This window comes from Sebastes umbrosus, chromosome 16, assembly GCF_015220745.1.
Source record: "Sebastes umbrosus isolate fSebUmb1 chromosome 16, fSebUmb1.pri, whole genome shotgun sequence".
NCBI lineage: Eukaryota > Metazoa > Chordata > Actinopteri > Perciformes > Sebastidae > Sebastes > Sebastes umbrosus.
This window is the reverse complement of record NC_051284.1, coordinates 18,915,537-18,987,625: the sequence shown is the minus strand read 5'-3', so window position 1 is coordinate 18,987,625 and position 72,089 is coordinate 18,915,537. Positions and strand designations below refer to the sequence as shown.

Genomic DNA, 72,089 nt, shown 5'->3' with positions numbered 1-72,089 from the left:
AATACATTTTTCGGAAGAGACATCACCACAGTCTCCAGCCTGCCCAACAGACTGTCAAACAGGCAGACACAAAATGATTATTTACAGCCACTCAAGAGCTGACAGTCTTCCACTGGATGACCATTAATGGAAGCACTGCAGAGCCTAATCTTCTCTAAAACCATTCCTCTGTTTTCAAAACCAGCAAATAAACACCAGAATGAGTGTCTGCAGACAGCACAGAGACAAAGTGTCTCCACATTGCCAGGGAAGAATTACTCTAATCCACATCCAGTCTCGGGCTCTTTCTCTCTGTCACTATGGAGCTACTTCTTTAATCGTTAACCCAAATAAAGACCTATGCAACAATTTGCAGATGACTACCAGATGATGACCATAATACTTACAAAATACTCTTGTGTAATTGCTGTTCCCACTGTTGCAAGTGGGACATTTGTGGTAAATACCCTTTAAACTCGCTTGAACTAGAATTTTGACCTTGTAATTACGGACTGTCTGGGTCCATATTTTGTGAGACCCCACACAGAGCGTGGCCTATACATGAGGACGCCAAAAGGGTTTGAGAACGGGATCCAAATCCATTCTTACACTTTCATGCTTCCAGTATACCTCAAACAAAATCCATTTTGGCTGCTAAACTGCTCTTGCTGGGAGAAAATATAAGTACTCGGACTGTAGCTTGATCTGTTGGTTTAAAGACAACCAAGCGAGATGGAAGAGAGGCCTGCAGTGGAAGGAGACGACTGAAATGAAAATAAAGCAATCCCAACATTTTTGACCAATTAGCCTACAATTGTGTATTATTAAGTTGCAGTGATGGGTTCAGCCGGCCAGCCTGTGCATGTCGAGGTGATCGAGGAGTAATTCAATTTGTTTGCAGACCCCACACAACGCAAGTTCACGCATGTGTTTTTTTGTGACGAGACGACGTGGGCCGGGGGAGCAAGATGGAGAGATACAAACAGGAAATTTGTGCGGGTGATCAGGAAACGCAATGAAGAGAGCAAGCTGAGAAAGGCATGAGAGAACATTAGTGTGGAAAATGACTGCAGGATAAACTTGAGGGCGAGTAACAAAGGAGAAAGGGACAGAAAGAGGCTGTGTTCCAAATCGAAAGTATGATGTAAAATTGAGTATGTAATGTAGTGCGTTCCAAATGCAGTATTTGGGTTTGCGAGAAATGCCTAGATGTATACTAGATTAACAAAAATTTCTGAGTATGAGACGCGAGCTTACTGGACATACTTAAACGCCTCGAAATGCATTGCGGCTCTTCAGACTGTCCAATGGCGGACTGCGAGACAGACGATTTAAATAATTAACTGGCTGGATGAAAAAATTGCGAATGATGGCAAGTGACATTAGGGTACAGTTAAGAGGAAAAATGTGGGAGCTCATATATATAATGTACTGTTGAGAAAACATATTTAACACTAACATATTTATTAATTTTTATTTCCCTTAAAATAATACTGGAAACTATTTAACTGAGTGGAAGAGGTAATGTTGATTTACATTTGTGACAAACAATTTTCATTCAAGTATGCAGTTAGTTAGTATACAGTATGTTAGTATGCAGTAAGGTAGTATGCAGTAAGGTAGTATACAGTATGTTAGTATGCAGTAAGGTAGTATACAGTATGTTAGTATGCAGTAAGGTAGTATGCAGAACGTTAGTATGCAGTATGTTAGTATACAGTATGTTAGTATGCAGTAAGGTAGTATGCAGTAAGGTAGTATACAGTATGTTAGTATGCAGTAAGGTAGTATGCAGAACGTTAGTATGCAGTATGTTAGTATGCAGTACGTTAGTATGCAGTACGTTAGTTTATAGTACGTTAGTATGCAGTAAGGTAGTATGCAGTAAGGTAGTATACAGTATGTTAGTATGCAGTAAGGTAGTATGCAGAACGTTAGTATGCAGTATGTTAGTATGCAGTACGTTAGTATGCAGTAAGGTAGTATGCAGTAAGGTAGTATACAGTATGTTAGTATGCAGTAAGGTAGTATGCAGAACGTTAGTATGCAGTACGTTAGTATGCAGTACGTTAGTATGCAGTAAGTTAGTTTACAGTACGTTAGTATGCAGTGAGGTAGTATGCAGAACGTTAGTATGCAGTATGTTAGTATACAGTACGTTACTATGCAGTAAGGTAGTATACAGTATGTTAGTATGCAGTACGTTTTTGTGCAGTACGTTAGTATGCAATACGTTAGTATGCAGTACGGTAGTATGCAGTACGGTAGTATGCAGTACGTTAGTATGCCGTACGTTAGTATGCCGTACATTAGTATGCCATTTCGAACACAGGCAGAGAGGGATTGAGAGAAAGAAAGACGTAGAGGAGCCTGACTATGGCTGCTGCTGCAGGGGTTCAGCTGGTCAGGCTTCACAGAGACACACAGACAGAGGCCATGAGGTCCCTGGTGGGTAACTCTGCACCTGTGTGTGTGTGTGTATGTGTGTGTGTGTGTGTGTGTGTGTCATATGTTTCTAGGTCAAGTGGGTCCCTGACATCTAAGATGCTCCGCAGCAGTGACTTTCTCCTTCTGTCACTGGCTTTGTATTCTTTAACACTTTGTATTTCGTCTGTTCCCCACCCCCTACACACACACATACACACGTACACGTACACGTGCACGCACGCACACACACACACACGTACACACTCTTGCATGTACAAATGGATAATGTAAGTGGATGTAAGCACACATGCATGAGCACACACACACACACTTGCCACCCCTCCTCATCTCTCTTGTCTCTTCCTTGTGCTGCTAATGAATTGAAACAGTGGGGACTGAGACATGATACACAGCTGATTCCCCCCCCACCCCACACACACACACACCCAGCCCGACACACACCCTTACCCTCTCCTAATCTGGGTCAGTGGTGCCCCTCTTGGTCACCCCTGTCGAGCCCTCCAGACGGAGGGAGCAGAGTGGGAGCAGAGAGGTCTGGGCTCTCAGTGACCTGATTAAAAGCTCTTACACAGACTACTGAGCTCCGTAACCAATCAAACACAACACACACCCTGGGCCTTGCTGCTGGACTGTCTCTCACTCTGTCTGGCTGTCATATACTTGTCTACTTGTATGCTTTCTCTGCTTTAGAGTGATTTATATTCTCTTATGATATGTTTTCTTCACCCCCAGCCCCCCTTCAAAACACTAACATACCCTCTTCCTCCGAAGGGGCTTTAATCATGTATGGTGTGACGTGCACCGATCATGGGATGGACATAAGTGCTCAGGGAAAATGGACACTCTGCCAGCTGGTCAGCTATGCATCGCCATATTCAGCTGGGCATTATGGAGCGAGCCTAAATTGGGTTTTGTGAGTGAAACCATCAAAAACGCATCAAGCCGTAATGGTCCAGTGTGTTTGTATTTCGCTGTGGGAGTTTTTAAAACTTATTGCTATTCTTGTCGTGTCTGTGATAGGTGATAGGCCATGACTCAGAGTTAAGGAGCACATCGTCCCACTCTGTGACCCACTGCACATGAGTCACCGTTGTTGTTGCTGCGTATGAACAGCAATCAAAAAAATGCTTGAAAATCTATGTATTGTTTCTGAGATTAGAAGCTGAAGTAATACAATCATGAGTCAGTCCCCAAGAGAGAGTAACACTACCAGGAAATGCCCATATCTGTTTAGCCATGTTTGGTCTGTGTGTATTGTTTTATGGACACTTCCTGCTAACATTCTCTGGCTACTCTGTAATTTACTGAAAATATCCTTGCACCACTAAGTTAAGAGTCTGGCCAAAGTGGAGGGTCAAAGCCACTCAAGATTTCTAAAAATGTTGCTTCCTCCAATTCCCCAGAATGGCCAAAAGAGGAATATGGTTTGTAGAAGCCAGTTTCTCACAAACTGGAAGCACTTAGGCTTAAAAAAGACAAGAATTATAATTATATGGCAAAAAAAAGAAAAAAATATTAAAGATTCAAATTCAAACAAAACTAATATGAAGGTAAATAAATAAAAACATATAAAATAAAAGAATATATAATATAAAAAATATAAAAGGTTGCTTCACCCAAGTGATAGAAAAAAAACAATCCCACAAACAAAATTCTATCCTCCGCTGTATTGGGTTGAATGCAGTAATCGGAGAGAGGGTGTCCTGGTAGTTGAGCGGCCTGAGGCCATGTTCAGACCAACATTTAAGGACCAATATGTAATATATTTACTGTAATAAATCATAAAATGACCATGATATGTCATCAGAGATTAAGGAAGGTATAATAACGAGTATAGCAAGCGTGAAAGTCCACTAAGGGCAGGTAGGAAAGGTGGTGGATGGGTCAAACGAACACAGGACTTTCACACAGGAGACCGCTGTTCGTGTCTTATGTGAAACCAAAAGTAGGCCTAAACATTGAGTTTACGCTTTTTATGTAACGTTATATAACAAAGTCTGTTAAGGGCGGTTGTTATTTATTCACGCTAGTTACGTCGTTACGATTACGATTGTTAAGTTTATTACGTTACGTTGTTATGTTATTATTTCAACACAAACCATGAACTTTTTTCTAACTTTAATCGAGTAGTTTGTTGCCTAATCCAATCATTTCACAACATTAAGCAGCGTTTCTGTAAGCGTGATACGAGGCTGATATGAAACGTATTTATGAAACATATTTTTGGTTCAGAAATATTGACAACGTATCCTGGTCCAAACATACAATGCCAACATTTTTTTTCAACAACTGGGTTGGCTTTGGCCAGTCAAAGACCTACAAGTGCACATTTCTGGGCAGTGTTTTGACGTCTTATAAGCCGTCAAAGTCATACATGTATTACTCAATCTGGCTGTCCTGGATCACATTTTCCTTTCTAACTTGTACCTTCAGCAACACAGACATTTGTTTTTCTTTTTTTAATCGCAGTGCTATTTTCGGTCTGAACGCCCTCTTAGACACCTACAAGGTTCCCAGTTCGAGGCAGGAAACTTTGACACATCATCAACATCTCTCTTTGTTTACCGTCTCTGTACTTATACTGTCATACTATCAAATTAAAGGCAAGAACACCATAAACATCCTTTAAAAAAATCTCTGAAAATATCTCAAAATCTGGGCAAATAATAGCAAAAGTATCTATAGAAGGATACATTAAGGGTTATAAGTGAGAAAATATGTTTTTTTTATTATTTGGATGAATCACCTTTTAAAAGCAGAAGGGGCAGAGAAATAGTGTAGGCAGAGACCACTGGGTCAGGCTGATGACCTCAACACAGTGAGCTCAGATAAAGACGAGCACTTCAAACACGGCTGATAAGCTTCACAGTGAAGGACGCAGAGCAGCTCCTTTGGCCAAAACAAGAGATAGGCTTGACAAAGCCCAGCTTATGATAGGTGAGCATTACTGTTAAACTGATAGAAATCACGGCGTCTCTGCATTGTATTCACAAAAGTGTAAAGATGTTTTTCCCCCTGTGGGTTTTATGTTGTGTGGAGGATTCGGTCAGATGGGACATCACCTTTATCTAATCAGCGTTAATACAGTCAACAGTGGCATTCTGTAAATGAATAGGCTTCAGCCTGACGTGACAGACTATGACAATGTCAGTGGTCAATCAAATGTGTGTGTGTGTGTTCATTCACATCACAGCAGCCCTATAATGACTGTTTAACAACCCGAGTAGTGCTCACCTGTGTCAACGCGTTGAGTGACTGAGTTAATTATTGTCCTCCAGACGTCTGTAAGGCCTCAGAGAGATGACTGAGGACAAACTGACGATCAGATAAGCAGAGAAGCTACCTTTCTATTCAGCTGCAAGACTGATCGGTCTCGAGATTTGAAGTTAAACCCTGCTGTTTAAATATCACAGATAAGCAGAAGCATCGGCGCTGTTGTTCACGCTCGTTTAAGATAATGCTCATAAATGACTTTTCTGCGCACGCCAGATGTGTGCCCCCCGCTTGTTATAGGGAGGCAGATGATTCCACCCTTCCCCGACCAACAACAACACTCCAATGTTAGGCTAACCTCCTGGTGACTTTATCGCAGCATCTGGCAAACGTTAGGCTTCACCTGAACCCACCGTTTATGCTGTAATCTGAGCAGCGTTCTTACAGATGCGGCTTCAGTTGGCAAGGCTGAGTGTGTGTGTGTGTGTGTGTGTGTGTGTGTGCGATCATGTATGTATACTCTTGCATCTGTGTGCTCGGCTCCCCTCGGTTTTAAAAAGACAATCGCTCGGTTCAGGATGGGAACCAAATAAGCCGGTGCAGGCACAGCAGGGGAGCCCTTTTCACAGCACGCACAATAACCACCCCAGCCCCAGAGAAACACAGTGCCTGGCTTGCCTTGTGAGCGCACAAGCGGCGGCAGTGTGCCGCGCACGTGGTCGAGACGGGTCTATGCGTCCTTTTGTTAGCAGCGACTGATAAGTGAAAAAAACAGACAAGACCTACGAGACAATAATACCACACTCCCTGCACAGCTGGCATATTTTCTGAGAAGCTATTTCCTGTAAAAATTCTGACACGGGAATAATGATGGCTTTGATTGGGCCCCAGTTAACGGGAGGCACTTCCTGTTCCTTTGTATTGGTTTCATTGTGAGGCGATGGGGTGGGAGGGGGAAGGAGGGGGCGAGGCAGGGTTTGAGGGAAACAGCTGCTGGAGATGACACAGTCAAGAACATCCCTGTGACCCCCCACCCCTGCACACACACACACAGTCACACACTATCACACACCATCACCTCTTGCATTGGTAGGCCGGTAAGGTCGGTTTAACTGCTGACCCAGTTAAATCCTCTGTGACTCGAACCAGTTAAAACATCATTCTCACAAAGTCAGGACGTGACCGTAAAACATTTACTCTAAAATGTTACTTAGAGATCAGCTTTCAGGCCACCGCTGCATCTTAAAGTAAAAAAACAAGACACTTACTCTATATCAGTCACTGATGCCTATCTTCTGTGGTCCAGAGTCCTAATTCTGAGAATTATTGAAACCTACTAGGAAAAAAACAGAGGGGTTTATTTCAGCACCATCCAGATGATTTGTCAAACGGTTGATTGTTACACTAAGTATTTCCTGTGATTGTCTTAACATCCATGCACATGCTTTATTGCCATATGTGTCACCAATTTGCCAGCAAAATAGCATTTTGTGAGCACAATATAACCCAGGTTTGAATGAATTATTGCCACAACAAAACTGCGTACAATTGAGCGGCGAACGCGGCTTCAACAGCAGTGATGAATTTTTTTAAATCTTCTATAAAATCAGCAGTTAAGCTCAACCGGAGTTTTCTGGTTTAAAAGAAGCTGTTACCAAATGTCGTGAAAAGGCTGTCTTGACTGTTCTGTTTGCACATTTCTAAGGGAAGTCACACTTGTTATCTCTAAAGGAAAGTCTGTGGTTCTCGAGCTAATTGCTGCAAAAGCAGGTGTGCGTTGCATTTATTCATCTTTAAGATGCGCGTACCTCGGTTTATTCGAATGCACGCACACATAAACACATACACACACACATCTGAGTGAGATTTTCCATTAGTGTTTTTGCAGAGATCACAAGTTCTTCTATTTCCTGCCACACACAGTGTTTCGCCACAGAAGTTAACCAGTGTTCATGCTCTCACTGCTCTGCATCGACAATGATCACTGGAAAATCATCAGCATAACACACACACACACACACTCTCACACACCTACCACAAACACAGATGTATGAACACAAACACAGTTGCTGTTCAGCTCTCATTTTTTTTTCTCTCCTCAACTTATTATTATCTCCATTTTTTTAAAATCTTTCTCATCTCATTTATTAGCTTTCTCTCACCTCCTTTCCTCTATATCATCCTGTTTTCATTTTAATTTATTTTCTCTGTCCCTCCTCTCATCCCCCTCTACAGCAGTGCCAGTCTCTGAGGAGGGCTGATGTGAGCTCCAGATGTTGAAGTAGACTGGCTGGAGTCAGAGAGGGCAGAGGGCTTCCCCATACCTCCTTCTCCTCTCCTCCCCTCAAGCTTACATCACCTGAGATTTTTGTGTTTTATTGGATCCTTTTGGCTTCTGTGCCTTCACACAGCTTTTTATTTTTGCTGAATTTCAAGTACACCTCTGTTTATGAGGATATAAATATATTTAAATACCAAAGTATACTGGAGCACATGGATTTAAGGCAACAAAACAACAGTCTTTGACTGATGACGACGAACTTGGCGTCGAAACATTAGACCTTAAACCCGTGTGCTCCAGTATACTTTGGACCAAATCTCTGAAGTGTCTCCTGATACAAGATCACCCTACTCTGAGAGCAGCGGACAGGCCTGTAATTCCTTGTGAGGCGGTTGAAGCGCGTTAAATCTCTTCTTTCATGTTTAAATACCAATCAATTAGCAAATCTATGCTTTTATTTGTGTTCATATTAACTCCATGTGAGCTAAACTGATGATTATCCCACTACGACCTTGCTACAGAATGCCAATGACATTATTGTCATTTTCTATGGAAATACATACATATAGTAGGGATGGCGGAAAAAAATCGATACAGCAAATCACGTTATTTTGTGTGGCAAAATACACAAACGTCAGCTATTGATCTTTTATTATAAAAGCTTTTAACTTCTCAATAATCTTGACACTATTCTGTTTTTCAGAGGTTGTAGCAGGCTCAGTCTTAAAGCTAGAGTGAACTGGTATCATATGAAACTACTACTATCATTGTTACAAACCATGTCATGTTAGCTTGTCGGGAAGGAGGCTAAATAAAGCACCAAAGTTACACTAAATTTTGGCGAGGAAAAACTGGCATGGCCTTTTTCAAAGGGGTCCCTTGACCTCTGACCTCAAGATATGTGAATGAAAACTCTGAGATGAACAGAGTGAAAACTGTATCTTATTAGATAAAACAGATGTTGACAAACTGCATAATTTGCAGTTGAAAAACGGTAATAAATCGCAATATATCTTATCGCAATAGTCAGCATATCGCAAAATGTTTAAAATTGCTATAAGATCGTATCAAGACTATCGTGATCATATTGAAGTATCGTGATAATATTGTATCGTGGGGCCTAGCTACTCTTCCTGGGGTCCTTAGAAAAACAAATACAACCACATCATGTGATAATGTAAAGAAAAGTATGTGAAAGTCTACAAATACAATATAGAACAACACACTTCCCCACTATGCTTGTCAGTATATGTCAGTCAGAACAGATTCTGTGGAACAATAAAGATCTGAGCTTAACTGAACAGTAAATATATTCTGCATACAGTAATAGACGTTTCTATAGAAACATAGGTTAGGAAAGATCAGAAAGGTCAGACTGCTGGTGGTGTCTCTCTTTAGTTGTTGTTGAGACTAGTCTCTTCTCCTTCACAAACACGTCTCTGACTCATGACCTCGCTCCGTTTCAAAACAAATGTTGAAGTTGTTGTCTTCACATAAGGCCTTATGGGTCGGGGTCAGAGGTCATCCAGCCTCTAAAGATACTATCTCTCTGTATGTGAACATCCATCCATCACCGTGGATACAATGTCACCTTCCTCACCTCTCGTCCCACACTGCATCTCTCCTCCTCCTCACCCCCACTCTTCGGGTCCTGCGTTCGCTCACCCGGTCCCCTCCCTAGACCGCCTCGCCGCTTCTTCCCTTCAAAGCTCGCATTGATCACCGGCGGACGCAGATAGACATTTAAGGGAGTCGTACTCTCTGTGTGAGTGTGTCTGTGCAGCAGCAGCAGGGGTCACACTGTGAAATCAGGCTGCATGCCGGGGCTAATTGAACTCAGGGGTCACTAACGCGCATCGTTGACCATGCACGTTACTTAGCATATCTTAATGTGCTGATAACATTGTGTGTGTGTGTGTGTTACAGGTAATTTGAAGTAAAAATAACAAGGTAGCTGTTAGATAAGAGGAGGAAAGATGTGTTATTGCTTTACGCTACGGGAAAAGAGTGCAACTTTCGCAGTTTGCTGCCATAAAAAAAACATGTTGATTCTATTTAATTAGACGAAAGCACGATTGTTTGTGAGGGAACAGGAGGTTTGGAATTGGATGCAAAAACTCTTATAGCTTATAAAAGTGCAGTATACACAGACATGCAAATATATAAAAAGGATCTGGCATGGTGTTAATAAGTCCTTGTTACATAGGAATAAACATAAAACCCACATGAGAACAGACACAGATCTCTCAGGCAACGTCTCCCCCTTGATGTCTTGGCTGTTCTCCTCATATAAGTGACCACAAACCATCTGTAACTCAATTGCATACACTTGTCACTCTCAAAATAGACACACATGAAGAAACATAACCAAGGCCACTCTGCGCTCACACACACACACACACAAATGCTATTCTATTCAAAGGTCGCATTAGGTAGCGATGGGGCATTTTGAAATATCTGCTAAATCCACTTTGCTGTAATTAGAGCACTTACCAGCACACCAATGCGTAATGCATTACTCCGGCCACTTCGAGGAAATTAAGACTTGTCTCATTTCACCTGCTGTGACCCGACATCTCCTGAATATTATTAAGAAGCAGCTATTCTGGATTTCCTGTGAGAATAGGAAACACAGAATAAGGCCACATTTAGTAGTTCATACAGTTCTTCAAAATAAGACTATATGTAACTTTTGCTGAACAGCAGTCATGGTGGCTAAGTGACGATTGCAGGAGAACGGTAAATGAAAAAACAGTTTCGCAGTAGCACAAGTAAAGTAAATAAATAAAACAAATTAAGTTTAAGTAAAAGTCACAAAGTCAGCAAAGGGACTTCAAGTGATGTCAGTCATACAGATATATCGAAAGTTACACACAACATTAGCCACCATAAGCTACTGGTCACATTAGATCACATTAGGCTATACAAAAACATTACAATCTATAGTACATTTAAAACTTAAAGGTGCTATCAGTGGCGTTATCAGCTGTAACCGAAATATGCAGAGCGGGGTGGGGCACAATCACATGCATTAACATGCACTAAAAGGCAGGCGTGGCCGGCCAGGCTTTGTCAATAATGCACAGAGACGCTCCGATTACAACACACAGAGAGAGAGGGACTTCATTCTCTGCTCAGGTAGACATTACTCCTCTATATCTTTACATAGCAAATAATTGGTTGCTGCTATATTAATGCTCTGGATATCATATAGTGAACCTATAAGGAGCGATTTAATGTTTTGTTCTATGATATAAAATCTTTGACGCGTCTTATAAAAGAGTGGTTAAATGAGGCTACTAAACGTCATCACGCCAACTCGTCCACGTTTACAGCCTCATTGTGTATACTCACGTCCGTAGTGTAGTTCGTTTACAGCCTAATGTTAGCTTTTTATTCTAGTAATTGCACTTATGCTTCAAAAATCATTAAAGTGATTATCTTGCTGAACAAAACGTGTAAGTATCAAAGTTTATTTTCTGCAATAATCCAAAATCCAATGGAAAAATTTCATTGGCTTTTTGTCGAGGGAACCAGTGCGATGCTAACTTCCTTTTTTTGACATAATATACTATATACTAAGGCAAAAGTTGGGTTTTAAATCTTTCACCTTCAGAATGAAGGGAAGCGTTTTGGGAATTGACGTACTAATTTCCTGCTTTGATGTTGACCCATGTTGTCCTGCCTGGCTTCTTATCAAATGACCACAACTCTGACCGACATGCTGATGGAGGGTCGGAGTGTGTGTGCGCGTGTGTGTGTGTGTGTGTCCAGCCTTTTACTACAGCCCAAACTGCCTCTACATGCAGACAGACAAGCGTTCTCTGCCTCCTTTGCGCATCTGGAGCAAAGGCTCAGGAGTTGCAACAGTATTGATGATGTCTTTAATAAATGTGTGTGCTTGATGCCCTCGTGCCCCCCCTCCCCCCCTCCACCCTCCCTTTCCTCTATTGCAATTCTCTGTGGCTTGACCTTTGACCTGGTCATCTGACCTTCCCGGTGCTGACCGCTCCTCGGTCGTCCAGCTGTGAAATAAGACTCTGTGTGTGTGTGAGCACATCTGTGCTCCTCTCGCTACATCCTGGAGGAGCTCTGAGCACTTTGAATGAAAACGCGTGATAGACACAACTTGTTTGTTTCCTCATAGTGCGGGTTCCTATACGTGGTTTCCTCTTATCGTTGGCCTATTTGCTCACACTTAAATCTGCACTGTGAAAATCTTTCTATCACTGCTCTTCCATTATCTTTTCCCCCAGATTCCTTGCCCCCTCTGCAGAAGGACAGAGGAACTGCATCCTGGTATGGACTGACACAATTTCCAGTTATGGATTTGGGACTCAGGCGACAAATATTACGTAAATCAGCTGCATTTAAACCACAATACTTTCATTTGACGTGCAATATTTTGAAACTAATTGTTTGAAACATTGCGCAGGTAAAGCTTACCATTTTACGCGCACTTCATTTCCGTTCTCGTGAGAGATGAATATCAACATTTGACCGGGTCTTAATAATAATATTATAAACACAGGGTTGATTTATTAGACTGAGAGGAATGTTTAAGATTATTGTCAAACCTTCACCAGAGAAAAGAAACAGAGCACACGGATTTCCGCCACATGTGGCTGATGCAGAAACGTTAGCAGAATAAAACAGATATATCTGCACACCAAATAGCTTCCGTTAGAAGGATTTCTAAAATGCTGTAACGTTTCGAGCACATGGCTCTTCCTCAGACTTCTGGTAAGTGCAGAGAGTCGCCATCTTCGATATCCATACTGCATACAAAAACGCACACGTGTTTCACATAATCAATCAAATATTAACAAGGAAATACCTTATACAGTATATAAGACATGTGCATTGATAGTATCTCAAGGCTAAAGAGAGGCTGTACATAAAAAGATGATGGTATAGAAACATCAGTATATAGACACAGTATAAATATATAAATAAGTACTCCAAAAATACAGGCCTCCAGCTGCATCACCATCATATTCAACACATGTGATATACCACCCCTGTTGCAAGTAAGAATATACACTGCTATATAAATCTAGGTCATATGTACAAAACTAAAACGTTACCTTACAAATCTGTCTTTCACAGACTGATTCTCATAACCAGAATTTTTAAAGGGCAGTTCCAGCAACTTTGTGGATACAGTGTAAGCCCGTGCATGCTAAGCTACTGTGCCTAGAAATCCCTCCATTTCTCCCCACATCTTTCTTTCCATTTGAACTCGTCGGGTCCCCAGTACAGCACACAGGGCCCCCTTTTCGTCTCCTCCCATCCCTCTCTCTTTCTCTCCTTCCTCTATCTCTCTCTCTCTCCCCCCTGCTAGGATCCCCACAGCTGCGCGGACCAGGTGCGTTCCGCCCCGACACACACACACGCACACTGACACACACATACACATATATATGGACACACACACACACACCCTAACACCCGCCAACGGACGCAGCAGGAAATGCCTAATACCAGTTTTAGAATGATGCCACTATGCCAGCTTGACAGGGAGGCTGCAGGATCTGTCACCAAGAGAGAAAGTGAGACCGAGACGGAGATCTCGCAGCTGATTGGAGAAAAAACTAGTGGAAACTGAAAGAAAGAAACAGTTACTTTATGTCTGAACATTATGTTCTAGTTTTAAGTCCAGACAGTTGACAAAACTAAGAATTTCTCAGCTCATAAACAGCATCTACACGTGGCCTACTTCACTCTCCGTGGAGGTCCATTTCCAGCACTGGATATCAACACTCTCAATCTCTCCTGGCACGGCCAAAATGTATCCAGCTACACCTCTCTCCAGGGATCCTCAAGTAAAAAGGGACCTCTGTCTGTGCGAGTGTGTGCGTGCACGCATGTGTGACTTTATGTGTGGGTGGATGCACATGTGTTTTTATAAAAAAAGTACCAGTTATTTTGGTCTGTGGCTCACCACAGCTCACACTCTCCCCTGTCTTGTACTCATCTCACACGGCCCCAAGAGAAGAAGGGGGAAAAGAGTGTGACAGACGGAGAAGCAGGTGAGCGAGACAAAGACAGATAAGTAAAAGTAGAGAAGAAGAGGAGGCTCAAGAGGCATTTGTCATCAAAGGTTATGGCCATATAGGACTTTTGTGTAATGAGTCAGTAGCCATCACAGAGTGCTTCATTCATGGTTCTTCTCAAACATAGATGTCTCAAAATGAACTTTTATTCTCACATCTGAATGTCGGGGAAGTTCAGAAGTACTTAAACCTGCAGAAGGCAGAATGTTTTTGGCATCATTGGGCAAAAATCCCATAATAACCTTCCATCATATTGTAATTCAAGTGTTCTGAGAGAAAACTAGACTTCTGCACCTCCTCGTGGCTCTGTTTTCAGGGTTTAAAAAAGCTAGCCCGTGACGGGAGACTTTGACCAATCACAGGTCATTTCAGAGAGAGCGTTCCTATTGGCTGTGCTCCGGCTAGTGAGCGGTGCTTGGTATTTCCTCAACTGATCTCAACATGGCTGCCGGGTCGCAAACTTTCTCGTTTTACAGCTAAACAGTACACTACAAGATGTTTCTGAAAACATTTGAGGCGAGTAATAGGCATTAAAGTAACAGCATATTGATTCATATTTGATCAGCGCTGCCTAGGTTGACCGTTTGATCGGAGTTCGCGAGTGATTGACAGCTGCTCAGAGAGAAGACAGAATCCAGCTCGGCTCTGATTGGTGCCTTCCTCCATTAGGAGCACCGGAGGACACCGGAGGACACCGGAGGACACCGAGGCACATGTTTTTTTTCAGATTCAGCGAGGCAGCCGCCAACGCACTGCTGACGTGCCTGGCGTTGGGCAACAAAGTACATTGTTCGGCTTAGGAAAAGATTGCGGTTTGGGTTAAAATAACAAAGAGAGTGCCGTAACCTAAGTACAGAAGTTACGTGACAAATAAATCAATGTTGACTTCTGGTATCAAATGTGGTACGAATACAGGTCTCCTGCCCCGACCTTTGACGCCGTCAATCCCACCTAACCTAGCCTCCTCCCTACGCGGCATTTGCTGCTCTTTATACTTCCAATTTCACAATTACGTGGATTACATAAGAATTGAATTTGTGCTGACCGTCATGAAAAAAAATGGAAATTCGTGTTATATACACGGATCAGTACATTCAATTTTGTGACTATTTCACAAACTGCTGTGTGACTGGCCTGGTACATCTGCCAAAAACTCTAATTTCCTTCAATAATAGCAATCCACTTTGAACTGGCACCACTGTAGTGTAATAGTGTATCACACAGTTTTGGTGCTGAGCACGTGCTGTTCCCCCCATCATTATGGAGCGTGGAGCAGATGTACTGTATCCTGCCTCAGTACTCAGCACCAGCAGCACTCACACATGAGGAACAACACAAAGACATCACAGATCCAATGTGATATCTCAATAGTTGGACCAACATTTGATCAGCTGACACGCCGGCTACGGTTTCTACATATTTGGATACGCTGTAACAGCTGAGCTGACGATGTTATCTTAATGACAAATGTGTGTTTAATTTAGTTCAATTAAATTTGTTGGCTTTATGTTGATTTGACTATCAAGCAAGTTTGCTGTTGGCCTGTTCGCAGAAATCACATCACTGATAAAACACATCCAATTTAAACTGTTTGTTATTGGTTAATATCATTACATTATATTGGCAAAATGTAATGTCATTAACATCCACAACATTTTATTTTCTAAATGCATTTGCTCAGGAATGTCATATGGTTGATATTTATTATTACGCAACTGCTTATTTCTTAAATATAAAGTATTTAATTTCTAGCATTAGAAATAGAAGTTACTAATGGAAGTTAAGCTAAAAAGGCAGTGGTGCTATGTGTGGAGGACAAATATGTCAAAGGTCAACCTGAAAGGATATAAAGGTGCATCTGATGAAAAGCCCTCAGCATTTCATTGTGATGGAAACTTAAGAAAGGCCGCCACTTACACATAAATGCATGCACATACACACACATGTACGATCACACACCACGCTGACACCTCAGTGTGGCCACATTCTCACCGCAAACCTTTCCATTCACTGACTGTCAGGCCAGTGTTTCCACCAGCGGATGTTTTTTGAGGCCAGTGTTTCTTTGAAAAGACACAGAAGGCCTCAGCCAGGCAGGAGGAACCTACATCAGCTATTTTAGACTGCGTCTTCTGCAGGATACCTGAAGTTCTACTACTCAACAGCTTTCAAGCTGCACCGCTCAACTCTTTTTGTTCTATGCCAGTTTTCTGTTTGATCAGAGATGATTGATCTGTCGTCACAGTGCAAGGTTATAATAGTTCTGAATTTTCAATTTGTTTTTATTTTATTTTAGTTTTGACTTTTGGATTTCATTTTAGTTTAGTTTTAGTTAGTTTTCAGAGTGTGTTTGCTAGTTTTAGTTTAGTTTCAGTTTTTCAGAAAGGTTTAGTTTTAGTTTTTATAGATGTAGTTTTAGTTTGTTTTTGTTAAATGTAAGTAAGTATGTAGCTACATATACATACAACATACATGGTCAGAACACTGTGTAGGAATGAACAAAATGTTTTGACAAAAAGGTCATATTGATAACTTTTTTATGTAGATGAATATATAAAAATAAATACAAATAAATACATCCACAGAGCTAATAAAAAGTATGGCTTTTCCTGAAAAAAATGATTATGAATGTAAAAATGTTGGCGGGTCCAAAATGAATGTTTTGTTTATCTCTGTGGAAGATATCTGACATTTGGTTTCCACTTCTAACAAGGCTTGTGAGCCAATAGTAAAACGACATTGGTATCACGTGGTACCTCTGGGTCGTCAGTTAAGCTGGGTTTCCACCAAAAGTTCCCGGGACTTTTTTAGTCCCTGGAACTACTTTTCAAGGAATTAAAAGCACATTGTTGTCTGTTTTTCCACCGTGGTCTAAAAGTTCCCCGGAACTTAATGTAGACCGTTGTCCTTGCGGTAGAAATGCAAAGAGTTCCTCAAAAGGTTCTTATTTCCGGGGGAAAGTTCCTGTGGTGAAAAGTGGCTTTAGTGTGGGAAAAAAAATGGATAAATGGCTGAGATGGATGGTAAGTGCCTGGCAATGACTTGTTGTGAAGTAAATGCAAAGGAACGGCGACATCTAATGGCTGAATGTTATCAGTGTTATCAATAGCACCTTTAATGTTTAATCTTCACGCTACTTTAGTGTCCGATGTGACGCATTTGCGGCATAGTGCCATCTCCTAGAGGGCCAAGTCCGTTCATTTTCTGTGGTTCAATGTCACGAGAGTTGCTGTCTATATCATATCATATATCATATTATAGCTAAAAAACTAAAACTGAAATGAATTTATATAAATTCTTTACTTATTTTTATTTTATTTTTTTTAACCAGGCCATATTGTTTCAGTTTAGTTTTAGTTTTTCTTTTGTTTCGGTTTGCTAAAAATACTTTTTATTGCTTATTTTCGTTTTAGTTTCTGTTTTAGTTTACTATAATATCCCTGCTTCACAGCGCAAGGTTTAAAATGTGTTCTATTTTTCTTCAGAAATGCTTAAAGACAAACGCCACTGGCATAATATGGCCCAACTTAAATACTGTTACATATATTTAGTAAAAAAAGTAAATAAAGTTAGTAAAAAGTCTGAATATACTAGATGCCTCTTTCCTTACATTGGAAGTAAGACACTAAATCTATACACAAAAAGTAAACGCGCACACACAGACACACTCCAACAGGAAGAGTGTGGGTGTTTGGGAGCAGCTGCATGGAGAAGCATCAGACCCAGCTTCCTCCTGGTGCCGCCAGCATCTCTTCTCTTTCTCTCTCTCCCTCTATTTACTCATTTCCTTCACATCTCTAACACAGACTGAAACATACATCCAGTCAGAAACCACCATCATGCACCATCTCGCACCGGCTCTTACCTGAAAACACTTAACAAGATTCAAACTGCCCAGTTTCTGTCCTCTTTCCACAGAATGGTGACGCACTGGCATCATCACCACCTGAAAGCCCAACATGTTGCACAACACTTTCCAACGTTGAGCTCTAATCGAGGGCTTGTTGGCGTTGATACCGTTAAAACTTCTCGCACCTGTGCGAGGTGAGGCTCAGATGACTGGAGGCGCAGATGGACAGCAGATAAAGCCAGCCAAATTAACACAAGAAAGAGATGTTTTGGAAATTAAACTGTTGCATCAGAGCCTCAGCTATAAAATGTCAATCTTCCATTGTTGCGCAATCATCTTGATTATAAAAATGATAAACAGGATATGATGCATCTGTCAGTGGATATGTAAATGCACCATATAGTATCTGAATCAAGGCTTCCTCTTGACACGAGACTGCACAGGTGCAAAGCGCCTTCCCTTTCCTTTCCAGTATTTCTATTCTCACACCATAACGCTATCAAACCGTCCCATTCCAACCAGTATCCCTCTGTCTTCTCCTCTCCTTTTAACCCCTCTCCTCAACCCCTTTCTGTCAGCAGCACACCCCCAGTTAAGTGGTTGCTGCGCTGAAGACACTAAGCAGTTATTTCTGTGTTTCCTGTGTGTCATGTGGTGGTAGCTCGAGCTATCGCTAGCATGGCTGACAACACACAGGCTCCCAGGTGCAGAGTGTCACAGCGTGGGCCGTCAGCCAGAAAGCCAGTGGGCCAGTTAGCAAGCCAACTAGGCCCTGCAGCACGTGCTGCCCTCCACCCCCACCCTTAACCCATTGCTATTCCCAGTGGAAAGGAGGAGCAGGCTTGTGACATTTCCTCTATGGCACGCTTGTGCGTGTGTGTGTGAGCATGTGTGAGCTTGTCTTTTTTTTTTTTTTATTTTTACACCAAACTAACCTGTTTGAGGATACAGTTGGACTAAAGGTGTCAACAACCTGTCAAATTGATATACTGTATTTGGAATAAGCTTGTGCTTCTCCTCCCTGGAGTTCAGGGGTCAGGCTGCCGACGCCGACGGAGAAGATCGCGAGTGAAACCGGCATGCAGGGGCACCAGGGTTTCGCCCTCTCTTCCCCCAGCTCGCCCCCAAGGCTGCAGATGCACTGACCCCAGACAAGGCTGCACTTCTCTGGGCAGCACAGAGACACTGCTGTGCTCCGGTTCCTGGAGCCCTGATGCTCTGATTGAGACCCTGCGCCCATGCAGGAACCAGAGGGAGGGGAAGGGGAGGGGACGCAAACACATCTGGCATCTGCAAACAAAAAAAAACCTGCATACGACTCACTCGATATCATCGCCATGAGAAAAAATGTACAGGCCATATAGAAAAGCGAGCTCTGTTTTCCCCCCTCTGCTATCACACATGCAACAGAAGATACAAACACCCACACACAATTGTGGTGCCTACTACCTCTACAATCTAGAAAAGCAATTATGTGAAGGAACAGGACAAGAAGTCACAACAATTCTCCAGCTGGTAGGACAGCACCAGAATACACCACGCTCTGCTATTGTTCTATTTATATAGCTCGCCAAACAATGCCGCGGTGGTGTCTAAAGAAACAAATTATTTAGCGGCGTGGAGGAAACAGTATAAAACAATGCTATTTCCAATGATGTATACATACACGGCGCCTCATATACATAGATCTATTAAAGCTGCCTAGGGGAAGATAAATGAAAAGCTGTGAAAAGGAGGACACAATAGAGAGCGTATCAGAGCGCAAGAAATTCTGTGTGGGTGCACGTCTCTGCAAGGTGTCTTTTTGCGTGGGCGATGCCTTTTGCATTAGGCGGCGGTACAGGACGGAGTTAGAGGTAGTGGTTGGGACGTGTGTTTATGTGTGTGTGTACATGTGTGGGTAAGAGTGCAGAGTACTTCTCATAAACAACCTCTCCGTTTCAGACGACTATTCTTTCTTTCAAAATGGTTTGGTGGGGATTTCTCTTTATGAGTTTTAAAGCGGAGAGAGTTTGACAAGACGGGAAATGCATGCTTGTAAGGGTAGAATAGAATACGATATCAAATGCATTTACAGAGCGGCGTTGCCTGTGTTAGCTGCCTCCTCTCTTCAGGGTGACCGAGTATAGGCCAGTGAGAGGCATAGCGGCGAGCTGGAGCGGTATGCTCTTTGTGGCCAGCTGTGGGGCCATTAAAGGCCCATCTGCAGACAATAGGCTCTGTCTGAAGGGCACACACAGCCTGGTTCCTGTCCTGCCCTGCCTCACTGTGTTTGTGTATGGATGCGTATATGAGAGTACCATGCATTTCCATGCCCCATTTTAATCTACTACAAAAGGAATACACAGAAAACATGCACTTACCCATGCAGCTACTTCTAAATGTAATCTTTAAAGATTCTGCATTAGGGCTGTCAAAGTTAACGGGATAATAGCATGTTGACGCAAATTCGTTTTAACGCCACTTTTCTTTAATGCATTAGCACAACTTGCGATTTTTAGGTTGTAGCGGGCCTAGTTTTAAGTTAGTTTTAGCTAAAGTGAAGATAGGCATCATATGAAACTAGAAAACCTAAGAAATCCATTGATATCAACCATGTCATATTAGTTCAAGTAAACTTGAGCTAAATTTTGGCGAGGATAAACTGGCATTGCCATTTTCAAAGGGGTCCCTTGACCTCTGACCTCAAGATATGTGAATGAAAATGGGTTCTATGGGCACCCACGAATCTCCCCTTTACAGACATGCCCACTTTATGATAATCACAAGCAGTTTGGGGCAAGTCATAGTCATAGTCAAGCACACTGACAGCTGTTGTTGCCTGTTGGGCTTCAGTTTGCCATGTTATGATTTGAGCATATTGTTTTATGCTAAATGCAGTACCTGTGAGGGTTTCTGGACAATATTTGTCATTGTTTTATGTTATTAACTGATTTCCAATAGTAAATATATGCATACATTTGCATAAAGCAGCATATTTGCCCACCAACATGTTGAGAAGAGTATTAAATACGTGACAAATCTTCCTTTAAGGTACATTTTGAACAGATAAAATATGTGTGATAAATTTGCGATTGAATATTTTAATCGATTGACAGCCCCGGTCTGAGTCATATCCTTAGTTTATGATAATGCCTTCTCTGCGATGTGGCAGAAATAAACAGAATCATGCCGTGGTTCACTGAGACATCATCGCAGATGGCGGAAAAACTGATTTCACCATGCGATTCGAGCTTTAATGTCATCCTCCTCTTCAAGCCGAGGAAATGAAGATCACTTTATTAAAAGGTTATCTCCCCTCGCACACTCGACAGAACACAACAGCATGCAAAAATATAGGCGGGCGCTGGAAAACAGCTAGCTGGCCCAACCACATACCACTCAGCGCGGTTCGATCAAGCAAGCCACAGCTTCACATGCCCTGACACACACACACATACACACACACACGCGGCTGCTGCATGCAGACACATGCAAAAAATATCTGTCCCAATACTAAAATAGGCCCTGAGAGGTTGCACCTGCACCTGTGCCCTGGTCCACACCTACACACAGGTGTCAGGATGTGACACATACACACAGACAGAGAAAGAGAGATAGCAGAGAGGGAGGGGGAAAAACGAGAGCGGGGTGAATCACACTGCTGCGGTCGACCAAAAAGCTTTTTCTAGATATCATCTCTGTATTTTGGAGTCTTAACGATGAGTGATTTTCTTTTTTTAAATAGACTTTCAGGTGTTTAATAAAAAAAAAAGTACTGCACCCAATTCCTCAGTTCTCTCTGATATGTAATTATATAATGTATAGTAGGACTTTTACACATAATTATGGGTTTGTAGAGAGTGGAGTGAGAGTTTAAGCAAAGTGTGTATCATATCGCACACATGAGTACCTCAAGTGTATCATTCTGCGATCCAGAATGAGTGCATCTGTGTGTCACACTGAGTCATACCCATTTGTCCTTCGTTGGTATAGTCCCTTCTCAAACGGGGCAAAAATAGGGGGAGAAATAATCTAAACAGTAGCTATTTTTAAAATATATATAGACAAGCAAATGCATGGTACATAAACAAAAGGTTGGATGAGGTATCCTTTATTATTTCCAGAGTGAGACATTAAGAAAATAAAAGCAGTCTTGATTGTTGTAAATTCATTCACATTGGTTATTCATAGTAAAATCTAAATAATAAAGCTGCATTAAATTCTACTTTCACTAAAGCTACTGATCAGTATTAAAAGCTGCATTTAAAAAATCGGAAGATCCGTTACTCTTACAGTGAAGTCTGAGCTCTGTCACAGTGTTCTGGCTTTAAGATGGATGTGAAAAGGTTTCTGGACGGTAAAACCATTAAGGTTGGTTGGTTTTCTTCCAATAAACCAACTTTGGAAGACACATTGTATTCACATTGTTTCCTAGCTACCATATGTCACATTACATGAGATGCAATAAAAACACTCTGCTGTGGGCTCTACTGTGTTCTTTGAGAAACGCTGCCACCTTGTGGAAGCTGACTGTTACTGCAGTCCAACAGGACGCTGCTACAGCTGCACTACAACTTCAATTTCATTTTCCTTCTCTTTGTCTTTTAAATACTGCAATGCATTTTGTTTTTTATGCAAAGCACTTTGAATTGCTTTTTATATTTTAAGTGCTACTGTATATATGGAGGACCACAGGTGTCACAGATATAGTAATCAAAGATTTAATTAATTCATAATTAAATGCACAATACAAGATGTTTAAATAAATGTAAAAAAATTGTAAATGTATAAAACACATGTAACAATGTAAGTGTTAAAAATAAAATAAATGTATTTATGAATTAATTCATGCATTTTTAAAAGACACTTATTGATTTTTTAAAGTTGTTTTTGTAAATTCCTTTTTTAATATTGAATTAATATTTCATTTGTAAATTATTATATAATACCTCTTTTTATTGTGCATTAAAATGCCAAAAAATAAATGACTTTCTAATTTAGTCTATTTATTTATAGATTAATAAACAAATTTATTAATTCCTATTTGTATTGTACAATTAGTAAGAAATTAATGAAATACTATCTCCACGACTCTTGCGGTCCTCCATACATATACAGAGAAAGTTGTCTTATAGTTTACAAATTTCATTGTTTTTATATATATATACTTTTTTATATATATTTATATACAGCATGTACATAGTAATTAAATGTTTTATCATTGTCCAGCTTGTCGTCTTTGTTTTGAGCTGTATGTCTATTTCTGTTTACATTGAGAGCAACGACAAACTGGAGTCAAATTATTTTCATGTGTACACACACTTAGCCAATAAAGCTGATTCTGATTCTTTCTCCAGAGCTGACAGACAGCAAAAACATATATTGAAACTTTGATTGAAAAATTCCCAGAGTATTAATAAAGTATTTGCAAGCTTATTGATATCACGGTTCCCACTCATTTCTAAAGATCATTTTCCAGGACTTTTCCAGGACATTTCCAGTGATGATCTAGCACGAATGACACCATACACTAATATACTCCTCTATGCGGAAGACTGATTTAAAAGATGTGCAGTCAATGGCTATAAGTTATCTATGAAATAATCTCTTACATGCTTAGAAATAACACGTCACCTTTAGCAAATGAACCAAACATGTTAACAAATTTAACAGTATTCAAACGTTTATAACAAGTTGGGAACGTTACTGTTGTCATCCAACCTGCATGTGACATGACACCAAGTGTAGCCTATTCAAAAAAATCTCTCTAAACCACCATTTGAACGTTAATATGATCCTGAACATAACATTCAGATGGCAACGTTATCCGTTTTAGGTAGGTCTGATAGATACCCTACATTGCAGTTAATTATCAGCTAAAGGAAAATAGGAGAATGTTGAAGTAATTTGCCAGGACACGCATGATTTTTTCTCATTTTCCATATGTTTTCAATGACTGGAAAATTGGTCACCTGTTTTCTAGGTTTTTCAGGACGCGTGGGAACCCTGTAATATGTTATTATGTTTGTAAGTGCTAATACGTACACTGGAAGTGCATATATTTAACCAGTGTATCAAATATTTTTAAAAAGGCCAGAAAAAGGCAAGATAAAAGGACAATAAATGACGAAATAACACCATTCATAAATCCTCATCCTTTTCTCACAGTCTGTGAGGGATGTGTGGTGAGAAAGGATCAACTGTGATTCACAGTTCATCCTTCCCGCCTCCGATGGGACACGAGACTCCGGTGCCTTTGAGGCCACAGTAGCCTTTAGGTACCTTCTTCAGGTACTGCTGGTGATAGTCCTCGGCGTAGAAGAACGTCTGGCCCTCCCGGATCTCTGTGGTGATGGGACCGAAGTCTTTTTTATCCAGCTCCTATAAGGATAAATCACAAACATAACCCACAATAGTTACTGTACGGTTACAGTTATTCCACAAGTAAAGACGAGCAGCAGAAAAATTAAATGTCAGAGGGCCTGCAGAATGCATTTCAAATAAACTGCATAGTTAGTTAGTTAATCTTTATTGACAGACTCGAAGTCCAAAAAAACAACAACAACACAAACAATACATACATTAAAATAGAAACTTTTTATAAAAGACAGTTATACCAATGTTTCCGCAGGGATGACTGGTATCGTATAACTCCAAAACAAGGATAATGGAGGATGCATAATTTAGGTAGTTCAAATCTTCACTGATCAAACACTTTTAAACCTATTTTTCTATGCATATCATACCGAGGGTGAAATGACAAAGATTATGAGGTTAGATTTAAATCAAATTTGGAGATGCCGATCTACTTGCCTCCTTGATCAACAGCAGTGCCTATCTGTGAGGGAAACATTCATAGTTGGCTGTGTACTGGCAAGAATCTGCCGATACGATACGTATCATGATACAGGTGTTACGATTCAATACATTGGTATATATTGCGATACTGTAAGCAAGGTGATATATTGCATTTTTTTAAATCAAATTTTAGGAAACACTCTCTTAGTATAAAGAACACCATCCGGCCTGTTCGCACGAAAAGGCGTATAAATGCCACGATAATGCAAAAGGCGTTTAGTGTCCAATAAGTATGCCTTTCTTGATTTCCACGTGATGTAGTGATGTAGTATAAAAAGCGAGAAATACTAATTATGGTGGGCAGGTAGGGAGGTGGATGGGTCCAAATAACACTGGACTGTTTTGTTTTGTAGGTTACGTCAGTGACGTTTGTCACGTGACTGACACATGTTTTTTATTGACGTTTGTGACGTGTTTTCTGTAGTTGTGTAACGTTGTTTCCATACGTGTTTTACTTAGTTTACTTATTTTAAGCCGACCCATGACATTTTCCCTTACCGTAACGTGTGGTTTTCTTGCCTGAACCTAACTTTTCTTCGTACAAATGACAATGTCCGTGTAATGTCGTGCTATTTATACGCCTTCCCGTGAGACCGGGTTGCACCACCATATGCATAAAATGTGAGTAAAAGAAGTTTACTTTTTTCGTGCAATCAGAACAATGGGATCTGTATTTGCATTTATCACAGTCCCTGTAACATCAAACATCATAGCGCTACTTTTCGTGCAATCTGAGCCACTGTCTAACTAAACTATTAATTAAAAATCAACATTGTTTTTTAGAATCGATACAGTATCACAAAACCTAATATCGCAATACTTGTTTTACAAATACAAATGTTTTTCTTACACCCCTAATTCCTAGTATGCAGCGTCTCCATGTAGCCCGTTTCCATCATGACATACTTCAGTACTTTCTCCGTTTTCAGCAACTTCCCCAAAAATGAACACGCCTCTTTAAATGGTTGTTTTATTCTGTAGTGTATTGGATGTGAACTTTCAATACCTCTCACTAATACAGTAAAGAGTTTTTTGCTCCTCGGCTAGAAAGCGGGGCGTAGTGATTGAGTGACAGAAGAAAGGAGCATCTTTTTTCTTTCAGTGGTGCAGCTTCGCCTCTGTGGCTCTCTCTGTGGGACAAAGCATCAAAGAGTATCCGCTCTCTTTGAGAACTCCTTAAGACACTTTCATACTTACACTTTTCTAAACACCTTGAGAAAAGGCTTCAAACACACTACAAAGAGCACACTCGCTCACATAGACACACGTACAAGCACACACACACACACTAAACACCACTGACGGATATATCAAATACCTGCTGAGCTGAGTGGTTTTCTCTATCTGATAATACAAGCACTCAGTCCTCTCTAGATCAGTGCTCCTGAGAGCTGACAAAACAACAAGTTCGAGGTGCACTGGGAGCGACTGAGGGCAACAAGTAGCTTGCATGTAGCGCGCTACACCTCAGAACCGTGTGCAGCACGGAGGAGCTTTGCTTTATGGGGGCGTCAACTGGCAGCAAGCACCATGAAACAGGAGCTGAATGTATCCAATCCTGGCTCAACCTGTTCTTATCAGCTTCTGCATACGTCCCGTCTCCCTGCGTGATACTGTCATGGATACTGTTGGAGAATTTAAGGATTCTTCTTAAGGTGATACATCTTTAAATTTGTCTGTTAAGGCGGAGGATGTGGTCAGCTTCCTGGAGGTTATGATAGATTCCAAGTTTTCAAGGCAGGGTATCAAAAAGTCTTCTTAAAGCTTCTCAAAATCAACATTTGCATTGTTGAACTGTAATGCTCTTCGTGTTCAAAACCATAGACTGTATATACAGATGGACGACATGACAGCTCCCCAAAAGTGAAGCCAAAACATCTCAATTGCCCCCTGGTGGCTGGCTGCAGTATAGGTCATAAATCCTGCCTCCTCCATGTTAGCAGATTGGCCAAACTAAAAAGTGCACGTCAAATATATTTTTTCCAAAGATGGTTAATTTAATTTTAAGTAGTTCTCATCACGCTGATGTATGTTTATAAGTTTGGTTTTAATTAATTATTTGATGCTATAAAAAGGGGGTGAGACGTCATGATTGACAGCTGGTCCGAGTGAAGTAGTCGCAGCCGGAGGCTCGGGAATTGTACGAGAGAGGAGATGTAGCTTTAACTTTCCATAACCGTCACCAGTCTTTATAATAGAACATGTGTCAATTTGATCATGAATGTAGTTATAGAGATATTATGGTTAGTTGTTGGGTCTTTCTAGTCAAACAGCTACCGTGTTGCTAACGTAGCGGCTAGGTGGCTCAAGCTAACAGGCTGCAGCCGTGCTTGGCTTGTAATTGGCTCGGGCAGGTGTGTGGGCGGGACCTCAATAACACGGCTCCACCGCCCCGATCACTACGGCAGAGACTCTGGATCCATATGACATCAAAGTCTCAAGATGCCAGCTCCCGTATCTGGGATATTTTGGCTTCACTTTTGTACAGTGGGAGGAAGTGGAGACGCGTCGTCCATCTATATACATACATACATACAGTCTATGTTCAAAACGGTCATATTTCTGCAGGAATATAGTGAAAGACAGCTTTCATTGGTATCCTCGGGCACGGCAATGCAGTGCTTGTGAGACAGCACATGTTCCAGTATGGAGTTGTCAGTTGTTTGAAGCAGCATTTATGAATATTATTATATATTCAATGGCTCTAATGGTGTGTGATGCAAAATGTGTTGCGTGTAGTGAGGAACCCACGGAGTTATCACCCAACTTTGCAATCCTGCTGTGCAGGTTTTAGCTCATTGTTTTGGTTTTATGGACCGCAATGTCACCGTTCTGGTTCACTGTCGCTGCTCTCATTAACCTTGTTTCCAGCAGCAGCAGGCAGCTATTTTCAGTGAAAAGCTCTGATAAACCCACTGCATGCTACCTGCCCAGCACCAGATGGCAGACGGACAAAGTTGTTGAAGACAGTGGAACAGTTAGCGTCTAAAAAGTCAATTTTTTCCTTCAAAGGAGTGTAAATATAGGACTTACATTTGCCAGCTGGCCAGGAAACATGACTCCTAATTAATCCAAATGTTCTGTGTCTGCTGCTTTGCTAACATGTTCTCAATTTAATAGACTGATAACAAGTCACTGTTGTGTTTACAGGTTGTTATGCTTTCAGAAAGTGGCACAAAAAAATGAATTAATGAAGCTTTAAGGAAAAACTACATATATTGTTTGACATTTTAGAGGAAAGAAACTGTCTTTGTAACGGATTGGATCAACACGACGAGCCTCCAGAAACTCCCATTGGTGTTTACCTGTGTTGAGATCTGATGAATGAAAGACCTGAGTATATTATTCACACCACTTTCATACTCATCAAACCATTCAGTGACCCCTTATGGCCTTTATGGGAGCATCTGCATTTGTTATGATTCCCCATCATTTATTCAGGCTTTTACTTTAATTTGTTGCCCACCTGTGAATAATTACCTCTGACCCTTCCCATTCTTTAAATCTCAACTGTTGGTCAAACATCTTGGGCTGCAACTAATGATCATTTTCATTATCTATTAATCTACCGGTCATTTTTAATGGATTGGAGTTGATTATTGTCAATTAGTCCAGTGGGTCCCAACCTTTTACATTAAGGGACACTTTGTCTATCATCGAGTAAACTAACGGCCCCTGACTAAGTGATATTTTATGGATATTTCATATTATATTCAATGCATAACAATAACAGTATAGAACAACTGATAAACCGTACAATTAGTCCCGATTAGTGAACGCAATAACTACAGGAAGTTATTGGGATGAATTTTGAGCAGCTTATTTCCTGTGAATATTACATTACAGATGGGTTTTCCTGATATTATTAGAAACTTTTAATACAATTCTTTGTCTTTATTAGGATTTTTTATTTTATTTTTAACAACCATTCATATTTAATAGGCTTCTTTTTTGACAAAATCTGTGTTTTCTTCTCCCTGATGGCCAGTACTTTTCTAATTCTTAAGTTAAAATCTTAAATAATAATTCTTTAAAAATAACAATTTCATTTAGTTTTCTTCACTGAAATGACTGAAATGCTGAGATATAGGCCAACTGTATACAGTGCTGTGAAAAAGTATTTGCCCCCTTCCTGATTTCTTATTGTTTTGCATATTTGTCACACTTAAATGTTTCAGATCATCAAACAAATTTTAATATTACACAAAGATAACCCAAGTAAACAGAAAATGCAGTTTTTAAATGATGATTTCATTTATTAGGGGAAAAAAGATATCCAAACCTACCTGGCCCTATGTGAAAAAGTAATTGCCCCCCCTTGTTAAATCATGAATTAACTGTGATCAACCACATGTTTTGGAAAGCTGAGTTCAATTTCACTAGCCAATCACTGTTCAATCAAGAAATCACTTATCACTTTTTCACGGCACTGTATATATATATATATATATTTTTTAAAAGTTGTCTTACACCACTTAAAATCAAGAAGGCCTTGTGACCCCTTGTGAAGCTTTGGCGACCCCTTGTGGGTGTCGGGACCCCCGGGTTGGGAAGCAGTGAATTAGTCTATAAAAATATTATAAAATAGTGAGAACTGCCTACCATATGTTCCTCACATTTGTCTGGCATTTTTGCTTGATAAATGACTTCATTGATTAATCCATCAACAAAATTGTTGGAGATTATTTTTCCAATTAATGGACTAACCTTTTACGCACTGAAATGTGCTACAGTACATGTGTGACTTAAGCTGTAACTGGGCTGAATTAAAGTATGGAAATTATTATTTTGGCCAGGACAGAACAACTTGGACACCTGGAATTGTGCACGTTAAGAGGAAGGCTTTTAAATAATAAAAAAAAGTATCACCACTAATTTCTATAAGGGAATAATAATGTCAGTGAAGGGCAGCAGGGTAGTGTGTAATTTTGTCCACATGGAGGCAGTGTGGTACTAGCTGTACGTGTGTGTGTTTGTGTGTGTGTGTGTGTGTGCTGGAGGTGATGCAGTGGAGTCAGTAAATCAAAGCTCTGCGCCCCACAGAGAGGCTGAGGCAGCGGCTGACCTCTAAGTCCTCAGCGGCTGCCGCTACAATGTGAGGGCTCTAATCTCCCTGCAGGAAGGACCCAACGTCCACAAAACCAGACTGCAACCAGAACACCAACCTCACATCACAAGCACGGACGTATCTACCTACACACTGTGTGGAAAGCCTGACACAGAGGAACCCATTATTTCCCTGCCTATATCCAACAGCATCGTAGTAAACCAGCCGGACACGAGCGTGGCAGCTTTGTACATCGTGGCCTAATTAATCAGTCATCATCACCAAACCACTGTAGTAGCGAAACCCTCCGGGGCAGAAGACGCATCATGTGAGGAGAACACAATGTCCAAGAAAAAGGTCTGCTATTCCGAGCGAACGTACACCCCCGCCCCGACGCCCCCGCACGACTCCCTCGCTCTCCATCCAGCCCTCTACAGCAGTCACAACACGGCGGCCATTTTAGATCTATAAATCAGAATGCATGGCGTCACGCCACTGTGTATAACCTTATGTGGCTTCGCGCGCTCGCTCTCTCTCTCTCTTTCTCTCTCTCTCTCTCTCACTGCAGCAGCAGCAGCAGAGGAATGGAGGGAAGGATGTGGAGTGTAGAAACCGCCAAAGATGGAGGAGAGGAAAATTGTAGACAGGAAGAGGAAACGAGATCCTCAAGTTGAGCATTTTGATGATGATGACGGTTAAATGATGGCTATATAGAAGGAGGGAAATCTGCATTCGTGTATGCATTTGTTTATGCGTGCGAGTGTGTGAGGATTGAAACATGAATACAGGATGTATGTTGTGTATATTTGTACAACCGTGGGGACACAAATCACGTCACAAAGCCACATTATGGCAGAAAACCTTTACATTTCGGGGTTAAGTCTTGGTTTTTGGTTACGGTTAGGGTTACGGTTGGGATTAGGCGTGTACTGCTTATGGTTAAATCGCCAAGGAATGAATGTAAGTCAATGCAATGTCCTCCTAAGTGACAAAAACCTGTTTGTGCGTGTGTGTGTGTGTGTCTTGAGCTCACTCAGCCCAGTCAGCCCTTCCTTTCTTCACGCCTGTCGGAAAGACTCCCCTGTCAAAGGCATGGCTGAACGGGTGCATCTCTCTCTCTTTCTCTCTCTCTCTCTCTCTCTCTCTCTCCCATGTGAGCACCGACCACCGCTTCGTGCTACCAAGTCCTCCCTGCTCTCCAGCCAAGCGAGAGAGCCCCCTCTCGCCATCACCATCGCCAGAGAGACGGCCTCGGGACACAAATAGGACGTGACACCCCGAGAGAGGGTGGAGGTGGAGGTGGAGGAGCAAGAGGAGGAGGAAAATGTACTCTCTCCTCTCGTCCTACCCCTACTGTCTTGTCTCTCTCCGTTTTTTTTTTTTTTTTTTTTTCCCCTCGGAAGGCCTACGGCTGCAGAGTGGTGGGGAAGAGACGCGCATTGACATAGAGTTTGTGACACCCGATGACTCATGGTGAAGACATTTGAAGAGGGATATGACCTCAATTCGGTGATTTATGTAATCATCCCATAGTCCACTCCCGTTACTGGTGCGTTTTCCCATTTCCCCCGACTCCTCTCCCCTATCATTTTAATAATTTTTCTAGGTGTCCTCATCTCAGTCAAATTAAAATTTGCTTTATTGGCATTACTTTAAGTACAGTAGCGCCAAAGCATGTTTTAAAAGGTTTACAATGTAAATATAATAATTTAGCAGCGGTGGAAGAAGTATTGAAATCTTTTATTGCAAGCAAAATAGCAAAGCCTCGATGTAAAAATGATAAATCACAAGCATTAAGTCCTACATCCATAATTTTACTTAAGAAGAGGTACAAAATGACTCATTAGGGAATCAAATGATGCCTGTAAAGGTGTTATGTTACTGATTTATCATGGGAATATCAAGGTTGATGCATTACTGTGTAAGCAGCATTTAAAGTTGTAGCTGGTCTAGATGAAGCTAATTTTCTGCATCTAATATTTTATAATATTTCATAGGCTGATCGTGTTTTGTATGTAAATTATTGAAATATTGAATAAGAGTAAAAAGATGATCTTAAATAAAAATTCTTCAGTAAAGACCAAGTACCTCTAAGTTGTACTTAAATGTACTTATTTATGTCATTTTCAGAGTGTAAAGACAACAAATGTTTTGTACGTTACTTCAAAACTCTTGATCTCATTCGCAACGACCTAAACCCGATGTAACGTTCACTGCGGCTGCACACCTGCACGCTGGAGCACCAAAAGCCCCTTCAACATCTTAAAAATGTAAATACACTCCGAGTACTGCCGAAAAGCGAAGCTGCGCCGCGGTACAACGCTGTGGCTCTGCCTGAAAACACATGAAGTAGGCTGACATGATACTTATCGACTAGTCCGCGGCACCACGCTTGCCCTCGATGACCTCGGGGAGAGAGACGGAGCGGGGAGTGATGGAAGAGAGGACGGAGGAGGAAGACAGACGGGGAGAGAAAGAGACACAGAGATGGTGCAGAGACACGCAGGGAAGTAAAGGAGGAGAGCACGGGAGATTATCCAGAGGCTGACAGAATGAAAACAGACTGTAGTGGTAGAGGTGGTGAAAAAATAGTCTGAAAGAGAGAGAAGATAATGAAAGAGCAGTACATCACGCTTCTTGTTCCTATAAGATGTCATATATGTAAAACATTCACGTACATCACTGCGTGTGTGTGAGCTGAAAGGATGTGTGCGTCCGTCTACACAGAGGATGAAGAGGTTTTTTTTTCCTCTGCCCTGCTCTGTTCATCTCTCTTTCTCTTCCTCAACACGGGTCAGGCATCCATTTTAGCTGGGCTCTAATCTTCAGCGAGCGCTCCTACATTTTGAGAGGGTGAGAGGATGCACACACTTCAGTCTCGGAAGCGAGGCGGTTGCGAGCTCCTACGTTGTTTTTTTGTTGTTGTGTTTTTTTTTTTTCCCAGGGCAGACAACAAGTAGCTCAACATCTGAAGACTGAAAAACGCAGAAGCGATTTCAGCTGCAGTGTTATATCTCAACATCCTCTCACTGAGGGATGCATTCACCTTCTGGCAATTAAAAAGTTATTTGTGAACAATACATCTCTTACAGTTTTCTATTAAACGGTTATACGTTAGCCAATACTGCCTCGTGGTTAGACGGTCTCGTTGCGATCGATCCGTTCGGGCGCGCGGCAAACAGATTTTCATGTAAAAGTACACAGACAGAGTGTAAAAATGCGGGAGCTGGGGAATAGCTGGAAGCGTAAATCTGACTTTTTGAAGACTTTCCAAAATGAGACACGCGAGCTTGTGTGACTTGAAGCCCGATTACGAAACCTGCTGATGCTGTGCCCCGATTTTAACAACCCCCGGGCTCCTCCTCGAGACTTCTAGCCCCGAACGATCCCCCTTCTTTTTTTCCAGCCATCATCTGAACCCCTGTGCACCCCTCCTCCTGCTTCCCCCCCTTTCAAGCTCATTAAGTTAGGATGCCTTATCAGAGGGCACACTCACCCCTCCAAGGCCCAACACACACACGCAATATTCAAGCTGGCTTGATAAAACCTATTGTTCATACATGCACACACTCATCTCTCTCACACACACACACATATATATATATATATACACATATATAGAACCCCCGTTCGTTCCTCCATTTCTCTCTCCAAACCCTAACCCATCTCTAACCCACCCCCACCCCCACCACCGCCCCACACTCTCCTCCTAATCAACTCTTCCCATCCCTTCTCTCTCACCCCCCCTCACCCAGCTCTGGGGAGACACATTTTAGCAGAGAGGGAGGGATAGCGAGAAAGAGAGAGAGAGAGAGACGGGGGAGACAGAGGGAGAGAAAGAGATGCACTCCTCCTCTCTGCTCTGCTGCCACAGCGGCTTGGCTACAGAAGCCTTTGATGTTCTGCAAATTTCAAATTTCATTATAGAGAACCCCCTTCTCCTCTCCCCTTCCTCCTCCCTCTCCTCCCCCTCTCTGCTCTCGCGCTTAAACAAGCTTTTCTGCCTCACTCTCCCTCACCCCCCAACCCTCCCCAACCCCCCCAATGCTGAAGTTAAGAAACTGAAAGCCCTGCAGAAGAGACTCTTCGTATGGGTTAATTATTCATTGGGCTCTGCGTGAATGTGCCAAATGTATGTCTCCGTGTGTGCCTGTACGTACATGCGAGTGTGTGTGAGTCATGGGCTGGCAGTGGGGTGGAATCTGGAGTTTTGTGATGCCTGTCTTATCTCCGATCGTCTTGGATCGCCTCCACCCACTCGCTCTTGTCACTCTACCGAACATGCACTCACTTCTACCCGATAACGGAGCATTGGCCTTTTAGGATAAAACACACACACACACACAACCTTGCGCGTGCACACACACAGACACACAGAGCAAGCCCTTCCTCTGTAGAGATGCCATTTTCAAGCCAGGGCGTTCTTGAGATTCAGCATCAATGCGGCAAGGCAACCATTTCAGGGCAGGAAGCTGCCATTTTGGTTCAGAGCGTTGTCAGCTGCTTTGAGAAGATATGTGTCCCAGTGGCCCTCACATGAAACCGGGGTGCCACTGAAGTGGTTGACAGATCGGTGGTGTCAGCAGCGTCGGTGGCGAGAGGGAAGGGGAGAACGAGAGGGAAGGAGGGAAGAGTCGGAGTGCTGTTTCTGCTCTGGATGTTCGTAAACGGGTGTTTTTTTTTGGAGTGTCTGCTGTAAACTGGGTTAAGGTTCTCAGCCTTTCCTTGGCATGGAGCTGACAAGAAGATACTGCTTGGTATAATAGCCTTTTTTTTGCGCTGCAACCCCTGTGAACCCATTGAACCCATGGCTGTTTCTGCTTGGTTTTCACACAGTTTATTCACAAGCTTATGGTGTATATGTACACGTGATGTATATTGCTATTTTTCAGAAAAACTTAGGCTACAAAGTGAATAAATGAAGGTGTCAGTGGTAGATATTCTAGGACTTTTTTGTCAATTTCTCAAAAGAAAATATTGTGACGAAATTTGAATTTTTTGGGGAGGCTTTGCTTGAATATTCAAATGTTTTCAACACACAGCATATGTTTGTATACTGCATGAATCAATAGATACAAGAAAAAGTGTACCAGCTTAAATATCATTGATGAGCTAATGAAAAAATGACAGCATGTATTCAAATGGATTTTGTTACTACTATTGTTTCTATTTTTATTCTGGGGCCTTCTATGGTCTGTTCTGGAGCTTTTGGCCACAACACATAATCTTCATCAGCAGACGGTGTTTGCTTGATTTCTTTTAGGGGATTTTATGGACTTTGAGTTTCAAAGTTCATGAAATGATTATTATATCAACATTTAATAATTAACAATTATAACAATATCATATTACAACACATTATTAGATATAGATTCCAAGGTAAAGAAACAACTTCGAAATAGAGCTGCATCAATTAATCAATTAGTTATCATTAAATTAATCGGCAACTATTTTGATAATCGATTAATTGGTTTGAGTAATTTTTAAGAAAAAAAAGTCAAAATTCTCGGATTCTAGCGTCTTAAATGTGAATATTTTCCGGTTTATTTACTCCTCTATGACAGTAAACTGAATATCTTTGAGTTGTGGACAATACCAGACATTTGAGGACGTCATCTTGGGCTTTGGGAAACACTGATCACCATTTTCTGACATTTTACAGACCAAACAACTAATCGATTAATCAAGAATATAACTGAGAGATTAATTGACAATAAAAATAATCGTTAGTTGCAGCCCTACTTTGAAACTCAACTTTCAAGACAACATGGATGAGAAGTTGTAATAGTGCTCAGAAAAAAAAGGAAGTTTGAACAATTCAGTGAGAACGAGGCAAACTTCTGTGATATGACTAAAAGCTCCAGAACAGCAGACTTGAGGTGAGACTATTTTGTCAACTGCTGTTTCCAAGGTCAAGAATGAGCTTTATAACTCAAAATGAATGAATATGCTTTGGCCCTACATTTCCCATCAAGCTTTAGGCGATGCGTATATGAAGTCTTTAATTCACACACATTAAAACTCCTCCACTCCTGTTGTGGTTTTATGTTTGTAAAGACTGCGATGCTGCATGGCTTATAAACCTGGGTGCTGTGTTTGTGTGTTTGTGTGTGTGTGTGTGGGGTCACCGTCAGTTGATAGCCTGTCAGTCAGTCATGGCCCTCTGATCTGATTGCCTCCCTCTTTTTCTTTTCCCCCTATTCACCAACCTTCCTGGTCTCAGCTGCCACTCCTCTTTCACCTCTGACCCCAGCCCAAGGCCAAGGTTGGGAGGTTGTCGCCATGGAAACATTAACAGCCCTGTGGCCCGTGACTGCTGACCCCGGGACCCCTAAGTAACCATGACGATCATAATTTGCTCCCCTCTGCCCCCCGGCCAGCTTGTCCATGAATACCATTTAGAGAGGGGGGGAAACAAACAAACCAGAAGTGAAGCAGGGATCAACGGATAGGTGGACTAATGGACGGATGGATGGATGGACAGATGGACGAAAGAACAAAAGGGGGACGCGTGTGCCATTGAAAGGACGAGCTTTAGAAATTAGTTTTGATGACCTATCGACCCTCTTCCTCTCTTTCAGTTCAAGAAAGGGGGTGTCACCAATTGGATGTAGATGGAGATCAACTTAACAGAGGTGGCTTTGCTTGACTAAACAGCATCAAACTCTAAGAGGTCACCACTCCAGAGACTGGCTTTTGATTCTTATTCAAATAACTGGGTCAACTCCAAACTACAGCTCAGCCCTGCATTAACTGCAAAATGATGTTTTGCTCATTCTGATCATTCTCATTTTGTTACCGACATAATGCAAAACACAAACATCTACTATTGAAAGTTACGGCACAACTGTAGACCTGTGTAATGTGTGAAGTTGGGGCAATGTGTCTTATGTTGCACCCACAGACTGTATATAAGAAGTAGACATAGTCACTGTGACGTCATCCACTGGTTTGTGGACTACCATTTTGAACCCCCGAGTTCGGCATTTTGGCCATCGCCTTCTTGGCTTTTTAGAACTAGAAGTGACACGAGAGGGTGGAGCTAAGTACAACCGAATGCTGAAAAAGACATTTTAAGGCGACCAAAATGTTACAATTAACTTTCATGAAGTGAAAACACACTGTGAAAGGGATAAAATTGTAAGACAATAACACAGACAACACCCAGACCAGACAACGCCGTGGAAGCGGCCTGTCAATCATAAGGCAGCCACGCCCTAAAGCATACCTTACTTCATTGTCTATTTTACTCTATATGGCACCATAATTTACTAAATGAACATCATGCTGTATTGAAGAAGACTTAAAACTAACGATTGAGATCATAAACTCTAGGGATGGGGGAAAAAAATCAATACAGCATAGTAGTTTTGCGTGGAAATATTGTATTGATACACAGACCTCCAGTATATATTTTTTTAATAGAAACTATTAACCTCTTAACAATCTACCGGCCTGCAGGCGGGCTTTTCTGTCTTTCAGAGGTTGTAGCGGGCTCAGTCTTAAAGCCAGAGTAAAGACACTGGTATATGAAACTAGAAAACCTAAGAAATCGATTGGTACCATGTCATGTTATCTTGGCGGGAAGAACATAAATAACGCTCAAATGTTATGCTAAATTTTGGTGAGGAAAAACTGGCAAGCCATTTTAAAAAGAGGTCCCTTGACCTCTGACCTCAAGATATGTGAATGAAAACTCTGAGATGAACAGAGTGAAGACTGCATCTTATTAGATAAAACAGATGTTGACAAAGTGCATAATTTGCAGTTGAAAAAAGGTAAGAAATTGCAATATATCTTAGCGCAATACTCTGCATATTGCAAAAAAGATTGTATCGTGACTTAAGTATCGTGATAATATCATATCGTGGAGCCTGTGGTGATTCCCATCACTAATAAACTCATGTTTACAATGTGTACTGAGGTAATAAATCAAGTGAGAAGTAGGGTCATTTTCTCAAAGACTTCTATACAATCAGACTTCTTTTTGCAACCAGAGGAGTCGCCCCCTGCTGGCTGTTAGAAAGAATGCAAGTTTAAGCCACTTCCGCATTGGCTTCACTTTTCAGACCCGGAGATTGCTACCTGGTTACACCTCACCACTGAAGAGCAAATTACAAAATTTTCAATTAACAATAATACAAATAGTTTAATTAATTTAGTTAGTAATAATATTAAATCAATAAGTAATTTAACCATTATTCAAACTTTTTCAACAGATGCTGTACCTTACTTCACACATGGTTTGGTTATATGCAACACCACGCTCGAGTGTAGTGTCATAATGAAACTTTGTGATGTGTGTGTGGGTATTATACCTGCTGGAAGGCCACTTTGCTCTTCAAAACGAGCTCCTGTTGAGCAGGGTTGGATACGTAAATGGCTGAGCGATACTGAGTGCCATGGTCATTCTGCTGCTTCATACCTGCGTAAAAACACACACACAAAAGGGGAAAATAAGACACCCCACAAATAAGCACAAGTGCCACAATCACCACCAACACAATGCCATTTGCATGTAAGAGGTTTTCATGTCATCATCCTGCATCTTGAATTCATGAAGCCAAACGAATTCAAAGATCACAGCAGATTTGGGCTTTCATTAGGGAGGCCTGCGGTGTGTAGATGTATGGACTCATGTAGGTGGGTGTGTTTTCTTCTTCTTTGTCATCTATGTGGCTATGTCAAAATTTTCATCAGCTTTACATCAGTGTGTTTGGAGGAGGCCCAGGCCTAGTGTACCTTGATTAGGAGGCCAAACAGCTGCCATCTTTATTATGCTTTTCAGAGGCTACAATCCTGAGCAGCTCTGGCACCCGTGGACCGCTCCATGGCAGGCTTCTGTCTGTCTTAATCTCTTACCCTCTCTCCCACTCAGCCTTTGTTTCTTCTCTTTACTGAAGAGTGCCATTCTTTTCTTCATCTATCCCTCTAAATCCTTGTCTCTCTCAATCTTTGGCCTCCTGTTATGGGCTGGGGAGAGTGGCATGTGTGTGTGTTCTTTATCAAGGCTTTTACAGACTTGCCTTTCAGCATGCAGACAGCAACAGTTGATCAAACTTTGCTTATTGTTCAGTGATCGCCGAAGATCAGTGGTATATATATATATCACAGGCTAGAACAATGAAGGAGCTGATTCTGCTCGTCTTTGTCATGTAACAGTATTACTGTGTTTATGTGCTTTTGAAGCTTAGATTACATGATGACAGATGAGGAAAACAACAAAAAACTAGATGCATATTGTTTGATCGGCGCCGAGAGATCACTGTAAAGACCATTGTTATCGGCGGAATGGGCTCCGATAGTGGCCGATGGCTGCACAGCCGGCACCAGTCAAACAGGGACGTACAACACTGCTTTGCATGGAGGCTCCACACACAAAGTCAAGGTAGAGGGGGTAAAAAAGTTCTCTCTCTAATATGTAACGCAACACTATTAGCTCTTTGTCCCAGATACAAGACAGGCAGACAGGGAAGAAAAGAAATCATTCACTGTTACTTTAACTTGCTTGCTGTACCAATTTGGCATTTTCTCTTCAAAATAATCCAGCCACGCAACTATTCATTCATGAAATTAAATGACACATTTTAGGACCCTCCTTTCCGTGGAAATATGCAACATTAATGGTTTATAAGAGTGGCATTTAACAATGTAACGGGATGAGCAACAGAAGTAATCCTGGCCAGTTATAAGCCACAGAACAACGCATCGGCCAGTGTAAATAAATAGAACATATTCCAACAACATAATCCACCAAATCACACTTCAGGATATTCTCTTCTCGCAAAAATTCGATTTATTAAAGACGGCGTATACAACAGTAGCCGACTAGCTTTTGCTGCAGAAGTAAAGAAGATATAGGTGATCGGCTATTGGCTTTTTCCAGCTCGGCCTTTAAAAATCCACTGTTCGTCGACCTCTACGAAAAGCATTAACCAATCAGATGTGGCCACTGCCATGCCAAAGTGTTCTCCTGACACATTTGTAGTGCTCCTCCCTATAGGATTTTCTTAGGAGGAGATAAGGTCTGTTGCCCATATAAGCTTGTCAAACATACTGTAAGTGACACCTATTAATATCGCTACATGTTGTTTTCTATTTATATTGTGGGACAAAACAGATTTTCCCTGAATGTGCTGACAAGCCGGAGCCACGGGATGCTGGCATCTCCCTGACAAAGTCATCTGCATATCTTTAGAATAAATGCTACTTTACATCATAGAGTGTCACAATCTATCTGTGACACAGTCTGTTCAGATATAATGGCTATAAGTATTCATCTGGCCTTCATTCAAATCCGAGGAGACAAGCAGACGTCGCCCTCTCTCCGACACACATTGAATGCCTCGGAGAATTTGCTTCACCGGAAATTTCCTCAACAATATTAAATGCTTGAGATGTTCAAATATGATAAAACAATGTGTTGTGGAGGTTACCCTGTTGAACAATCTGTTCAGAGGTTATTCCATTTAATATCTTCTCTATCAAAAATACAATGAATTTTACATAAGCACATTTTTTATAGCAGTCCTGAGTAAAGCTATTGGGTACCTGTATATCACCTTAAAGTGAAAGACACTTTTAGGAAAAACAAAGAGAGAATGTGTACCTTCCTCTTTGCAGATACATTAAGTAGTTTACAGCCAAACACCTCAACACAATCTCTGTCTTTTGTTTTTCCCTCCTGTCAACAGATCTGAACTAGAATATAAACAAGACTAAGAGTCTACATCCATGATGGATGGCTCAACGAGGCTCTATTTAAGCACAGAGGGTCTTGGGCGCTAAATGCCAACATGCTCACGACTGTCATGGTCCGAGGTTGTCACTTGTCATTTTTGATCGGTTGCCAAGCTTCAACAAGGAGGGCCTTATCTAATAAGGGCCTGTCAGAAGTCAGATGCCAGTAGAGGAAGGAGAGAAGAGAGTGGCCTGCTAGCCGCAACTCCTCGTTGAGACCATGATAGACCATGAATGATAACCCTCAAATCCTGAATTATTTAGATTTTTAATTGTCTGCAATTTGTTAACCTAAATGAAACTGGAACCAACACCAAGCTCAAGAGGACTGGAGTGGGCTGGCCCAACCGTACGGCAAGCGCGAGCGATAAGAGGAACAACTCAAACTGGTTGAGCTCCCCGGGGTTCATGTAAGGTCCGCACCTTTCCTTGTTGTTGGCAAGCGCAGGTATTAAGTGCATGTTGTTGGCTTAGTTTGAATTAAATCCCCTTGACCCAACAATAAATCCTTTTACCAGTTACCATGACACAATCACTAACATGCCATTGCCATCTTAGGTTAGTGTGTTAGTATGCGAACACTTACTATCGTATTGTATTAAGTATGGCAAAATACAGTGCACTATGAGTATCCAGATGGTTTACTGTACTGATGCACTTCTCACCCTCAATGGTCACCATCTTGGCTACGTAGCAGAAGGGGAGGGACCACTGAACTTGTGAAAATGGTGGCATGTTTTCCACCTTGCGTGAAACAGGGGGCACAAGTAAAATAACATTCATTTTTATTCAGTTTTAATATTCAAGTGCGGAAACAAGCTGGCAAATATTGTGGCGCGCGATAATTGCAATCCAATGTTGCCGGTAATGCTCGGCCCGATTGCAATTTGCCATTAAAAAGAAGAAAAAGAAGCGGTCAAATGTTGCGGTCGTCGTGTCCTTTAAGTGCAAAACAGCTGTGTTTGATTTGAGACAACATAACCCTGTCGAAATTCACGCACTACACAAGTAAGTACATAGTGTAGAACATGGAAGTGTGTTTTTTGGGAGTATCTGAATTGCGACACAGCATAACAGCTGAGGCCGGTAGGAATGTCATTAGTTTTGCAGGTATTTGGTCATAAACCAGTAACAAAAATATTGAACAAAATTAAGATTTGGTGAGCCCACTAGATGAGGAGTCAGCACCACCAGAATTATTAAAATTCATCATGAATGTCTGCACCAAATTTCATGACGATCCATCCGATAACTGTTGAGATATTTCCGTCTGGACCAAAATGGTGGACCAACCTACAGACCACCATAGTGCCATCCTGCTAGAGCGGCTAAAAAACAACATCCCTGATTTCATATTCTACTATTTCATAAACACACATTTTCTAATTCAGCTTCTTTCCATTTATTTTTTGCCTTTATTGTACCATTAACAATCCAACCCACTCTCTCATTTGTCTCCCTCCGTCTCTGCATCCATCTCTACCCTCACCCTCTTTCTCTCTCCATCTCTGCAGTGTTGGATGTCGGCCATCTTGCCCCCAGCGCTGTTGTTCAGTGACGAGGCTAATGGTGGCCCCTCCATCAAAGGCCACTGAGCCACTCCGCCATTGGCTGCCCACCAGAGCCTTTACTCTGATTGGCTGGCTGGCAGGGGTCTTGTAGCTTTGCTACTCCCTGTGACCTTCGCTGCTGACCCCGAGCTTCTGACCAGCTCATACACACACAGGCAGCTATGCTTGTGTATACATGTGCAAGATCATGCATGGACAAAACATGCATATTAATCATGAGAGGAAAACCTATGATATAAACCTCATATATCATGAAACTGCTGGTTTGACTGCTGTAATTTGATTAAAGCAATTTTACAGCAGAACTAAAAGAATTGATTTCCTACTTTGCAGGAAAGGTAGATATTTAACATCTCATATAATAAAGTAAAGACGGCAATGGCTTTTCATCACAAAAAGAAATGGTTAATGATATGGAATATCAAAGAAAAGTCAAGAGACAAACACCCTTGTGTGGTAGGAGCTGCTTCCAACACAAAGACAATTAAGATTCATCACATCTTCAGAGATCCCTCCACCATCAGACGAGGAGTTGCTCCCTAATCAAAATATTAACAACAGCCAAAACATCCGCCTGGGTTTTGATTATACTAAGTCCAAATCCATCCCCATAAGAGTCCTCAAAGAACTACAACGGTAACAAATACCACCCAACAAAAAACTCAGATTCCCCCCCTCCCGCCTCCGCCGCCGTCTCTCTCTTGCTCTCTCCATTTTTAACAGCCCCCTTCGTTATTTTCTCCATCCATCAAAGGCGGCAGTAATTATTAATGAGAGCCTCCCTGTTCTCTCTGCATTATTCATGAGAGCCGTGCCTCTGAAAGCAGAGGGTAATGGGGGGTGGACAGAAGGGGAGGGGCTACGGGTGACACACGCGCACACACACGTACACACACCGCCTCTCAGGGTCACTGACCTACGCCCACAAAGCCAAAAATATTAATTAATATACCCCCCTCCCTCCTAAATAAGAAAATTTAAAAGTAGCCCCCTCAACACAAAAGACAAAATCAGACAAAATGGGAGGGAGGTGGGGTATTTCAAGTCTCAGAGGGAGTCGCTGCTCCCTCCAACAGACATTCATGCACAAACCTGCGTACACTTTTTGGGCTTGTTGTGTATAAACCCGCTGAGATTTCTTGCAACTCTGTAAAATCTCTTCTAGTGTTTACCCTTGCACGCAAAAAAAAATGGCTCCGCTCAGCTTGTCCCTGCTGGCTGTTTGAGGATAAAAGCCTTCTTCCACTTCCAACTTCACCTTCACTCCTTTCCTTCTGCAAACTGTGCTCATTCACTTTTTTGTCTTTGGCTCCTCCACCTTCCATTCCCTTTTTCTCTGTTGCCAAGTGCATATATCTTGTGTGTTCATACTGTACATTGTGGTCGAGAAGAGAGGTTGCACAAAAGCACAGCCAGGCTTGTGATTTTAAGTTGTAGGCTAAAAAAAAAAAAAAAAGGAGATGAAACAGTAAGGAGAAAACACAATCAGATTAAAAGGGACGCTGGTGAAGAACTGGTAAGAAAGGAGGAGAAGATGAAGATACAGAGATAGAAATGACTGTACCGATGCGTGTAACGGCCCTCTACAGAACCGGTCTGCCTGACCCCGGCTTATTCTCCCCCTGGCGTCTTTTTACACGACGATCCTTCGTTTGTTAACCACCGCACCTCTCCATCCTTTCCCTATGTCTTTCAGCTCACTCCCTCTGTATTTCTGGAGCACTCAAATGGATGTAAAACAAGAAAAGATTGCAAATGAGGCAACAAAAAAAACCCCATTTAATTAGAGAGACGAAAGAATAAACATTTCAGCATTCAAGCTATTGTCAGTGTCCGCAATTAAGAAATGTTTCTGCGTAATTGGTGACTTTTTGCATCCTTCTGAGCGTGGAGGAAAAAAACATTTGAAGTGAATTCGGAATTATTGCACTTGGCAGTGCGAGCCAATTAGACTGCAGCAAGAGTGAGCGCTAATGAACAATGTGATGTTGTTTCTTCTTCTTTTACCACTTCGTGCTTTCCCACTACCCTACCTGCATTTCCCCTACACTGTCACACGATGTAACACCCACTTCAGGTCTAAAAGAGAGAGAACCCTAACAATGATTTGCGCCCAAGCTGGAGCACCATCGAGGATTATTTGGCGTTTTTCACACTGATGGAGTCTGACCAGCTATCGTTATTTTCTACTATTCTGTCAAAAAGAAGTACACAAAAATAAAGAAGTACACCGCCTGATAACTGCAGTCTTCCCTCTATGTGTGTGTGTGTGTGTGTGCGTGATAGTACTCGGAGTTGTGCCGTGCCCCGCGGTCCCGTTACGACTGTGTGCGTGCCAGCAGAGCCCTCTCCTCCTCTCTCCTCCTCTCCCCTCTCAGCTGCTATTTTTGCCCTGTTCTTATGTAAGCCGCTCCTGACGCGCTGGAGACAGAGGCAGAGTACGGAGTTGGGATGGTGAGAGCATCCCCAGCGGACACACACATACACTCTCCTGCACGTGCAAACACACACAGAATATATGCACTAAAGGGAGTGAGTGTGTGACATATGCAAACATACAGAGCCAAACAGAGAGCGATGCTCTGCTGGCTGTCAGATGGTGACACTACACATACGGAGGCGTCCTTAAACCAACAGTGTGTGCCTTGGCAATCGTACCGTGCATGTGTGTGTGTGTGTGTACATGGCTCTAAGGTGCACATGCACATCATGTAGATTACTGCAGTAACTATCGTCATTTTTTTTTTTTTTAAATCTGCTTCCATTTTATTTCCTCTACCGGAGCAGTGCTCTCTAACATGATCACTTCATGGTTCTGGGCATGTTGTCAGAGCACTGTGACTTCGGCCCTTACGCTGTTTATTTTTAGCTGCATCTAAATCTAACAAGTAGAGCTTGTTCTACTGTTGTGCTCAAAATCAGTCCAGATGAGAGCTGCAAAGTTAAATTCGCTGTATTTTAAATCTGTGATATTGTGTGACATTAAAGTTTGGCCATAAAAAAAATATTCAGGATTATATTTAGATATATTGAAAAACTGTAAGCAAGGCGATATATTGCAATTTTTTTCATTTAATTTTAGGGAAACTGTCATAGTGTAAAGAACACACCAGAAATACACCATTTTTAGAATAGGCAAAAACAACAAATGTTTACTGCAGGCAAAAATCTACATGTTTTTTGCCCCAAACTGCATGTGATTATCATAAAGTGGGCATGTCTGTAAAGGGGAGACTCGTGGGTACCCATAGAACCCATTTTCATTCACACATCTTGAGGTCAGTCGTCAAAGGACCCCTTTGAAAATGACCATGACAGTTTTCCTCGCCAAAATTTAGCATAACTTCGGAGCGTTATTTGGCCTCCTTCCCGGCAAGCGATTTTCCAGTTTCATATCATGTTAGTAACTTCAGTCTAGCTTTAAAACTGAGGCCGCTACAAACTCACAAAGATCGAATAGTGGTGGGGCCTCACGGCGGGACGTCAGATTTTTAAGAGGTTAATAAAAAATCTATAGTGTTTTGGAGAAAACACTATATTCGCACATCATAATATCGCGATACTCATGTGTATCGATAATTTCTTACATCCCTAGTTCAGGTTAGTTATATCACAATATTATCACGATACTTAAGTCACGATATGATCTCACTGCAATTTTAATCATTTTGAAATATGCTGTGATAACATATAATGCAATTTATTACCTTTTTTCAACTGCAAATTATGCAATTTGTCAACAGCTGTTTTATCTAATAAGATATAATTCTCACTCCGTTCATTTCAGAGTTTTCATTCACATATCTTGAGGTCAGAGGTCAAGGGACCCCTTTTGAAAATGGCCATACCTCTTTTTTTTAAGAGGTTAATAGTTTGTATGATAAAAGATCGATACTTGACGTCCGTGTATCGATACAATATTGCCACGCAAATTATCGTGATACTGTGCTGTATCGATTATTTCTCCCACCCCTAGTTCAGGTCAGCAGTTTCAGCAAATATATGTAGAACATTTCTATCATAACCTTCTATCACTCTCATAACTAACACACCGCTTTGGGATCAGAGTTCAATTTGTATCTATCCATCTATCATTTAACAATTTAAAAATGAAGTAAACCAAAATGTTATGATGATGATTATTGCTCAAAATGTAATTATATCACTATAACTTCTTCAATTTTCGGTCAAGGCAGTTTCACTTCCCTGTAGGCAATATATTTGTAAAAGAGTAGGCTATTGATTTTTTTATTTCAGAGCAAAAATCTTTTAATTACAGTTGGTATGATTTTGGGTGATGCTTAATTTTCCAGCACTCAAATGACAATCTTGACAGCCTGAAATTAACGCTGCAAATATTTAGGCTCTGCGTGCGTCTCTGTGTTTGTGTGTGTTATTTAGTGTCAGCCATTATTATGCATAACACTGATGTTGAGGTCTCTGTCTTTAATCAACAATTACAGCTCAGGTTGGGATCTGATGCTTTTTCTTTTTTAAAGTTGTAACCATCTTTGTTTTTTGCTCTCTTTATTCCTCATCACTACTCCCACCGCCCCGCCTCCTTTTCAATTTTATTTCTCCAACATTGTTTCAATTATGTTGTTATCTGTGAGAGTATTTTTTATTTCCACGCGAGGTGAACAAGTGCACAAAAAATACTGAGAATTGTGTCGAACAAAACTAAACTGACTTTATAAAAAATGTACAACTTGAACATAATCAAACGGACACACATAACTCAACCCCCACAGCGTGCACACACGTGCCGCAATCTCCATAAATTAGGCCTGTCAGCGTGTGTGAGGGTGTAATAACTGACACCTGGTAATGAGCACGCCATTTTCAGCCAACCAGCGGAGGGGGAAGGTGGTTGGGTTAGGAGTGTGGGGGTGGCAGAGGTCACAGGTCAGGGGTCAAGGTCACCTCCTGCGGGGTTTGGCTTTAGATGGCTGGGGGCATCCCTAAATTGAGGGATGTGGTGACACTGGGGGACACGGGGGTACCCCAACAGGGAATTGGCGTGTGTCGCAGCCAGCTGGGGTGAAGATATTATATAAGGGAATATTCATGCTCATTTTAATTGTCAGAAAGTAACTGCCACCAGCGTGACTAGGCAGATGGAAGACAGCTTGATTTATGTCTATATTGTGATCTGACCCCATCCATGCCTGTGTTGTATGTGTGATAAGCCCTTTTTAAGGCAGACTATATACCCTACATGCAGCGCAGCTTATAAAATAAAGAAAAGAAAAAGCTCAAATGGATAAAAATGGGCACCGTCACTGATTTTTGAATAGCACTTACCTATCGAAAAGACCTGTGATATATCTCTTTTCTACCGTGTGACTCCACCGTCTACCTACAGCGGTGAGCGTGCGCGCACGTGCAGACGTTATCAAATGAGGACAGCCGCCTCGGCCATCTTAGCTGTGCATTTCGTGTTTTTGTGTCTACCGCTGTTCACTGACGCAGCACCAGCAGCCCACACCATAAATACTGCATGGCCTAAAAAAAACATAGAGAGGATGGAGGGAACGAGGCAAGAGGAAGGAAAGGAGAGGAAAAGAGATGAGGAGGAAACAAAGAGGAGGGGAAAAGCCTCGGTTGTTAAGAAGAAGAAGAAGGGGCGGCGGGGAGGGGAACGGAGGAAGAGATGGGAGAACGGGGGGTGGAGGGTGGGGGGTGGGGGAGGGAGGAGAGAGTGACTAAGAGATAAAAGTGGAGTGAGTGGATGCGAGTGTGTTTGTGTGATGAGCGGATGGCCTCGGGGAGCGGTCGACTCACTGCGCTGCTCTGCGGATGTGCTGACGGGCTCCAGGCCGTTTGCTCACTCACTCGCCCCTCCGCTCTGCTCGCTGCAAAGAGGAGAGGGGTGGGGGGGGGGTGCAGGTGAGACGGTGAGGTGGTGGTGGTGGGGGGGGAGATGAGACAGGAGGAGAGCGGAAAACTGGGGAAAGAATGTGGAAAATGGATGGGGGAAAGAACTGAAAGGTGGAAGAGAAAAGAGGCATAAGAAATCACAGAAAAAGGAAGGGCGACCTTCTGTTTGAATAGGTTAAGGAGCAAAAAAGTGTGGTGGTGCGACTATGGAAGTAGCAGTAGAGTAAAAAAAAGAGGGATGAGTTGACAGGTTGGCAGGGTAAAGATAAGATGCTTCTACCCTCTACTGGGAGCTAAGTGGACGGGGGATACAGGGAGTGAAACGGGGCCTATGTGCTGCAACAAGGAAGTATCCAATAAACCAACTGACATGCCATTGGTGCAGCTGTGTGCACCCTCTGCATGCACAGTATATGTGTGTGCTGCCTATTCGCATGTACGCACAAATGGAGTAAAGCCGTCTATGAGTAGGCATAATGAGCACTTGTGCATAATGTGAAGTGAACAGTATGCTCGTGTATGGAAATGTGTGCGCAATTGATCCGCAGTGTGTGAAAGAACAGCGAGATGTGTTTGCATCTCACCAGTGATCCTTCTAAATACATCAAATCATGTTTTTCAACCCCCACAACGACACGGAGCTGCCGTTGCCCTCCGACGTGCAGATGTCACTTTGACTGTCGAGAGTTCATCCGCGCTCGAGTGTCTCCATGCACACACACACACACACACACACACACACTCTTTATGGTACGTTACTGAAGAGTTGCAGACGTAAGAAACTTATAATATGGGAGCGTGTTGAATGGGGGGTCTTTATGCAACATCCCAGGGAAGCCAGCAGATTGAGACTAGTGTTGCTGAATATGGAAAGAGGGCACACAGCAAAGGCTGCTGGGAGTTTCTGATTGGCTGCTAATGTTGCTATCCAGGCTGGGATTGGTGGAGCTGACGCAGCCCGACATCACGTTGTCGGGACTAAACCCTTTTGAACTGAGGCAAAGCAGAGAGGCACAGATCTCCAAACACATACACACACATATGTGCATGCACACTTTCAGACACACACCCACGCATTAAAAAGGAAGCATGGCATGCAACTGCATCTGTACGTGATAGTTCCACATGCACACCAACATAGAGTGTACATATATATATATATATATATATAAACCAGGATGGGCTCCGTGTTGATCGTGTCAGGAGAAAACAGAATCCGTAATGTTTCTGGGCTCGTCTCCATATGTGATGATCTCTGGTGAGTCTGTGCAGTTGAAAGGGAAAAAGAGCGAACTTCCCTTAATTTCTCCATTCTCTTTTAAGCCCGGCTCGAAGGTGGACAGAATAAATTGGAGCTTAAGCATGCGTGAAGGCACAGCCAGCGGGCCCCTTTCCACCACTCCACGCCACATTTGTCAAATCAGAGGAATTTCTGCTACACGTGAACCCAGAATCGAGAAAACGGCAGGGATTCACATTTAAGTCACGCACAAGGAGTAACACTCCTAGAAAAAAAAAAAAAAGTATACTTTGTGGTTATTTCGAAATATGTCGCCCGGTCTTAACTGTAACAAAACAAATATTCATAGTCGTTTATAGTCAATAAGCTGCATGCTATTAATAAAACATGAGATGAGACAAGGCAGTGAGTCAGGGGAAATGCATGACTACTCTTCTGGCCTCACTGCCTTTGCCCCGTGGCGTGTCGGCTCGACTCTGCCTGTGCCCTCGCCCGTAGTAAGATGTGTCTCTGCCCTTGGCTACGGCGAACGGAAGAATCTCTTCTGATCGGGATGATGTGGTTCTCTCACTTCCGCCTCTGCCTCTTTTTTATTGTCAACCCACTTCTACTTGAACAGGTGAAGTGAAGAATGAAAACATACGGCCGTTCTGTCAGCTTTTTTGTGGTAGATGCACAAACATGGCCGACGTTTTAGTGTATTTAGGTCACGCGGCGTGTGAGAAAACAACCATGACAGATGCAAAAAGAGATGACAGAGACTGATGTGGGCAACGTCACCGAGTACGTGTGAGCCTGTTTTAAGGCTGAAGGTCGGGCCTATGAATCTTTGATCCATTTCTTCCCAACTTGTCATGCCCCTCCCTACATTCAATATGAGTGAACAGAGTACCTTTTTGCCTGTCCTTTCACTCTCTCACTCTCTCTCTCACACACACACACACACCATCCCTGTGGCCTCTCGGTGCATTAATGTTCTTACATCACCTCCTCCAGTGAGCAGAGAAAACAAGAGAGCAAGAGACCTCGAAGAGATGGAGAGAGATGGGTTATGGGGGATGGGGTTCTTGTTGCCGCTGGAGGTGGGGGGTTGAGAGACGGGCGGGGAAGAGACGTGTGTCATTAAAAAGGAGACCAGGATTCAAATGCTATAACATATTCCGAGTGTGCGGTGCAGGAATATGGATCAGAACCCAACCTGAGTCAAAAAAGTATTTGCAAATGTCACCGTCACAGCACCAGTTTCCCTTGATTAACAACTTCCCAATTGCCGTCAAGGGATTAAAACCCACCCATGAAACGCACTATGCACAATAAAACAAAAATTCACAAACATTATTCAACCCAGAAAAGACCAAATTTAGTATCACAAAAGTAAATACATGCCATGCACATGCTCTAACACAGAGAGGGGTTTTTATTTTAGGGCTTGAACATGCACCACACTGGTGTGTCTCTCCATGGATGGCTGGATCTCAGACACATTAACACTGTCTGGCATTGACTTACACCCACGAGACCCCTCCCCCCCCATCACAACGCACACGCAGGCACACGTCTGGGCATCATCCTTCTGCTCTAATACACCCCGTGACCCTCGGGACGGGTCTTATTTGAGGGCGACCTTTTTGGGTATGTGTGTGTCATGCGCGTGTTGCTACCTTGTGTGGGATCGTGGCGTTCCCAAAAGTGCTTGAGCAGCTCCTCGAGGCTGACGTCTTTAGGGGAGAAGACCACCCTCACCACCTCGGCGTGACCCGTCTGACCTAAAAGGAGAATCACAAACGTGCATTAAATCAAAATCAAGTTGTGTGGTGTTTACGCTCCTTCTCCTCCTTGGACACAACAATCGACACCAAAATCAAGATGTCTTCATGTCTCAAACTGGAAAAACTGCGTGTTGAGAATTGCAGAGGAGAGATTTTGATCTTGTGTGTTCGGTGTAGGCGTCTTTGAGTGAATGTGCTACGGGTAGAAGACATTCAGGTTGACTCCACATTTACGGCACAAAAGGGAGAGAAAGAGATAGAGTGATAAAGAGATGTGCAGATACAGAGAGAGAGAGAAGGCACAGTAAAGGTTAAAGCTTATGGTGAAAGTTGCCAAAAGCACACAGACACTCGCTCTTGTGTGCAGCTGCCAGGACCCCAAAGCTTCAACAAGCTGCCTGCAGGCATCCTCAAACTGGGGGGAGGCTTTAGGTCTCACATGCAGGTGCACGTGCACACACGCACACATTCACAGCAGAAAAAAGGTGTACTAACACACCTCAACGCAAACGTATACCTTTGCTAAACGTAAATACAGACGTGTTAGCATAGGATTGTATCAATAGTAGCCGTTCCCCTTCTCTCACACATTATACAGACACGTGCACAGGTGTACACACACACAGACGTGCCCACACAGATAGATGCATCAGGTGCATTGCAGACAATAGGAGAAAGGCTGCCAAATTCATGCATCTGGCCTGAGACCCACTTTCTGTCTCTAAATGACACTTGGCACAAACAGAGGATCATCTCACGCCAAATGAGCATGCCAGACTTCACCTGTTTAAACAGTTGCTACCTAAAAATAAGAACGGGCATGCTTTTCAGTGGATACTAGCAGACTGTCACAAGTATCTGACAACGAATAGTCGGTGTTTGCTTGAGCCACCTTTTTTTAATAATAAAATGCCGACATATAATAAAGGACATATTAGTTTTACTATGTACACAATGTCACAATCTGGCTCAAAGAATGTGACAAAAGGGTGTCCACACACACACACAGTGTTTAGAGTTGAAGTCAGCGATGTTAGACATGAAAGTAATGCATGGATGTGTGACACGTGTGCTGTGGAGGTGCTGAAAGTGCAGAAACAAAAGAGGGAGGCTGCAGGGCGGACATCAGCTGTAGGGAGAGGAGAGGCAAGAGGAAGCACATGTGCCAGTTTACACAGCCAAAGGCCCAGGTGAGCTATCAACCAATTGTCTACCGAGGTTGGCAAGGACAGCCTTTACAATACAGAAACACTCACCGTATGCATACATATGCAGTGAGTTGGTTTTGGTTTTGGGTTTGCAGGAATATTAACAAGACTGATAGGAAGCAGTACAAAAGGGAAAATGCGGCAAAACTAGCTGTCAAAACCTAAAAAAAAAAGTGAATATGCACCGTGATTTTCCAACGCTTGTCCCATCTGAAGGGGGTGAAAGGCGAGAAGAAGTGATGCCACTAAAGCCGCTAGAGAATCTGTTTTGCTGAAGGGCACTTCAGCAGGGTGAAAGGCCTTCTAGGTGAGGACGGCCTCCCAAATTATCATGACATCCTGTTGCCCTTTTTCTGTTTAATTGTTCTCTGCTTGTTGGGTACAGTAAAACTTCATGAAGGGAATGTCCTCGCCACAAAAACGACAGCACTTGTTCAAACATTTAAAATGACCTATGTTTGTTTTCCTTACACGCCTCCTCTTGTGGTTGTTGAGAGTAGTTATTCTATCTCTAAGTAGGAAAGACAGTACCAGTATGGTGTTGTTATACCGTCTGTTGACTCAACAAAACAGGTGACATTAGGCTCGTTCGGGATGAATTGTGCCTCGCCTCGAAAGTGGATGAGATCAGGCGGCAGCAGCAGCAGCAGGGGGCGGGGACAAAAAACTGCGGTCAAGTCGGACAGTTTCCAGCAGCGTTCAAAGAATTTACAGAAAGTCACAGAAGTAGTTACATCCTGTTGGAGCTTAACTGAAGACTACTTGTAGTTTGTAGACCACATTCGGATAGTTTTCAATTATATATATGTGGAAATGTGTGTGTATTTGGCATTGTATTCTATCCTCTGTTCTCTTTAGATCTGCCTTGTAAAGCACTTTGTAATTTCTCTTATATAAATGCTATATATATAAATAACTTTATTATTATTATTATCATCAACCACACAAGATGTGCTCGTAAACAGATTAAACCTTCATTGCACAACATGAGACTAATATCCTACAATCTAGCATTAAATATTACAATAAAGTATTTTCTACAACATGTTGTGTTTGATGTCAAAACTAAGAGCCAATCAGCTCTTTGATCAGGCGACAGCCAGGCGTTTCCCATAATGCCCTGGGTCTTGCAGTCGGTGGAAAGCAACTGCGGCGCCCGGCTCTAAAAAGTGCAGCCGCCTCGATCTCGTGAGGTCATCGTTGCACACGTGTGCATGATTCCAAAGCAAGTCGGCATCAAGTCGAACACAAATCTAACCGGCATGCATTGTGCGGCGATCGCCAGCGATCGATTCTGCGCAAGCTTTGCTCATCTCGAACAAGCTTATTGACAAATTCATGCTTAGTTCCGTACTAACAGGCAACACTGGTTTCTTTTAACCATGACCACAATGTTTTCCTAACCTTAACCAATAGTTTTAGTTGCCAAGACTTTGGCAGAGTTTTGGGTTGTGTTGGAAGGAGCTGATGACCTCAGCAACCTATCTTTATCAACTAAAGTATGAGGATTGTTGGATTTGCAACACTGTAGAGCTAACGCACAAAAGGTTACAGCTTGATTCTGTATTGCAAACACACTGTACTGAATTAGTCAAGATAAAATAATATCTCTTTCTATCCCTTCTCTCAGCTGTCTGTCCTCCCAAGACAAATTTGACTGCACCTCAATCTCTCCCTATTTCTGTCTGTCAGACCCTCCACCTATCCATCCACCTGTCCTTCCATCCTTCCCTGGCTCTGCTGACAGTTCCATCAGCCCCTTCTTTCTGTCCGTCTGTCTGTCTGTCCTGCCCTGGCTGTGTTGACAGCTCCTCGGTCTCATGCCGTCGCAGTGTTCTGCTCCGTCATGGCCACTGGAGCGACGCTTGCACTCTCTCAGCCGATGGACAGGCAACCATTCTCTCTTACACTTTTTCCCTCAAATTTCCTTTCCCCCCTCAAAAGTTTATTTTGCCCATTCCCTCACTTGCTGCAGTCTCTCTTTTTCTGTCATCTGTCTCCATCTCCATCCTCCTCCTCCATAGCTGACCATCTTGTTGCTGGGAAGCTGACAGATAGGAAACACACAATCCCTTGAAGGGTTCCGCTCAGAAAGTCTGCCAGCCAAGCCCAAAGCGTCTTTCCCTTCCTCTCCATGTCCCCCCCATGCTGCGCCTGCACCTAGACTCCATGCCTGCCTGTAATGATGCGCCCTCGGAAATGGACCAGCCCCAAACTATCAGCTCACGACTCCTAAAACTCAAGAGAGGCACACGGAATGAGCTAGACATCTTCATTTGAATTATATATCGCCCTACATGAATCCATTTGAATCTGAGGAAAAACGTAGACGGACGTAGACAGGTAGCCAAACATTTTCAAGGGGCTTTGATAGCAAATAAACACAATTCAAGCGTGTATCTCCGACGTCGTGTTCGCCAAAATCACAGTCTCCGGAAAAGAAGCCCATTTATGGCGCTTCATACACAGTAACCTCTGCTGGCAAAAAACGCCGCAGTACAGCACAGTACAGAGCCCAATCCTTACAAGTAGGTCATGGGGGGGTGGGGACGGGGGGTGCAGCCCATCTGGAGCAGTGCATTCTGAGTAGTTGACTGCAGATGAAGGGAAGGCGGCGAGAGGATGAGAGCGCTGTACTTAAAAACGCCCTTTACGACTCGGTATCTTTTTCTTCTCCCTTTGCATTTTGAACCCTGACTGATTTCACAGAGAAATGTCCTGCCAACATGCCTCACCTCCTCCCAGGGGGGGGGGGGAGGGAGCACGATCAGGTAACATATATCAAAGTGTGGAGGGCATGCATATGTGAAAATGTGCAAATACGCACACAAGGTGCCGAGTGTATTACCTGTGCAGACCTCGTGGTAAGTAGGGTTGGGGGTGAAGCCGCCGGCGTAGCCCACCTGTGTGGAGAAGACTCCTGGAAGCTGCCAGAAAAGTCTCTCAGCTCCCCAGAAACAGCCTAAACCTGGACATAAAAGACAGCAGCATTAGTGTTTCTGTGCTACAATACCATCCACACAGTTGATGGTATGTGTGTGTCAATAACTACAAACTGGTGACAACAGAGGATTCCATATTGGGTTCAAAATGTGCGATTATGCCGTCTCACCAAACATGATTGTCTCCATGCCTTCTGGAAAAGGCTCCACAGTGGGATTCCCATTGACTGCGTGCTTGTCTGTAAAGCGAAACAAATGTGTGCAAATGTGAAAATCAATTCATAACACTGTGTTTCAACAGCGCAAATTACAGTATGTGTGTAAAGGGGCCCATTAACGGCCTCATAGGGCTGCACTTCGTTATAGGCCGAGTCGACCGGGCCAGCGGATCAGAGCCAGAGGCTTCAGTGCTGGAAGACATTTAAGAGATTACACGGCTTTGACCGCCATCCTATCCCTGCTGTCCTCTCCTCAATACCCACAATTAAACACTATCACACATTTATTTCCTGACCTCTCTCTTACTCTACTATATGCCTTTGAATGTGAGAGTATTAAGTACAAGGCTTGGCGCCATTGGGTGCCCACAAAGCGAACCAATGCGGCACGCGCCTGCATAACCTCACGAGCAGGGGAGTAGACCCGATGCCGTACTAATCTGCACTATGTTAAAAATACCCGATAAGTAAAACAAACTGGAGTGCTGAGAGGTGGTGGGGGTGGGTGGGAGGTGGCACTCTACTGCCAACTGTGCTGCATGGAATTAGAGCGCTAAAAAGGAAGTGTGTGTGTGTGTGTGTGTGTGTGTGTGTGTGTGTGTGTGTAACCCACAGATGTGTGAGGAGGATTAGGGTTTAAGAAGACTGAGGTGACTTAGCGTGCAAATCTCCACTAAGCAAGGCTGGTTTGTACTGCAACCACTAATATTAGTCCACAGATAAACAGGCCACCGGGTACACTAACAGCTTAGGCACATACTTATAATGGATGCTTGCTCTAAGTTCAATGTGTGATTGCTCTCTGGCCGCTCAGAGACGTGTGATGTGTGACATTGACCTGAATAATAACAATCTCTAATCTGATAGAGCCACAATAGTTCATTTCCTAGATAGGCCCGGGATGATCTCCAACTGTGACAACAGGCCAAAGAGCAAATACCTGCAGTTTATTTCACACTGTAAAGTCAGATAGTACAGAAGCATTGACAAGAAACAGCCTGGACATTAGGGCAATACACCTATCTCCCGATTCAATACTATCACCATACCTGAGTGCCAATTCGATATGTATTGCGATTTGATATCATGATTTTTTTTATTTACAATTTTTGAATCAGACACTTTTAGGGACTTTTAATTTGAAAAATATTTAAATTAATACATTAAAATGTTTGATTTTCAGCGTACGTATGAAGTCAGAGATGTCCTGAAGTCAAGTGTTTCAGTCATTGTCAGGCATTATTTATTAATATATTTCCCTCACAAATTAGTGATATTTTTTTAATTTATAATGTTTGATGGCTAATATTATCCAACCAATCTTATTTCCATATATGTAATTTGTATATACAGTTCCCTTTGTTAACATCTTATTACACTACTCTTATATACATGCAGCTTTAGCCGTGATGTCTATCTCTGCTTTTCCTGGCAATGTGTGAAACACAAAGTGTTTCCATACTTTACTGTATGTGAAGTGTTTACCATTTTGCATTTAAAATGTGAGGGTGGAAGGCGTATCCACGCCGACCCTCCGCTGTTTTATACTTCCTCATTTCGGTCGGCTGCAGTTTGTTTTGGTTGACGGATACAGAAAGGATGTAATGTCACGTTACTCAGACTACAACAATAAAAGCGGTAACTTCCTTCTACATCCGCATAGACTCAAATGAATATATTGATTCTGGCATTAAAAATCAATTTAAAAAAAAAAAATCGTGATAGGTGAATCGATTTTTTTCCCACCCCTACTGGACATTAAAGATTAACAAGTGTTATGAAGAATACAGGAAGCAAAACAGCACTTGAGCAAATATCACCTGTCTTGGTGGGCCACCTTAAGGGCACTTTTTTGATATTAGACAAAACGGTTTGGTTTTTCTGTGCAGTAACAGATTGCAGAAGCATCAAGGACTCCTGAAATGTCACAGTGGCCTGAAGGCAGTCCCTTCCTGCCCTCCTGTTGTGCGACAGTTCTGTCTTTTAGCAGCAGGTTGTTCGGCGCTGCCAGGTCATGTTCACGGGCGCAGTCAGCTGCAATCAAAGTTTATCTGTGTCAGCGACTGTACGGGCTAAATATTCTCAGTCCACAGGGGTGACTTGAGGTGGAGGACAGAAGAAATCTTCTGTGAATTTGGTTAGTCTCTCCATCCTCACTCTCACCCTCTTGTCCTGCATTTTCTGGCCACGGAGATAAAAAAAAGTACAGAAGTTGCCAAATGACGGAGAGAGAGAGAAAAATGTGAGAGTGAGAGAGAGACGAGTGTGCGATAGAGGAGGAGGAGTGGGAGGAGGAGAGATCAGCCTGCCAAAACAATAAAAGGAGTAAATAGCCAGTGAGAAGCAACAGATGAGGGTAGCAGAAAGAGGCAGTGAAGGATTCTTTTGGCTTTCAGACCACCATGCCTTTGGGCGCTATATAAAAAGACCAGGCACTTCATCCAAGAAGGGAAAACAAACAAGCAAACAAATAAACAAACAACCAAAAAAGAGAGGTAAAAAATGAAGACAGCCAAGAACACGCCGACACAGCACTGTCCAGAGAAGCCAACTCCGAGCCAACCCCGACCCCACCCCTCTCCCGACGCCCTCTCGTCTATCTCAGCTGCTCTCCATCTTCACACCACCTTTCCCAACATCCCTCACTCTCCACTTACAAACACGTGCACACCCTCCTGCACGCACACAGGCACGCAATCGCTCGCACGCCGACCTCTGCTGTGGGTATTTCTCCCATGGAGAAGCTGGCAGAGGTCCAGGTGGTGCCAGGCTGGCTCCTTTCAGTGTGCCTAGCCCAGCGTTCCCCCCTGCCAGCCCAGCGCCCACACCCCATTCTGCCAGAATTACCCCACCTAACAGCAAAAGAACTGGCTGAATACCCTCACTACGCTGCCTCACTACGCCAGCAAAAAGAAAGAACAGAAGACGACAAAAAAAAACACAAGCAGGGAGGGTGACAGTGAGTTTACAAAAGAAGAAAAACAGGCTGAATATGGGGGAAAGGATTCGTGAAAAGGATTTTTTCCCCCAACTTGGATGAGATATGGGCGTAATTTCTTTTGTGCGCCTTTGTTTTTGAGGATATCTGGAAAAGCGCAGTACAGCGGAATACTTTGGTCACCTTTTGTTGCTTTTAGCATGGTGGTTTGTAGGCGGCTGGACCAGAACCAAAACATCGGACCCTGCCGCTCTGCTTGTATCATGGTTACCATCAGTCAAGGGCACAACAATCTATCTGTGGCTCGGCGGATAATAATGTCCAGTTTCGGATGGTATTTAGTCTTTGTTTACCCTTCGATTCTACCCGTGGTCCTGTGTTTCTCACCCGTCAAACTGGAGTCCAAGCGCTGCTGCCCCCTCATGCAGAGAAGCGGGAGAGGTGCTATCGCTGGATGCCAAAACTGGTGACGGAAAGGTCGATTTCCAGGCTGCTCTGTTTATTTCCTTCCAAAAAAATCCATTCTCTCTCTTTCCCTCTCTCTTCCTCTTCCCTCCCTCTCTCTCTCTCTCGCTATTCCTCTTTCTAGCTTCACACAGGTTGGCAGGGAGTCAGGCACGAGTCGTCGGAGGAGGCTGAAGCTTTATACTGGTGCCAACTACCCTCTGCTGTATGGGAGGATGGGTAGGGGGCGAGAAAGAGTGGGGCAAAGGAGGGGTGGGGAGGAAAGAGGCAAGGCTGGTGGGAGGTGGTCCATTTTTTAAAAACAGTGAGAGGTAAGTAGAAGAAATGATTCTGCTGCTGTGGCCTAAAAAACAATCAGCCCAACTCGGTAATGAGACACTGAAAGCTGCCACAGCTCAGGGTGGGAAGGCTGTCTAGACTCTGAAGAGTACAACTTTGAAGCCATCCATGCATTCCATACATACTGTATCCTAGCAACGGAAACAGTTGCTATGGAGAAGACTACCTACTATAGCACAGGCTGCATTATACCCTTCCAGGAAGATGGAGGCACATCCTGTTGGGGCCTGTATGAATATCTTTACTCAAACAGCGATCTGACGAGGAAGGAAGGGGACGACACCCACCTGGTCAGCGCAAATGAATAAATGCATCTCATTTTGATCTGCTTAGTAAAGGGAAAAAAACAAAATGTACCTTTACACTCCCTCGGCAGATATACCGGAGCAAATCTAATTCTTTTATACTCTTCAGTGTCACAGGGGGCTTGAGTCAATCCCAAAATCCATTGGGCAAGATGCGGGATACACTATTCAGGGGCTGTGTCCGAAATCATTCACTCATTCACTACTCCCTACTCAGACACTACCCAGTCAACTACTCAGGTCGTTTTCTCTGCAACGTTGATTAAGTCATTGCTGTCGCACAATTAAAACATTCCAAATAAATATCTGCTGATAGACCATCCATAATAAATACTGACATGTACTTTTGTGTGTGAGAAATACATATGTAAGCTATTTTGTTGAGTTGTCTTTTCGCGAAATGCTCTCAGTGAATTCAAATTCATAATTCTCATTTCCGCTGAAATACATTAAAATGATTATGGTGTGATGTTGGCGGGGATCTGTACCAAACAAAGATGCTTTCTTAAGTCTGTAGAGTATGATGTGTAGGCCATGACATCTTTGCAGCACAACGATATTTAATTAAAAATGGTATTTTGACACACATTTTGCCTTTAACAAATACTGCGATTTGGAATTCGCAGTAGGCCATATTACGATTTCGATAAAATTTCGATTAATTGTGCAGCCCTAGTAAGCAGTGATGCAGCGTTTATGTCTGGGGATTTTATTGTGAAAGGTAAGAATTAACGGCCGTTGTGAATGTGGGGGCAATACGCATATTTGGCCAAATTTTGAGTCAGTTGGTGTTGTGATGCGCTGCTCTACTCACATTAAATACATTATTTTCGCCCCACAACTCATGGATTTGTCTCTTTCCTATCATCCTTCTGCCATTTTCCCTTCAGCGCAATGCATGATTGTATATAGTGCTCGGTTAGTGACCATCGTTGTCCACTACTTTTCACGATGCATTGTGGGGTAGTTTGATTCCACTATAGAGTACTACAGGAATGAGTCCTAAAACCCGGAAATGAGTTAGCATTTTAGCACTTCTGGTTCCCTCGTCTGGAAGTCAATGGGTCTTTGATTAGATGCCTGAAATAAGGTCTGTGGTTAACACAAGCTTAAGAGATTTTAACGTGTTGTTCTATGACATAAAATTTGTCAATAAATATCCCACTTGTGAATTTTGAAGCTTTTATATATGTCTTAAAAAAGGCGGTTACTAACAAGTGGCTAAATGAAACTACTAGACACCATCACGCCGACTCGTCCGCCTTTACAGCCTCGTTGTGTATACTCGTGGTGTAGTTCATTTATAGCCTAACGTTAGCTTTTTACTTCTGGCGATGCATTCACGCTTCAAAAATCATAACAGTGGTGTTCATTTGTGAAGATTATCTTGCTGAACAAAACCTGTAAGTGTCATACACGTGTGTTTGCCACAGAGTTTATTTTCTGCAATAATCCAAAACCCAATGGAAAAATCCCATTGGCTTTTTGTCGAGGGAACTTCCTGGTTGGTCTACAAAAATACGTCACCCCTGGAACACTCTATATAGGGTATAATAATTCCCACTATAGCCCACATTCGGACAGCACTACAAAATGGCAAACTAACGATAGTGAGTAGTGAATGATTTTGGACACAGTCAGGGTCTGTAATTCACCTAACTGACTGCGATATGGAAAGCGGAGCTCCTGAAGGAAACCCATGCAGACATGGGGGAGAACATACAAGCACCACATTTAAGGTTGGGACACAACACAGTCCTAACCAGTGAGCCACAGCGCTGCCCATCTCATTTATTTATCTACTGTTTGTATACTTAACTTGCATGCTTTCCAAATTACCTACATATTTTTTTCTTCCCCTCTGAGCTTATTGCAAAAGCCAAAAAAAAGCAAGGGCATCCGGAGACGGCAGAGATGGGAAAACAACGGAGCAATAATGCCAGAAATATATCTTCACCATGAACCTGCTTTGAAGAGTTATAGTGAGGCATGTAACAGAGATTGATTTTGGTCAGCTGACCTCCCCCATCCTGTTTGGAAGAAATATTGGCAGTCTATCCTGCACTGACTCAAAATAATAGCTACTGTGCCCCTACCATGTAGCAATCTGCCACTGGATCATTCTCGCCAAGGTCACAGAGTACATGATACAGAGAGGAGCGAGGGAGGGAGCGCAGGACACCGGGACGTCTGAACAAGGAGCTTCTTCAAAGACGCCTGGTAGCAACTTTCAAAATTAGTGATCTTCATTGTAGAGATGAGGACAAATGTGTGCACTCACTGACACACACGAGGCTGGGACAGCACAGGGCATATGTGGAGACAGTCCTCGCAATCCCTAAATTACTCATGCTTACTCCAACACACACACACACACACCAGAACAACCCCATCCCCACCTAAGCTGCCCCCCACGGTGAAAGGGGAGGAACAGATTTCTGCCATGCGGTGTCTCCGAGCTGCTCCGACAGACGGAGCAGGAACTTACGACGGGGCGGAGCCTTCATGCGCATAATGCCCAGATGGGCCCCTGGACGCTGCGGCAACGCTTTCCTCCTATGCACTCACACCCAGCTCCCACAATGCACTTTGCGGACACCTCAGTCTGACTTGGTGAAAATGACAGGTTCAAATTGCACCACGTTTCGCCTTTGTCGTGTACGCCGACGTGCCCTCCTGTCTCAAAATAGGACGGTGAAAAGCTGAATGAAAAGGATAAAAGCAGAAAGGACTCGGTGCTACATCGCAAGAATGTGGAGGTGTAAGGACGCAAAAGAAGGCGTACATGTTCGCATGCACTGAAACCAGGAAAACGGCAATACAATCTTCACTTTCGACAACATTTTAAATTTAATCATCAACTCTATGAAACACAATCCCACCATACATCCATCCCAACAGGCTTTTGCTGCCACTTCACTCAAATATTTCATTATTGTCCACATCACAAAACACCAAACAGACTAAAAAGTTTTAGAGCAAATGTACCTTGGGCATACTCGTTTTAAAAAAGTTCCCATGGCGATAACTCAAAGGGAAAAATTTCTGCTGTTCACAAGGGAAGTGCGTGAAAATGTGCACTATTTAATCCAAAGTCTGGTAATAATATCAAGTTTTTCATATTTAAAGACACATTTTTATAATAACAGACATACAGTGGCTTGCAAAAGAATTAGTAGGTGTGAAAATGAAGACCAAAGAGCATTCTCAGGAAGAAGTGTTTGGATCAATAGTGAGGAAATGGAAGCTGCATCATACCACCCAAGCACTGCCAAGACTAGGCCGTACTTTAGCTCAAAGGGAGCAAGAGGGAGACTTGTGACGGACGGTAAGAAGTGTGACAAGGTGTTGTGGTCAGATGAGACCAAGATAGAGGATTTTGGACCAAAATTCAAAGCACTATGTGTGGCGCCGCAAACCTAACACTGCCCATGCCTCAACAAACAAACACCATCCCGATAGTGAGGTATGGTGATGGCAACATCAAAGCTGCGGGGATGCTGTTCCTCAGCAGGGACTGCTGGGCATGTTTTTACAACTGAAGGAAGAATGGATGAAGCAAAAATACAGAGATACTGCAAGAGAACCTGCGTCAGTCCGCTAGAAAACTGAAGCTTGGGAGAAAGTTCACCTTTCAGCAGGACGGTGTGCGCAACCAAAGCAACACAGGACTAGTTAAATAATGGTGAATGTTCTACTATGGCCAAGTCCAGATCTCAATCCGATTTGCAATTAAAATACTGAATGGAAAACTTTCATGTCAAGGACTCCCTATTAAAATCCCTTTAAACCACAGACACACACTTGAAAAAAGTATTATGACCCTGTAATTTATTAAGATTATTATTTACTTGTTTTGTTGAGTGTCTTTTCTGCAGGATGGAAACGCACAAAAAAGTTCAAATCTGTGGTAAAAATGAGCCGTATCTATTGGCGTCGCTAGGCCATTTTGCCGGGTCTTAAGCCCCAAATGTTTTGATTGTAGCCGCGAATGTAATTTTCAATTCATGCCTATGTGAAGCTTGACAGAAAAAGTGTGCTAATGTGCAATAGTCTTAGTAACACAACAACCTGTCAACATAAATGCAGGTCTCTAACAACTCTGTGTGTGTCTGACAGTCAGCGCTGAGTGGGGAGAAATGGTAGAGCGTCCAGGTGTTGATTTATATTATGAAGAAGCCGACATTTGTTTTCATCATGATGGTCATATATGTTACAGTTACAGGCTCCGAAATGAACTACACTGGTAAAATGACTCATTCATTTTCCTATGAAAACAATGCAAACAAGTCACAGTAGAGAGAAAGATAGACAGAGACAGTAGCCTAGCAGATATAGATATAGCCTACTGTATTTTTTTATTTTTAAAAATCCTTTATTTTTCAATAATTAAAGACAATCTCAACATGGCACAGTTGCCAGATTAAACAGGGATAAAAAAAATTAAAGAGGTCTCCTAGAAACACAGGGTTAAAGCACCGCACCCTCCAACAACAACTCCACGGAAGCATAAAAAAACAATATTTTCCATGAGTGAGTGAAACCTGAAGTACCGGTTTGTCAACAGATAAGAATCGACTGTTTTGATTGCAGACGTCCATTTTGTCGAGAGCAACTGTCGTAACATTCCTATTAAAAATTAAATTTCAAATGAATTGCAATGTTTGCAGTAGTCATACAGTGCATTCACATTTTATTCAGGCAGTAGTATTCCAGGCAAAACAGCAGGGACCACCCAAAGAAATAATTCACCTCTCACACCCTCACCTTTGCCACTAACAGTCTGGGCTCAACCTTAAATTAAGGATAGGTGCATTCAACCCATGAGGCCATGCACAATTTGGTCAGCCTGAAAGGTTTTCGGCTTGGAAACATGTTTGGAAGAAAGTCTAATCTAAATTAGCTGCAATCAACGTTCAAGGTTCACTTACTTGTCATTTTACAACATAGGATTGCACTATGGAATATAAGTTGTGGCTCCTTCACACTACACACACACACATAAAACATAGGCCTATATACGCTACACATATTTAAATTAGAATAGAATAAAACAGTTACAAACATATACATGTAAATACACATATACAGTGTACATAAACGTTAGTTATTTTACAGATTCATATGAATAAAACAAATTATATAATCAACTAATAAATGATGAGGTATTATTTAGGGCTGACCCGAATGCTTCGACGCTTTGAAGCTTCGACCATTGCCATGGTAATACACCTCCAAATCAGTATTCGAATGCTTCGTTTTTTGTTTGTTTTTTTAATATAAGTACGTAATAATAAAGTGTAAATCTCAAAATAGCCCATAACATTAATTATTATTAGTTATTCTCAGATGGATATAACTGTTTGTTGTGTGTAGAGGCGCGTATGTGTTGAATAATCCAGGAAGTTTCCCGCGATGCGCGTATCGAGGCTTGTATCGTTTTAGACCAATGTCGTCATTGATGACGTCCGAAGCCTCGCTGCCCGGCCATACCGCGTGACTGGTTCAGGAAGTGGTTCACATCTTCACTGGTTAAACCAATGCCACTTTCCAGAAGTGACGCGGACACTAATATTACCCCTCCTGCCATTATTATATTATATTACACTACACTACAATACAATTATTGACCAAAGGATTGGTTTACACACATAAGATGCATTCCTCACAAAATAAATACAGTTAATTATACATGTATGTTATAAACTCATAATATACTTACTAGAAAATAGTCGTTATATTATGTATTATATAGATATAAATGGATTACATGGTAACATATTTTTTTCATTGTTTCCAGTCATTCCCAACAGCCTTTACTGGCGCAAAATACAGTATATCACAGATCACATGGTTAACATCATATCTGCCTTTTTTACACTCTTTGGCCCCCAGGTGTTTTCGTATAATAAGCTATACACACAGAGAGTATGCAGGCTACAGTTAGTATGTGCAATGCTGAGTGTATTCCAAATACCTCTGTCTTTAAACCAAGAGTTGAACCATATAATGTAAAATAGCAATTGATGGCACCTTTTTTTTTTTTTTTTGCCAAGTTGCTGGAGTACGATTTATTATTTTAATAATAAATAATTCACTTCATTTATATCTTCGTATTTATTTGTTACATTTTGTTTTACAAAGTTAGGAAAGCAAGGTTGAAGTCAAGCCTGATGTGTCCTTGCACAAAAACGAATGACCCCCGTCACCTCCACACAGTGAGGCATACAACTTATTAATTAAACACTGGTATCGGATCGGGTATCGGCCGATACCCAAAGCCCAGGTATCGCTATCAGGACTGAAAAAGCCGGATTGGTGCATCCCTAATAATTATAATATAGATTATTCTGCATAATGAATACTTTTACTTTTGGTACTTTAAGTATATTTTGATGCTAATGCTTTGTTTTTTGTTTTTTTTACATAAGTAACATTTAGAGTATAGTTCTACAATGTAGTATTACTACTTTTACTTAAGTTGAGTATACATCTTCCACCACTGCACATAATAACCCATACACACACAGCTAGTATGTGCAATGCTGAGTGTATTTCAAATACCTCTGTCTTAAATTAAGATGCTGAACAATATAATGTAGTTAGTTATTACACTTATACAGTTATTGCAGTTATTATTATATTCCTGAAGCAATGAAATAGCAGGATTATTTTTGGGTGAACTCCTGTGAGGTCACTCACGCGCCTGCAGTTGATGGCACGTGGCCCAGTCTACCATATGTCAGCTGGGGACAGCTCCATCAGTGTGGAGGAGATGGAGACTAGTTGTCACCGCTGTGTTATTTATTTACCTGCCACGACCATTTTCTCCTCCCTTCCCTTCAGAGCTCGGTCTCTGCTCGGCATCTCCGCCATTGAGTCAGCAGCAGCAGCAGCAGAGAGACACACAACAGAAAGCAGCAGCAACCAAACGGTCTGTGTTTGTGAGGAGGACAGCTGTGGAGGAGGCTCAGTCTTCCGGGATAGCCTCCATAGCGACATGCTGAAGGGTTTTACGGCTGGGACGTGAGGAGGAGGAGGAGGAGGAGGAGGAGGAGGAGGAGGAGAGACGGCGGCAGTGAAAACGCCACCAATATGAATATTCATTGTGCGTGGGCAATGTCGTGCACTGCATATTAACTAATCAAGGGGTTAATACGACTTTGGCACAAAAGCCTACAGTGCACGGTGTGCGGGAAAACGAAATTAAATTGAAATAAATATCCACGCACGTTCCGCATGCAAATGAGCTCGCGCCAATTATCAGCTCGCTCGTGTGTGGTGGGAGGTGCTTCCGGTATAGATGAGGTTGGAGTATATATGGATGTATGGATGGATGGATGGATGGATGGGTAGGTCTGCCTTTGTGGTTCATTTTACATCAAGGAATGCCTGTGTGGGTTAATATCCTGTAGACTAACAGCTTCAAGAGTCCACTGTAAATAAGAGTCCACTGTAAATAAGAGTCCACTGTTAATAAGAGTCCACTGTTAATAAGAGTCCACTGTAAATAAGAGTCCACTGTAAATAAGAGTCCACTGTTAATAAGAGTCCACTGTTAATAAGAGTCCACAGTAAATAAGAGTCCACTGTAAATAAGAGTCCACTGTTAATAAGAGTCCACTGTAAATAAGAGTCCACTGTTAATAAGAGTCCACAGTAAATAAGAGTCCACTGTAAATAAGAGTCCACTGTTAATAAGAGTCCACTGTAAATAAGAGTCCACTGTTAATAAGAGTCCACAGTAAATAAGAGTCCACTGTTAATAAGAGTCCACAGTAAATAAGAGTCCACTGTAAATAAGAGTCCACTGTTAATAAGAGTCCACTGTAAATAAGAGTCCACTGTAAATAAGAGTCCACAGTAAATAAGAGTCCACTGTAAATAAGAGTCCACAGTAAATAAGAGTCCACAGTTAATAAGAGTCCACTGTTAATAAGAGTCCACTGTTAATAAGAGTCCACAGTAAATAAGAGTCCACAGTAAATAAGAGTCCACTGTAAATAAGAGTCCACAGTAAATAAGAGTCCACAGTAAATAAGAGTCCACTGTAAATAAGAGTCCACAGTAAATAAGAGTCCACTGTTAATAAGAGTCCACAGTAAATAAGAGTCCACTGTTAATAAGAGTCCACAGTAAATAAGAGTCCACTGTTAATAAGAGTCCACAGTAAATAAGAGTCCACTGTTAATAAGAGTCCACTGTTAATAAGAGTCCACTGTTAATAAGAGTCCACAGTAAATAAGAGTCCACTGTTAATAAGAGTCCACAGTAAATAAGAGTCCACTGTTAATAAGAGTCCACTGTTAATAAGAGTCCACTGTAAATAAGAGTCCACAGTAAATAAGAATCCACTGTTAATAAGAGTCCACAGTAAATAAGAGTCCACTGTAAATAAGAGTCCACTGTTAATAAGAGTCCACAGTAAATAAGAGTCCACAGTAAATAAGAGTCCACTGTTAATAAGAGTCCACTGTAAATAAGAGTCCACTGTTAATAAGAGTCCACAGTAAATAGGAGTCCACTGTAAATAAGAGTCCACTGTTAATAAGAGTCCACTGTAAATAAGAGTCCACTGTTAATAAGAGTCCACTGTAAATAAGAGTCCACTGTTAATAAGAGTCCACTGTAAATAAGAGTCCACTGTTAATAAGAGTCCACAGTAAATAAGAGTCCACTGTAAATAAGAGTCCACTGTTAATAAGAGTCCACTGTTTATAAGAGTCCACTGTAAATAAGAGTCCACTGTTAATAAGAGTCCACTGTTTATAAGAGTCCACTGTTAATAAGAGTCCACTGTTAATAAGAGTCCACAGTTAATAAGAGTCCACTGTAAATAAGAGTCCACTGTAAATAAGAGTCCACTGTAAATAAGAGTCCACTGTTAATAAGAGTCCACTGTTAATAAGAGTCCACTGTTAATAAGAGTCCACAGTAAATAAGAGTCCACTGTAAATAAGAGTCCACTGTTAATAAGAGTCCACTGTAAATAAGAGTCCACTGTTAATAAGAGTCCACTGTTAATAAGAGTCCACAGTAAATAAGAGTCCACTGTAAATAAGAGTCCACAGTAAATAAGAGTCCACTGTTAATAAGAGTCCACAGTAAATAAGAGTCCACTGTTAATAAGAGTCCACAGTAAATAAGAGTCCACTGTAAATAAGAGTCCACTGTTAATAAGAGTCCACAGTAAATAAGAGTCCACTGTAAATAAGAGTCCACTGTTAATAAGAGTCCACAGTAAATAAGAGTCCACTGTAAATAAGAGTCCACTGTTAATAAGAGTCCACTGTAAATAAGAGTCCACAGTAAATAAGAGTCCACTGTTAATAAGAGTCCACTGTTAATAAGAGTCCACTGTAAATAAGAGTCCACAGTAAATAAGAGTCCACTGTTAATAAGAGTCCACTGTAAATAAGAGTCCACAGTAAATAAGAGTCCACTGTTAATAAGAGTCCACAGTAAATAAGAGTCCACTGTAAATAAGAGTCCACTGTAAATAAGAGTCCACTGTAAATAAGAGTCCACTGTAAATAAGAGTCCACAGTAAATAAGAGTCCACTGTTAATAAGAGTCCACTGTAAATAAGAGTCCACAGTAATAAGAGTTCCACTGTAAATAAGAGTCCACTGTTAATAAGAGTCCACAGTAAATAAGAGTCCACTGTTAATAAGAGTCCACTGTTAATAAGAGTCCACTGTAAATAAGAGTCCACAGTAAATAAGAGTCCACTGTTAATAAGAGTCCACAGTAAATAAGAGTCCACTGTTAATAAGAGTCCACAGTAAATAAGAGTCCACTGTAAATAAGAGTCCACTGTTAATAAGAGTCCACAGTAGTCCACAGTAAATAAGAGTCCACTGTTAATAAGAGTCCACTGTAAATAAGAGTCCACTGTTAATAAGAGTCCACAGTAAATAGGAGTCCACTGTAAATAAGAGTCCACTGTTAATAAGAGTCCACTGTAAATAAGAGTCCACTGTTAATAAGAGTCCACTGTAAATAAGAGTCCACTGTTAATAAGAGTCCACTGTAAATAAGAGTCCACTGTTAATAAGAGTCCACAGTAAATAAGAGTCCACTGTAAATAAGAGTCCACTGTTAATAAGAGTCCACTGTTTATAAGAGTCCACTGTAAATAAGAGTCCACTGTTAATAAGAGTCCACTGTTTATAAGAGTCCACTGTTAATAAGAGTCCACTGTTAATAAGAGTCCACAGTTAATAAGAGTCCACTGTAAATAAGAGTCCACTGTAAATAAGAGTCCACTGTAAATAAGAGTCCACTGTTAATAAGAGTCCACTGTTAATAAGAGTCCACTGTTAATAAGAGTCCACAGTAAATAAGAGTCCACTGTAAATAAGAGTCCACTGTTAATAAGAGTCCACTGTAAATAAGAGTCCACTGTTAATAAGAGTCCACTGTTAATAAGAGTCCACAGTAAATAAGAGTCCACTGTAAATAAGAGTCCACAGTAAATAAGAGTCCACTGTTAATAAGAGTCCACTGTTAAATAAGAGTCCACTGTTAATAAGAGTCCACAGTAAATAAGAGTCCACGTAAATAAGAGTCCACTGTTAATAAGAGTCCACAGTAAATAAGAGTCCACTGTAAATAAGAGTCCACAGTTAATAAGAGTCCACAGTAATAAGAGTCCACATGTAAATAAGAGTCCACTGTAATAAGAGTCCACTGTTAAATAAGAGTCCACAGTAAATAAGAGTCTCACATGTTAAATAAGAGTCCACTGTTAATAAGAGTCCACTGTAAATAAGAGTCCACAGTAAATAAGAGTCCACTGTTAATAAGAGTCCACTGTAAATAAGAGTCCACAGTAAATAAGAGTCCACTGTTAATAAGAGTCCACAGTAAATAAGAGTCCACTGTAAATAAGAGTCCACTGTAAATAAGAGTCCACTGTAAATAAGAGTCCACTGTAAATAAGAGTCCACAGTAAATAAGAGTCCACTGTTAATAAGAGTCCACTGTAAATAAGAGTCCACAGTAAATAAGAGTCCACTGTAAATAAGAGTCCACTGTTAATAAGAGTCCACAGTAAATAAGAGTCCACTGTAAATAAGAGTCACAGTAAATAAGATGTCCACAGTAAATAAGAGTCCACTGTTAATAAGAGTCCACTGTTAATAAGAGTCCACAGTAAATAAGAGTCCACTGTAAATAAGAGTCCACAGTAAATAAGAGTCCACTGTTAATAAGAGTCCACTGTTAATAAGAGTCCACTGTTAATAAGAGTCCACTGTTAATAAGAGTCCACTGTAAATAAGAGTCCACAGTAAATAAGAGTCCACTGTTAATAAGAGTCCACTGTTAATAAGAGTCCACAGTAAATAAGAGTCCACAGTAAATAAGAGTCCACTGTTAATAAGAGTCCACTGTGAATAAGAGTCCACTGTAAATAAGAGTCCACAGTAAATAAGAGTCCACTGTTAATAAGAGTCCACAGTAAATAAGAGTCCACAGTAAATAAGAGTCCACTGTAAATAAGAGTCCACAGTAAATAAGAGTCCACAGTAAATAAGAGTCCACTGTAAATAAGAGTCCACAGTAAATAAGAGTCCACTGTTAATAAGAGTCCACAGTAAATAAGAGTCCACTGTTAATAAGAGTCCACAGTAAATAAGAGTCCACTGTTAATAAGAGTCCACAGTAAATAAGAGTCCACTGTTAATAAGAGTCCACTGTTAATAAGAGTCCACTGTAAATAAGAGTCCACTGTAAATAAGAGTCCACAGTAAATAAGAGTCCACTGTAAATAAGAGTCCACAGTAAATAAGAGTCCACTGTTAATAAGAGTCCACAGTAAATAAGAGTCCACAGTAAATAAGAGTCCACTGTAAATAAGAGTCCACAGTAAATAAGAGTCCACTGTTAATAAGAGTCCACAGTAAATAAGAATCCACTGTAATAAGAGTCCACAGTAATAAGAGTCCACTGTAAATAAGAGTCCACTGTTAATAAGAGTCCACAGGTAAATAAGAGTCCACAGTAAATAGAGTCCACTGTTAATAAGAGTCCACTGTAAATAAGAGTCCACTGTTAATAAGAGTCCACAGTCAACTAGGAGTCCACTGTAAATAAGAGTCCACTGTTAATAAGAGTCCACTGTAATAAGAGTCCACTGTTAATAAGAGTCCACTGTAAATAAGAGTCCACTGTTAATAAGAGTCCCCAGTAAATAAGAGTCCACTGTAAATAAGAGTCCACTGTTAATAAGAATCCACTGTTTATAGAGTCCACTGTAAATAAGAGTCCAATGTTAATAAGAGTCACTGTTTATAAGAGTCCACTGTTAATAAGAGTCACTGTAATAAGAGTCCACAGTAAATAAGAGTCCACTGTAAATAAGAGTCCACTGTAAATAAGAGTCCACTGTAAATAAGAGTCCACTGTTAATAAGAGTCCACTGTTAATAAGAGTCCACTGTTAATAAGAGTCCACAGTAAATAAGAGTCCACTGTAAATAAGAGTCCACTGTTAATAAGAGTCCACTGTAAATAAGAGTCCACTGTTAATAAGAGTCCACTGTTAATAAGAGTCCACAGTAAATAAGAGTCCACTGTAAATAAGAGTCCACAGTAAATAAGAGTCCACTGTTAATAAGAGTCCACAGTAAATAAGAGTCCACTGTTAATAAGAGTCCACAGTAAATAAGAGTCCACTGTAAATAAGAGTCCACTGTTAATAAGAGTCCACAGTAATAAGAGTCCACTGTAAATAAGAGTCCACTGTTAATAAGAGT

At 41.9% G+C, this 72,089-nt stretch overlaps 1 protein-coding gene across 2 annotated transcripts; it reads right to left on the bottom strand.

Moving 5' to 3' along the window:
* Positions 1–23,056: 23,056 nt before the first annotated feature.
* On the bottom strand, positions 23,057–66,355 carry si:ch1073-358c10.1 (mitochondrial peptide methionine sulfoxide reductase). Of its 2 annotated transcripts, none has more exons than XM_037746568.1 (6): positions 66,142–66,355; positions 55,235–55,303; positions 54,971–55,090; positions 50,807–50,911; positions 38,033–38,139; positions 23,057–24,190 (listed from the first exon to the last, which is right to left on the bottom strand). In XM_037746568.1, the coding sequence occupies exons 1-6, from the start codon at positions 66,329–66,331 to the stop codon at positions 24,017–24,019; spliced, it is 765 nt and encodes a 254-aa protein (XP_037602496.1). In that variant the 5' UTR covers positions 66,332–66,355; the 3' UTR covers positions 23,057–24,016. The 2 variants fall into 2 exon arrangements, with proteins under 2 accessions (XP_037602496.1, XP_037602498.1); XM_037746570.1 differs by lacking the exon at positions 66,142–66,355 and adding an exon at positions 58,608–58,870.
* Positions 66,356–72,089: the final 5,734 nt, after the last annotated feature.

What these genes read in the sequence shown, in the direction of transcription:
- si:ch1073-358c10.1 (XM_037746568.1), bottom strand. Translation starts at nt 66,331, where the DNA reads ATGTCGCTATGGAGGCTATCCCGGAAGACTGAGCCTCCTCCACAGCTG. An exon ending in GGAGAAAATGGTCGTGGCAG is followed by an intron (nt 55,304 to 66,141) that starts GTAAATAAATAA and finishes TTCGCTTTACAG; the next exon opens with ACAAGCACGCAGTCAATGGG. An exon ending in CATGGAGACAATCATGTTTG is followed by an intron (nt 55,091 to 55,234) that starts GTGAGACGGCAT and finishes TTTTATGTCCAG; the next exon opens with GTTTAGGCTGTTTCTGGGGA.